The following is a 72,089-nucleotide window of genomic DNA, read 5'->3' on the forward strand; positions in this document are numbered from 1 at the left end:
CCCCGGGGCCCCTCCACGCGGGAGAGAGAGCTCGGCGCTGGGCTCCCGGATCCGCCGAGGACTTTCCGCTTGATGGCAGTATTGCACCGCGAATGCCAGCCGGCCCTTCCCCCAGGGCCTCAGCCTCCGCCCTCTGCCAGAGGAAAAAAAGGCCAGGCCAGAAAACTCGGCAGCCCAGCCGGTGTCCGCCGTCCCTCGCCCCAACATGGCGGCTCTCATGTCAAGGGCCCGGCCACTGGGCCACTCGGGGCGAGGGTGGAGGGGTGGCGGGGGGCGAGCAAGCAAGCAAGCACGCACCCCTCGCTTCTGAGGCGAGGCTCCCGGGAGCGGAGCCCCGTCCCCTGGGCCGGGGGGCCCAGCTCCGTCTGCCCCCGTGGACCAATAGTCAGGCACGCGTCTGCCGGTCCAGGGCCCCGGAGGAGGCTCCCGCTCTGGATCACGCGGACCGACCTCCGTGGAGGCCCCGGCTGTCCCGGTAGCCCACACACGGGTGGAAGAAGGTCCGGGATGGGTCGTGCCTTCCCGTCCGCACGCGTCCACGAGCAGTCCCCGAGCGTCCTCGGGTGTCGCCCCACCACCACCACCCCCGCCCCGGCGCCGTCGCCCCTTCTCCTCACACACGTCAGGTTCCCGGAAGGCCCCTTAGTTGGGGGGGGGGGCGCGGTGGGGGGCACAAGGGCTGTGCACGCTGTCCCCTTCCTTGGTCAAACCTGGCCCCGGGGCACCGAGGAGGCGGCCTGCATCTCCTGTCCCCGGTCTCCCTCCGACCCCCCACCCCCCCGCCTGAGATCCAGGCGGTGTCCACGCGTCCTTTGGGTCCCGGCGCCACAGCGGCACCCGCGGAGCTCGGGCACCTGCCCAGGGGCGAGGAACCGGGTCTCCCTGGCCCCGAGACCGAGACCGAGACCGAGGAGCAGGGAGGACTTGGCTCGCTGGCCTGCTCTTGCTTGACAAGCCGGGTGGGCAAGGTGGGCGGAGACGCGCTGACTCTGCGGGATGAGAGGTCCCGCAGGGCTGAGCGGTCCCCCGGGCAGGGTACCCCCGCAGCAGCCTCTGTCACCGGTCCCGCCCTGGGGTGCCGTGGGGCCCGTGCCCGGACTCTGATGGGCGAGCCGGGCGCGAAGCCCGGCCCCGCGCCCGCCGCCGAGCTAGGGGACGCCCGCGTGGCCCTCCCTTGGCGCGGCCCCGTGCCCCGCCATCGACCGTCGGGGCGGTCGACTTGTGTGGGAGCCGGACCCTTCCTTGCCCGGGCGGCGCGTGCCCCCTTGGTGGTCCTGGGTGGCTCCCGCCTGCTTGTGGAGGGCGTTCGGACCTGGGCTTCATGGTCAGAAGGGAAGCCCCGGGGAGGCCGGTAGGCCTCGTGGAGCGGACACTCGGTGGGGGTGGGGGGTGGCGTGCGGACTGGCAGCCGGCTCGGAGGCCCCGGGCAGTCGAGGGCGTCCGCGATGGCCCTTTGGAGCTGAGGCCGGCCGGGGCCTTCCTTGCAGGGGTCAGGAGAGGCTAGCGGCCGGCGGCGGGCCGGGGGGGCGAAGGCGACCCGAGACGGGCGGTGGAGGCTCGTCACCGTCACCCTCAGGCCGACCGCCCGCCGCTTCTGGCTCCCTTCCCGTGGGCCCGGGAGGCGGGCGGGCCTTCGAGAGTCGCTTGGACCCGTGCTTCGGCCTTGAGTGGGATTTGTGTCCAACAGGGTGTCTGTCGTTCAGCCAGGCTTCCTAGAACTGAAACGTGGGAAGCCCGACCAGGGGGACCCTCTGGAGGTGTTGGGGGGTGGGGGTGGGGGTGGGAGGGGCGTTGTGTGCCACAGATGGGACCGGGGCATCCCTCCCTGCCCTAGGAAGCAGGAGGTCCTGGGCCTCTCCCGTTTGCCAAAGGGCAGAAAGCAAAACCGTTCCCCGAGGGTTGTTGACGTTGGAGGAGCCTCGAGCCGTTCGGGAGCGTGGAGAGGGTTCAGAGTGCATGACGGGAGCACCGTTACACCCTTGGGCACGGGAATCGGGGTCGAAACGGACCCCCGTCACCCACGCATACGGGTGCTTGCTGTGGGGTGTGTGGGCCACCTCCTGAGGTTTTGAGAAGGGCGACCTCCAAGTGTGGTCTCCCAGTGTTTCGGTTTTGGCGGGGGGTGCGGGGAGAGGGAGTGTATCTGCCTGGAATATGTGTGTTCGCGTGAATGAGCGTGAGCGTGAGTGAGTGAGAGACCCTGTGACCGGCGCGGGCGGCGGGGACAGGGCGTATGTGGTCCTTCTGGCTTCTACTGGGGCCCCGGCACAAGAGGCGGGTTGTCAGGGTGCACCTGTGATAGGGCCCGAAGGTGTTCTTCGTAGGATCTGGGCCCATCGATGGGCAAGAAGGGCCAAGAGCAGCAGCGTCCGGCGTGTGCTGGCCTGAGCCCGCTAGGCCGTGTGGGGCACGGGTCCCCGGGAGCCCGGGCACACGTGGGTGTGTTCCCCCCTCGCCGGGCTTCCTTCCGTCCCTTGGGAGCTGTCCAGAGGGGGCGCCTGCACCGGGGGGGGGGGGGGGGGGGGGCACGGGGCCGCTTTGGCGTCGGTGCCGCGGCTCCGGGCTGCCCTCCACACTGACCCGAGTGGGCCCGGATCCACGCCTTAATTCCCGTGGCGGTTGGGGCCGGGGAGGGGCCGTCACGGGCCAAGGGCCGAGGTCCTCGGGACCCCTCCGGCCCCTGGCCGCGGGACGTGGCCCTCGCTGTTGACCCCACGGCCGGCGCCGACCTTTGCGACCCGCCGCCGGAGGCCTGAGGGGTCAGGCTGGCCTGAGGGGAGTCCTGATCCCGGGATCGGGCGCGCGCTCGCTGGGCCGGGGCCGGGTCCACCACCAGACCGGTGTGTCTCCCGAGGGCTCCCGGCGGCCTGCGGGGGTCCTGAGGGCGCCTGGCGCCTCGCCTCGCAGGGGTCCGTGGCCGCCGCCGAGGGAGGCCCACGGCGGGCCCGGCCGGGCCCCGCCCGACCGTTGTGATCCCCGAAGCCGGCCGAGGGGAGGCCGAGGGCACCGAGGCTCCGCCGGGCTCCGCTCCAGCGGGCCTCAGATGAAGCCTCCGAAGCCTCCGAAGCCTCCGAAGCCGGAGCGCTCCCCGAAAGCGAAAGCGGCCCGGGCACGGGAGCCGCCATGTTGGAGCCCCGGCGGCCAGCGCTTGGCCTTTTTTCTTCGGCAAAGGGCGGAGGGAGAGGCCCTGGGGGAAGGGCCGGTGGGCATTGCCGGTGCAACACTGCCATCAAGCGGAACGCGTTGGCGATCCCCGGAGCCGCCGCCCGCTGGCTTCCAGGGCAGGACGGGCCCGGGGGTGAAGTCCCAGCGTCCCGGCGGGACCGGGACCGAAGGGGCCGTTGGCAGTCCCATCCCGAGGCGCCTGGCGCTTCTGGCACGCGCTCCACGCTGGTCCCTTGATGACCAGCTCGGGAGCAGGCGTTGGCTTTGGGATGCAGGGGCGGGAGTCACCCAGCCGTTCCTCGACTGTGCTTGCCCTGAGGGCTGTGGTGGGACGTTGGAGAAGGTGGCCCAGAAAGGGGAACGGGGCGAGCTGAGAGGCCTGGCTGGCCCGGGGCGCGGGGTGGAGGGGGAGTGATGGCGGCGGCTTGGCCTCGACTTGGCTGAGGGAAGAGGGAAATGGGGGCACTGGGACCAGGCCTCCGCCAGAGAGGGGAAAGCCGCGGGACGTGGCAGTGCCGCTGCCCGGTGTGTGTGTCCCCCCCCCCCCCCCCCCGTGTCAGGCAACAGCCTCTTGGTGGGCCCGGGCCGGGTTTTGGGCGGGGGGCGCGGGGCACGGGGCGCGGGGCCCGGCTGAGGAGGAGGAGGAGGAGGAGGAGGAGGAGGCCGCGGCTGGCTGGTGCTGCTGCTGCTCCCACCGGGGGCCTGTCCGACCCGGACTCTCTGCTCCTCCTGGTGAGCTCCGCCACCGCCTCCTCCCCAGCCCCTACCCCTCCGCCTCCCAAGACCCCCTCACGCTCAAGGCCCCCCCTTTGACGCCGGGTGGCCCGGCTCCACACCCGTTCCCCTTCCCGGGATCCGGGATCCGGACACGGGCACAGCAGGGTCCCCGCCCCCGTCCGCACCAGCAGTGGCGGCAGCCCTCCAGGTTCCCGTGCGGGTCCCTCCAGGTTCCCGTGCGGGTCGTTGGCGGGGCTGCAGGGGGCACGCGGCCAAAGGGCCAAAGGCCGCACGGATCCTGCTCTAGCTCCCGGGGGAAGGGGCACGCGGCCAAAGGCCCGGCGCCCCCTGGCCCGGCCCGCGTGGCTGTGTCACCCCGCTCCAGTCCCGCCCAGACGTGGCGGCCACCAGAGCCTCGCGGTGTGCTGTCACTGGTAGTAGGCTTTGGGAGACCAAGGCTGACCGCAGTTGGACCCCCTCAAGTTCCCCTAGGTTTGGAGCTCTTCCAGGAAAGCTGGGAGACTCCAGAAACCGCTACGGGGACCGATTGCGACTCTTCTCGGTTGCCCTGCAGCTTGGGACTGGAAGCCCAGGCCTCGCCCCCTGGCGTGTGTCTTGTCTTGTTGAGAGTAGAGCTCTGGAAGGCCTCGTGCATCTGGCCCTTGGGCATTTGGCCTGGGGCTCCTTCCTGTAGGAGCTAGAGCAGCATGGGAGGCCTGGGCTGGTCCCAATCAGGGCCCTGGAAGCTGGACGAAGACTGGCGCAGGTGGGGACTGCGGCACACGGAGGGACGGCTGCTGCCTTTGTGGGGGGTCTGACGGGGTACCCCGATGATGTCCCTCTGTCCGGTGCGCACCTTGGCCACCCGGTCAAGGGGCCCTTAGGTTGTCTTGGGAGGATGGGAGGGGCGGGGTGGGCCGGTGCGGCTCGTTCCTGGGTGCAGAGCCAAGTACAGAAGGGACAGTGCCCTCCTGGGACGAGCCAAAGTGGAAGCATCAGTAGCAGCAGCCACCTGTGCCTCCTTCTCCTGCTCCTCCTGTTGCTTCCGTGCTCCCCAGGCTGCTCACCCTCACCCCCCACCCTATTACCACCATCACAACCAGGGATCCGCCTAAGAAGCGGTGGCCTGACACAAAACAGGGCAGGCAATGGCATCACGGTGCAATCTCACGGGGGCTTCCCCCTTTCTGGCGGAGACGTGGCCCCAGTTCGCCCCCACACAAGTCTAGTAGGCAGAGTCGTCCCTCCACTGCGGCCTCTGTGTTTGCACACTTGACTTTCTGCGGCACCTTCTCTAACATCCCAACAGTGTGTTCAGGGCAATGACAAGGAATGGCCCTTGGCTCTGGGTCCCAATGCCTCGGCTGCTTTGGAGCTGGTCATCAACAGACTAGTGTGCAGAGTCTGCCAGAAGGGTCAGGCAACCGATGGGTTGTGGTCCCTGGGCAGCGTGGCCAGCGCCCTTGGGCCCCATGTACCCAAGTCATGCGTCCGGGTGCTGATGCCCCGAAGGAGGCTCAGGTTCTGGCTCACTGGGACCCGCTTTAGTGTGGAGGCCCCGGCTGTTCCAGTAGCCCACACCCGGGTGGAAGAAGGTCCGCGTTGGGTCGAGCCTTCCCCTCCCCGCACGTGCATGTGCGTCCAGGCTCCCGCCCCTCATTTCCACCCTCCTCCCCTCCTCTGCCACCCCCACACACACCACTACCTACGGCCCCATCCCAGTGCTGAAGGTAGCCAGTTGCCCCTTGTCCTCACATGAAGTCAGCCTCCAGAAAGCTCTGTGGGAATCCTGTGATCCCATTGGGGAGGAGCCCGGGCGGGGCGTTGTGTCAGGTTGGTGGGTCCGTGGGTCGTGGAGCAAGACGCCTGAGCTCCCTCACTTCCTTCTTGGCCAACCCCATCCCACCCCCTACCCCTGCCTCGCCCTGATCACTGAAGTGTTGACCGCCGGGATCTCTTTGTCCGCTCACCCGTTTCCCGAGAGCCAGGCGGTGTCCTCGCGCCCTTCCGGCCCCCGGTACCGTGGACAGCCCCTCTTGCCGTCTCCAGTGCCTGCCCAGAGGGTTGGAACCGGGTCACCCTGGCCCCGAGGCCGAGGAACAGGAGGGCTTCGCTGGCCTCCTCGCGTCTCTGGGTCGCGTGTATGGGAGGGGTGCAGGGTGCGGGTAGTTTTATTGAACAGTTTTCTGTAGCTTGGTCGCATATACTAATCCGTTTTCAAAAAACTAAGGTTTTTGTATTTTTGGTCTTTAAAGTTCAAAAATTTTGTGTTGTTGTGACATCATTTATAGGATTAGGAAATAGGATATTTCCTGCATTTCTTCCTGAATACCTGATAGTCTTATTGCAATAATGTCATTTTCCAGCAGTGATTTGTCAAGCAATTGAAGTTGTGCCCTGTGAATAGTGTGTGTTTCAGAACAAGGTTCTGGTGTTAAATTACCATCTATAGTTTAAATGGTCTTGTCAGCTCTCACACATAATGGGAGATATTGGTTATTCATGGATCATGGACACCATCTTTTGTGAATTGTCCGCGTTGTCTTTGTCATGTGGTCGTATCACAAAAACAATAGGGTCATTTCTGGGCACCAATTCTCACACATCACTGGGAATGAAAAAGAAGGGTTAATTTTTATTAATTGAAATGGGATGTTATCTCACACTTGATTTTTAATTTCCTTCAAATGTTCTTGAGGCCAGTAGCTGCTTCAACACTCAGTTTGTGTAACAGCTGAACCATGAGGTCACAAAAATAGTAAAAGTTTCTGGGGTTCATGTCTGGGGGTGGTGCACCTCATTCAGGCCAGTCTTCTGTGGTGGCTATGAAGTAACACACACAGCTTGGTTCAGGGTAGTCTGTCAGCATCAGGAGAGTCTGGTGAGCCATGTGCCATCACTCTTCCCCAGGGTCCCATCCATTCTTTTTTTAAATTTTTTAATTTTTTAAATTGGAATTCGATTTGCCAACATATAGCGTATCACCCAGTGCTCAGTCCGTCAAGTGCCCCCCTCAGTGCCCGTCACCCAGTCACCCCATCCCCCACCCACCTTCCCTTCCACTACCCCTTGTTTGTTTCCCAGAATTAGGTGTCTCTCATGTTCTGTCATCCTCTCTGATATTTCCCACTCATCTTCTCTCCTGGTCCCATGCATTCTTAACACATGCTTGTATTTGTTACAGTTTAGTAGCCTACATGTCTTCCCTACTTTGATGGTCTCCAGACTCAGTCTTCATCATTTATTCTTGCTTCCTGCCCCAAGTATGGGCCACTTCGGCACCCTAAAATGATTTCTATTATACTGTAAGTATAGCTGGTTTTGCTTCCTGAGAATTTATAAGACTCATAACTTCATTGGGTGAACATGCCATCAAATCTTCACTACAGAAAATGATAGTTGAATTTTAAATTTTAGGGAAAAAATGAAACTTTTCATCAGTGAATTCAGACAAAAAGGGATTATTCTTGTACCCACACAACCTTAATCTTATCATTAAGTATCATTATTGGGTTTGTTTTTTTTTTTTTCTCTTTGGAGTTTCTTTATCTAAATTCTTTTTTTTTAAGATTTTATTTATTTATTCACGACAGACACACAAAGAGAGAGAGAGAGAGAGAGAGAGGGAGGCAGAGGCAGGCAGAGGGAGGCAGAGGGAGAAGCAGGCTTCATGCAGAGAGCCTGATGTGGGACTCGATCCAGGGTCTCCAGGATCATGCCCTGGGCTGCAGGGGGCGCTAAGCCGCTGCGCCACCGGGGCTGCCCCTCTTTTTCTGAATTCTAATTAGTTTACCTACAACATGTCTCTGTTTTCTCTCCTCTCCCATGTCCATTTGCCATTCTGCTTTTTTTTGTGTGTGTGTGTGAATTTAACCACTTTAATTTGCCATATACATATGGAATCAGCATGATTTTGTTTTTGTTTATTTTTAAGAATAACTATGTTAATGTGTATAAGGTAGTATCTGAGTTTGGTTTTGATTTATTCTCTTTTTTTAAAGATGTTATTTATTTATTCATGAGAGACACAGATAGAGAGAGGCAGAGACACAGGCAGAGGGAGAAGCAGGCCCCATGCAGGGAGCCTGATGTGGGACTCGATCCTGGGACTCCAGGATCACACGGTGACCCAAAGGCAGACGCTCAACCTCTGAGCCACCAGGGCATCCCATTCCTTGATTTATTCTCTAAAGTTTAGTGATGTTAACCATCTTTTTATATTTTGGTTGGCCATTTATTTGTATGTCATCTTGAGAGAAATGTACTTTGAAAATTTTACTCCTTTGTTCATCAGGTTGTTTTTTGTTGTTTTTTTTTAATTTATTTTTTATTGGTGTTCAATTTACTAACATACAGAATAACCCCCAGTGCCCGTCACCCATTCACTCCCACCCCCTGCCCTCCTCCCCTTCTACCACCCCTAGTTCGTTTCCCAGAGTTAGCAGTCTTTACGTTCTGTCTCCCTTTCTGATATTTCCCACACATTTCTTCTCCCTTCCCTTATATTCCCTTTCACTATTATTTATATTCCCCAAATGAATGAGACCATATAATGTTTGTCCTTCTCCGACTGACTTACTTCACTCAGCATAATACCCTCCAGTTCCATCCACGTTGAAGCAAATGGTGGGTATTTGTCATTTCTAATAGCTGAGTAATATTCCATTGTATACATAAACCACATGCTTTTTGTTGTTTTGATGTAGGAGTTCTTTACATATTTTAGGTATTATCACCTTATCAAGTATTTTTTCTGCAAGTATTTTCTGCCATTCTGTACATTGTATCTTCACTCTTGTTTATATCCTTTGACTCAAAACGGTTTTTATTTTATTTTTTTAATTTATTTTATTTTATTTTATTTATGATAGGCACACAGTGAGAGAGAAAGAGAGGCAGAGACACAGGCAGAGGGAGAAGCAGGCTCCATGCACCAGGAGCCCGACGTGGGATTCGATCCCGGGTCTCCAGGATCGCGCCCTGGGCCAAAGGCAGGCGCTAAACCGCTGCGCCACCCAGGGATCCCCAAAACGGTTTTTAGGTTGTAGTCTCACTTGTTTATTTTTGTTTTTTGCCTTTTGTTTTCATGTCATATCCAAGAAATCACTGCGAAATCCAGTGTCAAAAATATTTTAACTATGTTTTCTTCTAGCTATTTTATAGTTTTGCATTTTGCATCTAGGTCTTAAACATCATTTGTGTTAATTTTTGTATATGGTGTAATATAACTGTCCAACTTCTTCCTTTTGTATGTGGATATCCAGTTGGCCAAACACTTTGTTGACGAGAGTATGTTTCACCATTGGGAGGTATTGGCATCCTTGTTGAAAATAACTTGATCATCATATACATGATAATTTGTTTCTGGCTCTCTAGTCTTCTCCACTGGCATATGTATCTGTCTTCATGGTGATACCATGTGTTCTGATGAGTGTGCAGCAATTTTCTAGCAAATTTTGAAATCAGGGTGTGAGTTCTCCACTTTTGTTGTTTTGCAGATTGTTCTGAGTTTTTGGTGGACTTTGAAATTCCTTTGAGTTTTAGGATGATGTTTTCTACTTCTGCAAGAAACATCATTGGTATTTTAATAGGGTTTGCACTGAATCTGAAGATAGCTTTGGGTACTGCTGACATCTTACCACGGTATGTCTTTCCATACATCTGTATATTCTTTGCTGGTTTTCATCAATATTTTCTAGTTTTTGGCTTATGCGTTTTCACTTCCTTGGTTAGGTTTATTCATCAGTATTTTATTCATTTTCATTGTATTGTACATAGACTTCTCTTCATAATTTCCTTCATAGATTCTTTAGCTTAACGTTTAATTTCTTTAGCAAGCTTCACTGTTTCATTAATTTATAAAGGGCATCCTCATTTCAGATCCTCCTATTTCATAGAGCTGTAAAATATGAAAACATAAACCACTATTATTGTCGTTATTTGTGGAAAGACCCAGAGAATTCAAAGGTTTTCATATGTTATTGCTACACATGGGAAGGAAGCTATTATTATTATTATTATTTTATTTTTAAAAGATTTTTATTTATTTATTTGAGAGACAGCACAAGCAGGGGAGGAACAGAGGGAGAAGCAGGGTCTCCACTGAGCAGGGAACCCAACTTGGTGCTTGATTCCAGGACCCCAGGATCATGACCTGAGCCGAAGTCTGATGCTTAATCCACTGAGCCACACAGGTACCTCGCTATAATAATTTTTTTCTGTTTTTTTAAAAAAATATTTTATTTATTTATTCATGAGAGATGCAGAGACAAGGCAGAGGGGGAAGCAGGTTCCCTGCAGGTGGCCTGATGCTGAACTGGATCCCAGGACCCGGGATTACGACCTGAGCCAAAGGAGGACACTCAACCACTGAGCCACCCAGGTGCCCCTATAATTATTTTTAATCAAATATTCATTTCTGTGCTATACGGTATTAGGCAACCATCAATTTTTTGAAACAATACTACATTTGAGGGTGACGGGCACTGGGGGTTATTCTGTATGTTAGTAAATTGAACACCAATAAAAAATAAATTAAAAAAAAACAAAAAAAAAACAATACTACATTTGAAAGTCATGTTTGAAATTCTCCATTTGTCTACCAAAAAAAGTATTCCAGTACAGAGATGATTGCAAGAGCTTCCTCAAAATCCCATTGTCCAGCAGTAGTCATAATGCAGTCTCTTCAGTTAAGCCTTTTTAAATCATGTGTAAATGAACAACAGAACACAGGTATCAGGTATACATGTAGGAAACAAATATATGCATATATAGTAGACTTTGGTCCTTTGTTTATTCATACAAATGTAATGATGTAACCTGTATTTTCTTCAGATTTGTTCAGGGTTTGAAGTGAACATGGAATTTCTCATACAGAACCAAATATACACAGAATGGATTTGTAGTCAAGGGCAGCAGAACATGCAAGCTCCCAGCTTTATCAGGAGAAAAAGGTATTCCCTGGAGAAAACATTAGTCCCCTAACCTGGAAGAGGGTACTAGAGAGATCTACATAACACATTTTACTAGCTAACCCGAATCTACCATTAGTTTCCCATATATTTGCCTCCTCACAATTTATTGCCCTGGAGACTCAAGGTGTTTTTCTTTTGTCATGTAGTTATTCTAAAAGTTTACTGTTCCGCTGCTAAAATACTACATAAACTAAAGTTGAAACCAAACTTTTGTGTTGCTTACTGTGTCATAGCGAAGATACACAGGTTAATTAACTTCTGTTTAGTCCTGTTAATCAGTCTTTTGTGGGCAGTCCCAGTGGCCCAGTGGTTTAGCACCGCCTTCAGCCCAGGGTGTGATCCTGGAGACCCGGGATCATGTCCCGCATCGGGCTCCACCTTGGGAGCCTGCTCTTCCCTCTGCCTGTGTCTCTGCCTCTCTCTCTCTGTGTCTGTCATGAATAAATAAATAAAATCTTTTAAAAAAATCAGTCTTTTGTACAGTGGCCCTTGCAAGAACTTAGAACAGTGAGAAGAAAATTATTTTCCTTCCTTATAGTGGGCAAATAATGTCTGTCATGGAACAATAAAGTGGGAAATTTAATATTGGCAATTTACAAAACTTTTTACAATTGAACGAATTGTTTAAACAAATAGTGTCAAAAATATTAAGTGTGCATCATTCATAAGCGTGAAGTTATGATAGCCTTAGTTGCTCCCTTCCCAGATGAGAGAACAGAGGTTTCCAAGAACAGGTACTTCTTGAACTACATCACCTTGTGCACTTTGCTAAGGACCTGCTCCGGCACCAGTGCTTCTTCCAGGGCTTTCCTGGGGCTGCTGCAAGTGGCATCCATAATGCCTAGGTGAGTGGGGATGTGCTGAGTCACAGTGAATTTATTTAAAATATTTCTTTATTTAGGAAGAAAAAGAACATGTTTTTATAAAGTAAGGTGTGCATAAACAGGCAATGTAGTATAGAGAGGAAAGGAAGACAACCACTTATGCCATCACTCAGAGATGAAGACTGTTAATTTGGGTTATGTGTTCTTCATGCATTTTGTTCCCTAAAAGGGATGCAAATAAGATCCTTTAAAAACAACAGTCTTAGGGTACCTGGGTGGCATAGTGCAGATCAGTAAGCATCCTGACCCTTGGTTTCAGTTTACCTGGTGAACTCCCGGTCCTGAGATAGAGCCCTACATAAGGAGTTTGCTTTGATTCTTTCTCTGCCCCTCCTCCTCACTCTTTGTTTCTTTCTCTCTCAAATAAATAAATCTTTTTAAAAATTAAAAAATGAAAACAATAGCTTAAGGAGCTTCCTAGGTTCATGGGTAACTTCCAGCTATTGTAACTAAACAATTGACTGTGAAGATAGGTTTGTTTTAATTCTATTGATAAGTGTAATCCTTACTTCATTATTTTTAAGAAAAAAAATCCTCACAAATACTGAAATGTTTCAAGGGAAAACTAAAGTAACCCCTGCCATATCCACTCCCAGTGTAATTATCCTTAAAATAAACTTTTTTTTTTTTTTACAGATTTTATTTATTTATTTATTTATGAGAGACACACACAGAGAGAGGCAGAGACACAGGCAGAGGAAGAAGAAGGCTCCATGCAGGGAGCCTGATGTGGGACTCAATCCCGGGTCTCCAGGATCACGCCGTGAGCCGAAGGCAGATGCTTAACTGCTGAGCCACCCTGGTGTCCCTAAAATAAACTCTTTAAAAGGAATCCATAGAGAAATTTTAAAAGATACTCTTTCAGGTGCCTGGGTTAAGCATCTGCCTTTGGCTCGGGTCATGATCCTGGTGTCCCAGGATCAAGCCCCACATTGGGCTCCCCCGCTCAGTGAGGGGTCTGCTTCTCCCTCTGCCCCTCACCCTGCCTGTGCTCTCCCTCCTCTCTCTCTCTCTCTCAAATAAATAAATAAATTTTTTAAAAAATAAAGATATTCTTTCCAAAGTAATCCATAGCTAAGAAGGAAAGAATTATTGGAAACAAAGCTGGAGGTATCACAGTCCCATATTTGAAGCTATGATACAAAGCTCTTATTTTATTTATGGTACTGGCATAAAAATAGATAGATCAGTGGAACAGAATAGAGAGCCCAGAGATAAATCCATGCTTATATAGTCCATTAGCCTATGACCACCGAGGCAAGAATATACAGTGGGGAAAAGACCATCTCTTCAATAGATGACGTTGGGATAGACCAATTTTACACGAAAAACAAATATAAACTGTAAATGAATTAAGGATCTAAATGTGAACTCTGACCCCATAAAACTCCTAGAAGAAAACATAGGCAGTAATTTCTTTGACATTTGTGGTAGAAACATTTTCCTAGATATGTTTCCTTAGGCAAGAGAAATAAGCACAAATAAAATCTTGAGACTGTACTTGGAAAAAAAAAAAAAGCTTCTGGGGCACTGGGCTGGTAGAGCATAAAACTCTTGATCTCAGGGTCATGAATTTGAGCCCAATGTTGGGGTAGAGTTTACTTAAAAATCAAAGAAACCAACAAAATGCCATGGCAACATACTGAATGGGAGAAGATATTTTCAAATGATATATCTGATAAAGCATTAATATCTAAAATGTATAAAGAACTTCCACAACAACACCAAAAACACAAATAATCTGATTAATAATTAAGACCTGACTAGATATTTTTCCAAAGAAGACATATAAATGGCCTATAGACCCATGAAACGATGATGAACATTACTCATCATCAGGGAAATGCAAATCAAAATCACAATGAAATATCACCATAAACCTGTAAGAATGGCTACAGTTAAAAACACAACAAATGACAAGTGCTGTTGAGGATATGGAGAAAAAGGAACCCTGTTGCACCCTTGGTGGGAATGCAAACTGGTGTACCCACTGTGGAGTGTGCTTAAAAAATTAAATCTAGAAATTCTATATGATCCAATAACACCACTACTGTGTATTTATCTAGAGGAAACAAAAACACTAACTTGAAAATATATGTACAATGCTATATTTATTGCAGCATTACTTACAAAAGCCATGATATGGAAGCAACCCACATGTCCATCCACAGACAAATGAATACAGAAAATGTGGGATATATATACAATGTAATATTAGTCATAAAAAATGAGATCTTGCAATTTGGACCAAAATGGATAGGCCTAGAGGATACAATATTAAGTGAAATAAGTTAGAGAAAGAGAAATACCGTATGATTTCATTCATGTAGTATGTAATGTGGTATTTAAGAAACAAATGAAAAAAAAAGTGAGGGACACCTGGATGGCTCAGCGGTTGAGTATCTGCCTTTGGCCCAGGGCATGATCCTAGAGACCTAGGATCAAGTCCCACATCGGGCTCATTGCATGGAGCCTGCTTCTCTCTCAGCCTGTGTCTCTGCCTCTCTGAGTCTCTCTCTCATGAGTAAATAAATAAAAATAAAATCTTTAAAAAAAAAAAAGAAAAAAAAAGTGAAACCAAAAAAACAGACTTTAAACATAAACATCAAACAGGTGGTTGCCAAGGGGTTGAGTGGGGGGATGGGTGAAATAGAAAAAAGGGATTAAAAGAGATAGATGGACACAGAGTAGGAGGACCCTAGGCTTGCCTTATCCCATGAACACATAGATAACTACCAAATCATCCTAAATAACCCAGAAAACGGGGATCCCTGGGTGGCGCAGCGGTTTGGCGCCTGCCTTTGGCCCAGGGCGCGATCCTGGAGACCCGGGATGGAGTCCCACATCGGGCTCCCGGTGCATGGAGCCTGCTTCTCCCTCTGCCTGTGTCTCTGCCTCTCTCTCTCTCTCTCTGTGACTATCATAAATAAATAAAATAAAAATATAAAAAAATATAAAAAAAAAACCAGAAAACAACCTGAAGACTGACAGAACAAACTGCAACTGAAGGGAGAGAAGAGGCCACGTTGAAGAAGGTAGGAAGTACAAAGACATGGTTTTAGGGGAAGAAATAGATCCTGGCTGCTGTGGAGAGGAGGGAGCTGTGGTTGTGGAAAAGGGCAAGAGAGAGGAACACACGGAATGCACAAGGAGAACGATACCCCAAAGCCTTTGGCTTGGAAAATAAAGGAGACTGAACTTTGTGAGTTCTTGAAACCAGTATGACTTAAAGCTTGTTGTTATAAAGGTCAGGGGGGTCGGCTAGGTTAGAGCCCAGACTGCAGTATGCTGCTCTTTGAGAGAAGGCAGGCAAACAACCCAGGGGCACACAGTGTGGAAACAGTGATCTGAGGAGTGTCTGGGGCACACAGTGGGGAGATTATTTCCTCTTCTCTGAGCCTGTCCCTGATAGTGTTCACAAAGACACCTCTCCTGGAACAAAGAAGCTGGCTAGTGCCATTTCCTTCCTCTCTCTCTTAGCATAAACACAGAGCCTCAAGTGGGAAGCAGTGCAACAGGACAGTGGCTGCCTAACAGGCTTACACTAAGCTCTACCTTCCTGCAGTCTGGCAGGACTGTCCCTCTCAGACATGCTTACCCAGCATGGCAGGTTCTTCTCTCAGAAAACCAGAACAGGCCACTGCCCACACAATGTCTCCCAACCAGAGTTCTGCAGGGCCTCAGTTCTGGTGGGGGTAGTGACAGGCCTCATTTCACAAGCAGACCAGAGCACATCTAGCTAAAACTTGACACATTTAGGTCAGGGACCAAAAACTGCCCCCACCAGGTAAGGAAAGCACCAGCAGATGACTGGCATGAAGAATAGAGCAGCCTGAACACAAAAGCAGGGAAGCCTGGGTGGCTCAGTATTTGAGAATCTGCCTTTGCCTCAGGACATGATCCTGGAGTCTCAGGATTGAGTCCCATATTGGGCTCCCTTGCAGGGAGCCTACTTCTCCCTCTGCCTGTGTCTCTGCCTCTCTCTGTGTCTCTCATGAATAAATAAATAAAATCTTAAAAAAAAAAAAACAATCACAAAAGCAGAGCACATGCAAAACATACTGGAAACACTACCTGAAGCACCAGGCCCCAGGCACTACATGACCTCTTCTTTATAAGGCCATTACTTTCAGAAGCAGAAAACATGACTGGCTTTTCTAACACAGAGAAGGAAGCAGAGACTTAGAGAGAGAGAGAGAAGTATTTATCCCAAATGAAAGAACAAGATAAGGCCATGGCCAGAGATCTGAGCAAAACATACAAGTAACATTCCTCATGGAGAATTTAAAATAATGATCATAAGGAACTTGAGAAAAGAATGGAAGACATTACCACAGACAAAGGAGTTAAGAATCAGTCACAGATGAAGAGTGCAGTAAACAAGATTAGAAACAGGCTTGAGGGGATCCCTGGGTGGCTCAGTGGTTTAGCGCCAGCCATTGGCCCAGGGCGCGATCCTGGAGTCCCGGGATCGAGTCCCACATTGGGCTCCCGGCATGGAGCCTGCTTCTGCCTCCTGTGTCTCTGCCTCTCTCTGTGTGTCTCTCTCTATCATAAATAAATAAATAATCTTAAAAAAAAAAAAAAAAGAAACAGGCTTGAAAATGACAAATACCCACCATTTTCTTCGACGGGAATGGAACTGGAGGGTATTATGCTGTGTGAAATAAGTCCTAAGAGAAGGATAAACATTGTATGGTCTCATTCATTTGGGGAATATAAAGGATAGTGAAAGGGAATAAAGGGGAAAGGAGAAAAGATGAGTGGGAAATATCAGAAAGGGAGACAACATGAGAGACTCCTAACTCTGGGAAACGAACTAGGGGTGGTGGAAGGGGAGGTGGGCAGGGGGTGGGGGTGACTGGGTGATGGGCACTGAGGAGGGCACTTGATGGGATGAGCACTGGGTGTTATTCTATATGTTGGCAAATTGAACACCAAAAAAAAATTGATTTATTTAAAAAAAAGAAAGAAACAGGCTTGATGCAATGAACAGGTCAATGACCTAGAAGACAATGTAAGGGAAAGCAATGAAGCTGGAGAAAAGAGGAAAAAAAAGCATTATGCAAAATGAAAATAGACTTAGGGAACTCAGTGACTGCATCAAACATAAAAACATTTGTATTGTAGGAGTCCCAGAAGAAAGAGAAAAGAAGGGAGAAAATTTATTTGAAGAGGGCAGCCCCGGTGGCACAGTGGGTTTAGCCGCCACCTGCAGCCCGGGGTGTGATCCTGGAGACCGGGGATCAAGTCCCACATCGGGCTCCCTGCATGAAGCCTGCTTCTCCCTCTGCCTGTGTTTCTGCCTCTCTCTCTCTGTGTCTCTCATGAATAAATAAATAAAATCTTAAAAAAAATTTATTTGAAGAAATAATAGCTGAAAACTTCCCTAACCTGGAGAAGGAAACAGACATTCAGATCCAGGAGGCACAGAGAATTCCCATCAAAATCCACAAGAGCAGGCCCACAGCAAGACATTGTAATTAAATTCACAAAATATAATGATACAGAAATATTTTTTAATAAAGAAAAAAAAATAAAAAAAAATTAAAGTAGGAAGATGAAATAAGTCCGTAACTTACAAGGGAAAACCCATAAGGCTAGCAGATTTTGTTTTTGGTTTTTTGTACATTTTTTTATTGGAGTTCAATTTGCCAACAGATAGTGTAACACCCAGTGCTCATCCTGTCAAGTGGCCCCCTCAGTGCCCGTCACCCAGTCACCCCATCACCCCGTCCCCCTGCCCACCTCTCCTTCTACTACCCCTTGTTCATTTCCCAGTGGAGTCTCTCATGTTCTGTCAAACTCCGATTTTTCCCACTCCTTTTCTATCCTCTCCCCTTTAATCCCTTTCACTAATTTTTTATATTCCCCGAGTGGATCAAACCATATAATGTTTGGCCTTCTCTGATTGACTTACCTCACTCAGCTTAATACCCTTCCAGTTCCATCCACGTTGAAGCCAGTGGTGGGTATTCATTGTTTCTAAAGGCTGAGTAATATTCCATTGTATACATAGGCCATATCTTCTTTATCCATTCATCTTTCGATGGGCACCAAGGCTCCTTCCACAGTTTGGCTATTGTGGGCATTGCTGCTATAAACATTGGGATGCAGGTATTTTGGTTTTTCACTGCATCTGTATCTTTGGGGTAAATCCCCAGTAGTGCGATTGCTGGGTCGTAGGGTAGTTCTATTTTTAACTCTTTGAGAAACCTCCACACAGTTTTCCAGAGTGGCTGTTCACATTCCCACCAACAGTGCAAGACAGTTCCCAATTAGGAGATTTTTAAAACAAATTTTGCAAGCCACAAAGCAGTGCCATGACATATTCAAAGTGCTGAATGGGAAAAATCTGCAGCTAAGAATACTACGTCAGCAAAGCTATCATTGAGAATAAAAGGACAGTTTCCCAGATAAACAAAAACTAAAGGAGTTTGTGATCCCTAAGCTAGCCCTGCAAGAAATTTTAAAGGGTACTCTTTGAGTGGAAAGGAGACCAAATATGACCGTATAAATGTAAGAAATACAAATTCAGTAAAAAATGAAAATTTCTGTAAAAAGTCAAGGAACTCACAAAAAAGGATATAAAATAAAACTTATACCTAAAACATGGGGAAGAGGAGAAAAGAATGGGTTCAAACTTAAACCATCATCAACTTAATAGATTACCATATGCAGAAAAGATTATATACAAACCTAATGTTAACCATATACCAAAAACTACCAAAAGACATGCAAAGAATAGAGAAAAAAATCCAAATAGATTACTACAGAAGATCAGCAAAAGAGAGAAAACACAAAAAAGGATCAGAGAAAATACTCAGAAACAACTAGTAATAAAATGGCAATAAATACATATATATCAATAATTATATTGAATGCAAATGGATTAAACACTCCAATCAAAGACAATGGGTGAAAAGACAACGAGTGTCAGAATAGATAAACAAGACCCATCTATATGCTGCCTACAAGAGACTCATTTTAGAACTAAAGACACTTGTAGATTGAAAGGGGATGGATGGAGAAACATGAGTCATGCAAATAAATGTCAAAAAAAAAAAAAAAAAACCAGAGTAGCAATGCTTACATGGGACAAGCTAGACTTTAAAACAAAGACTGTAGCAAGAGACAAGGTAGGGCATTATATAATAAGAGGGGGCGGTCCACTTAGAAAATACAGCAATTGTAAACATAAAACAATAATAAACATAAAAGAACTTAGAACTCAGTGATAATACCATAATAGTAGAGGACTTTACTACCCCACTTACATCAATGTACAGATCATCTAAGCAGAAAATCTACAAGGAAACGATGCCTTTGAGTAACACACTGGATCAGATGGACTTAACAGATATATTTAGACCATTATATCCTAAAACATCAGAATACACATTCTTTTTAAGTGTACATGGAACATTCACTAGAATAGATCACATATTAGGTCACAAAACAGGTCTCAACAAATACAAAAAGACTGAAATCATTCCATGCACCTTTTCTGACCACAACACTATGAAACTAGAAATCAACCACAAAAAATCTGGAAAGACCAAAAATACATGCAGGTTAAGCAACATGCTACTAAACCATGAATTGGTCAACCAGGAAATCAAAGAAAAAAAAATTATGAAACACATAGAAATAAGTGAAAATGAAAGCATAATGGACCAAAACCATGGAGATGCAGGAAAAGCCGTCCTAAGAGGAGAGTATATGGTAGTACAAGCCTTCCGTCAAGAAGCAAGAAAAATCTCAAACAACCTGATTGTACACCTAGAAAAAGAACAAATGAAGCCTAAAGCCCGTAGAAGGAAGGATGTACAATAAAGATTAGAGCAGAAATAAATGATACAGAAATTTAAAAAAATAGGAACAGATCAATGAAACCAGGAGCTGGTTCTTTGAAAAAATAAAATTTTGAAAAATAAAATAAAAACAAACACAAAATTCTAAGAGAATATTATGAAAAGCTGTATGACAACAAATTGGACCACCTAAAAGAAATGGATAAATTCCTAGAAATACAAAAATCACCAAAACTGAAACAGGAAGCAGTAGAAAATGTAAACAGACTGAGAACCAGCAAAGAAATTGAATCAGTAATCAAAATCTCCCCACAAATCAAAATCTGAGCCAGATGGCTTCACAGGCAAATTCTACGAAACATTTAAAGAAGAGTTAATACTGGGCAGCCTGGGTGGCTCAGTGGTTTAGCATCGCCTTCAGCCCAGGGCATGATCCTGGAGACCTGGGATCCAATCCTGCATCGGGCTCCCTGCAGGAGCCTGCTTCTCCCTCTGCCTGGGTCTCTGCCTCTCTCTCTCTCTCTCTGTCTCTCATGAATAAATAAAGTCTTTAAAAAAACAAAGAAGAGTTAGTACCTATTTTTCTCAAACTATTCCAAAAAATAAAAAAGGAAGGAAAACTTCCAAATTCATTTTATCTGTTAACCCTGATCCCAAAGATAGACACCACAAAAAAGAGAACTACAGGCCAACAGCTCTGGTGAACATAGATGCAAATGTTCTCAATAAAATACTAGGAAACCAAATGTAACAACACATTTAAAAAAATTCATTATCAAATGGGATTTACTCCTTGATTGCACGAGTGCCTCAATATTTGCAAATCAGGGATGCCTGGGTGTCTCAGTCATTAAGTGTCTGGCTTAGGTCCTGATTCTATGGTCCTGGGATCAAGGGCCATGTTGGGCTCCCTGCTAAGCAGAGTCTGCTACTCTCTGTCCCAGCCCTCCCTATGCACACGCATGCACACACGTGCACATGCTCTCTCTCTCTCAAATAAGTAAAATCTTTTAAAAAATATTTGCAAATCAATCAATGTAACAGATACACAAATAAGAGAAAGGACAAGAACCATATGATCATTTCAATAGATGTAGAAATAGTATTTCCAAAGTACAACATTCATTTGTGATAAAAACCCTCAAGAAAGTAGGTTTGGAGGAAACATACTTCAACGTAATAAAGGCCATATATGAAAAACCCACTGGTAACATCATCCTAAATGGGGAAAAACAGCATTTCTTTTATGGTCAGGAGTAAGGTAATGGGTATCCACCCTCACCACTTTTATTCAACATAGTAAAGGAAGTCCTAGCAATGGCAGTCACACAACAAAAAGAAAAAAGGCATCCAAACGGACAAGGACAAAATAAACCTTTAGCTATTTGCATATGTCATGATATTATATACAGAAAAATCCAACCTCTCACCAAGAAACTGCTAGAACTTATAAACGAATTCAGTAAATTTGCAGGATACAAATCAATGTACAGAATCTGTTGCATTTCTATACACCAACAATGAAGCAGCAGCAAAAGCAATTAAGTAATGAATGTCATTTACAATTGCACCAAAAGCAAGGGGAGTTGATATTTGTAAATGACCTATCTGATTAGGTTAGGTTCCAAAATATATAAAGAACTTAAGGGATCCCTGGGTGGCGCAGCGGTTTAGTGCCTGCCTTTGGCCCAGGGCGCGATCCTGGAGACTCGGGATCGAATCCCACGTCGGGCTCCCGGTGCATGGAGCCTGCTTCTCCCTCTGCCTATGTCTCTGCCTCTCTCTCTCTCTCTGTGACTATCATAAATAAATAAAAATTAAAAAAAAAAGAACTTAAAAACTCAACACACAGAAAATGAATAATCCAATTCAAAAATGGGCAGAAGACATGAATAGACATTTTCCAAAGACCGATGGCCAAAAGACACCTAGAAAGATGGTAAACATCACTCATCTGGGAAATACAAATCAATACAACAATAAGGTATCACCTCACACCTGTCAGAATGGCTAAAATCAACAGCATAAGAAACAACAGGGACAGCCCAGGTGGCTCAGCAGTTTAGTGCCGCCTTGAGCCCAGGGCGTGATCCTGGAGACCCAGGATCGAGTCCCGCATCAGGCTCCCTGCATGGAGCCTGCTTCTCTCTCTGCCTGTGTCTGCCTCTCTATGTCTCTCATGAATAAATAAAATCTTTAAAAAAAAAAAAAAAAAGAAACAACAGGTGTTGGCAAGGATATGGAGAAAGGAGATCCCTCTTGCACTGTTGGTAGGATTGCAAACTGGTGCAGCCACTCTGGAAAACAGTATGGAGGTTCCTCAAAAAGTTAAAAATAGAAATACCCTATGATCCAGCAGTTGCACTACTAGGTATTTACCCAACGAATACAAAAATACTAATTCAAAGGTATACACACATTTTAATATTTATAGCAGCATTACCTACAAGAGCCAAATTACGGAAACAGCCCAAGTGTCCACTGACTGATGAGTGAATAAAGAATATGTGGTATATATACATCATGGAATATTACTCAGCCATAAAAACTAATGAAATCTTTCCATTTGCAATGACATGGATGGAGCTAGAGAGTGTTATGCTAAATGAAATAAATCAACAGAGAAGACAAATACCACATGATTTTACTCATGTAATTTAAGAAAACAAATGAGCTGGGGGTTCCCTTTGTGGCTCAGCGGTTTAGTGCCTGCCTTTGACCCAGGGCATGATCTTGGAGACCTGCCATTGAGTCCCACATCCGGCTCCCTACATGGAGCCTGCTTCTCCCTCTGCCTGTGTCTCTGCCTCTCTCTCTCTCTCTCTCTCTCTCTCTCTCTCTCTGACTGTCATAAAAACAAAAACAACAACAACAACAACAAAAAACAAACTGCTGGGGTCTCAGAGCAAGTGAGTTTGTGCATCTGCCTTTTAAAAGCACTCTCGGGGCAGCCCCGGTGGCGAAGCGGTTTAGCGCCGCCTGCAGACCAGGGCGCGATCTTGGAGACCCAGGATCGAGTCCCACGTCAGGCTCTCTGCATGGTGCCTGCTTCTCCTCTGCCTGTGTCTCTGCCTCTCTCTCTGTGTCTCGATGAATAAATAAATAAATAAATAAATAAATAAATAAAAGCAGACTCTCGGTTTCCTATCGCCCCCTGGCTCTCCCAGAGTGAAGTCCCATGCCTGGACTTAAGCACAGCTGATTTCAAAGACAGACATTATGGGGCTTCATCTTTTTGGTGCAGGTCCCCAGGGTTGGGGGCATGCCTGATGTGGACCTTAATACCCTTGTTCCTCAGGGAAGATCATGTGCATCAGTTATTTCCCACTCAGTGATAAGGAGCGTAGTTCCTGAAAAGACTGCATTTCACCTCTCCCACCCTTCTTGATGTGGCTTCTTCTATATATATTTAGGTCTGAATAGTTCTGCTAGTATTCAGGTTGTTCTCAGAGAGATACCCTATATATACTTGTAGCCTTGGTGGTGTATCCACAGGAAGAAGTAAGTGCAGGGTCTTCCTACTCTACCATCTTGATTGAGATTCCCAACCAAAATTGACCAAAGAAATCATGATTGAGTATTTATCTGAGAAATACGGGAGAAAATACAAAAACCAAGAGTTGATTATAGTTAGATTTATAAAGCTGTAGTTGCTTCTATCTTTAGTTAGAACTGGAAGCAGGTAATTATTTGTATAACATGTTGAAGACATTCAGAATCTTTTTTAAGACTTTATTTGAGAGAGAGAGAGAGAGAGAGAGAGAGAGAATGAACAGGGAGAGGGACAGAGGGAGAAGCAGACTCCCTGCTGAGGATCTCAGAACTGTGGGATATGACCTGAGCCTAAGGCAGATGCTTAACTGATTGAGCCACCCAGGCAACCAAGAAATATTCAAAATCTTAATTAAAGTGAATGTATCTATATTTAATGGACTTTTTGTAGGAGATTGCAAATATAGGGTAGGATATCCTGAAAGGTGTAGACTACACAATTAACAGGGTCAACTCTGGGAATGGCAGGAAGTTTAGGACTCAGGGTCATAAGTGAATCCTCATTTGCTAATCTAATGTGTGCCAGACACTTCTTTTTTTTTTAAAGATTTATTTATTTATTAGAGAGAGAGAGAGAGAGAGAGAGAGACAGGCAGAGGGAGAAGCAGGCTCCATGCAGGGAGCCTGATGTGGGACTCGATCCAGGATCTCCAGGATCACACCCCGGGCTGAAGGCGCTAAACCGCTAAGCCACTGGGGCTGCCCGACACTGTTCTTAATAATGGAAACACAGCCTTTAAAGATACAAAAATTATCTCTGCTCACATGGGGCTCACTTTCTGGTGGGGGAAATTGAAAAAATAAGATTGATGAGACAGGTATATACCATAATGGATAATGATCCGTCCTATGCAGCACATAAAGGCAGGGGACTGGAGTCAGCCACAGGGAGGCTTGGGGACCTGCACTTTCGGTAGGTTGTACAGTGAAGGCCTCACTGAGAAGGTGACATAATACCTGAAGGAAGTAGGGGGAGAGCCCCATGGAGATCTGGGGATGAAAGTTGCATCAAGAGGGAATATCCTGTGCCTCTTCCTGTTGTTACTCTGTCAAATCTTTTAGCCACTGACCGACAGTCATTTTCCCTCCATTTCTGATGCAACAGGTCCTATGTTATACTTTGGTAAGATGCAAGTGGTCAGTTTTAGGGCCAGGATTGACTACATCATTAGGATATGGTTGAAGACCTTTTCCACTTTTTTATTTTATTTTATTTTATTTTTTTAAAGATTTATTTATTTATTTATGATAGACAGAGAGGGAGAGAGAGAGAGGCAGAGACACAGGAGGGAGAAGCAGTCTCCATGCCGGGAGCCCGACGCAGGACTCGATCCCGGGACTCCAGGACCGCACCCTGGGCCAAAGGCAGGCGCTAAACCGCTGAGCCACCCAGGGATCCCCCCTTTTCCACTTTTAATAATTTGAGGCTTTAGTGACAGACACTAAGTGTGTATGCTTCTATAAAATGGATCACTTTGGAATACATGTAAAAATTGTTCCTTTTTTTAACATCTGTGGCTTTTTTTTTTTTTAAAGTAAGTTCTAGGAGCAATGCAGGCCTTGAACTCACGACCCTGATATTGAGTCACATGCTCTACTGACTGAGCCAGCCAGGTGCCCCCCAACCTTGCTTACCATCTTAAGAGGCTCAAAAAAAAAAAAAAAAAGAGGCTCAGTCCACTTTTGTAAGGTGTTACCTGAGTCACAGTGCTTGTACAAAATCCAAAGTGTCCCTTGCCACCTAGTGCTAGGATACTCATCTCTCATCAGAATTATTAAGCTACAAGTGGAAAAACATTTCTACATTCATGGATATAGGGCTAGTAAGTGATTCAATTCAATGCAGGGACAGTAGTTTAAGTAAGCAAAAATGGTTGATCAGTATGTTTGTCCATAAGCCTGAATCCTACCAAATTAGTGTGAAGTCACTAAATGGTCACAGTTGATTACATCACAATGGGTTTGCAGCATATAAAGCCCAGACCATCTGTAGGCCTAGGCTTATTTCTCCTAACGGTGTGTGGTGGCAGGAAGGATTTCTGTTTCGGAGCTAGTAAAACATGTAGTTTTCTCTCTCTCTCTCTTTCTTTTTGAGTACCAAATTACTTTATTTGAAGGAATGATACAAATGAAAGAAGTAGATGTTTTGGTACAACTTATAGAAAAGGTAAAGGTAACCCCAACATGCAGGCACTGCCTCGGTGACCAGGGAAGTCCCCCTTGTGGCTATGGGAAGACAGCCTAAGGCTTAGCTCTCACTATCACTGTTTCCCAAGGTGTGCTTCAAAGAGATCTCTGCCATGCCAGATTCGGGAGCCCCCATCTTGCGCAGGTTGGTTACATGGTCACCCAACGCTTTGATGGATTTCACCTGCTCGTTCAGGTAATGAATGAGTCTCAATGAAGTCACACAAGTGGGGATCCTTTTTATCAGTGGCCAGTTTGTGCAGTTCCAGTAGTGACTGATTCACGCTCTTTTCCAAATATAACGCACACTCCATTGCATTCAGCCCATTCTCCCAATCGTCATGGCCTGGTTTCTTAATATCCTGAAGGAAGATTCCACCACCTCGTCGGTTCTGCAGCTTCATCAGTTTCTCAGCATGTTCCCTCTCCTCATGAGACTGGTGAAGAAAATATTTGGCAAAGTTCTTCAAAGCCACATCATCGCGATCAAAGTAATAAGACATGGACAAGTAGACGTAGGACGCATAGAGCTCCGGGTTGATCTGGCGGTGGATGGCGGCCTCTGAGTCCTGGCGGTAGTTGGGGCGCACCTGCGAGGGGGACGCGGTCGTCAGGGCGGCTGGAGCGGTCCGAGAGCGCTGCGTGGGGATGGCAGCTGGGGGGGGGGGGGGGGGGGGGGCGGCGGGGGGGGGGGCGAGCGCCGGTTGCGTCCAAGCACCATTGAAGCAGGAAACCGCGGCGACTCTCGGCGGAGACTGGCCAGTTTTCTCTTTTTCATGCAGAATCCTTGCTTAGAGAAATTGATTTATATCCGCAGCAAGGGTAATAAAAAATGCTTTCTTTCCTTCTCAGCCCACAGTTTTAGAAGAAAGCCGAAGAGTGTGGTCTACGGAGCATGCTGCGCTTGCCAGGGGTGTGGACGCAGAGTTCAAGCACAGACAAAGGGCAGGCAGTGATTTCATACTTCTGATAGGTAAGTTAGCTCAGTTGTACTCGGATTCTGTGCTACCCTCTTCTGTCCATAGGCTCCTTTTTCAAAGTAGGCCTCTCCCTGAGCTTCCTCTGTATATATCTGGTTAGCACTGTGGCCGTGTATGCTCGGTCTCCCTAATGGTTCATCATGATGATCATGAGAGCTCCGCCTCGGGGATTGGAAATAGTATGATCCCTTCTGGTAATTTCAAACTCAAAGCCCAGAAAAGGCCATGATTTGACTAGAGTTGATTTCATGCGTCTGATAGGTGTGCAATGTAAGTTGCACCTTGTGTTTTATCCCGTGATATTTACATGCATGACTTTCTGCAATGTTTTAATCCAGTTTATACTGGTGCCGTGGAGGTTTTCTAGAAATCACGTGTACATTAGACTTCCAGTAATAGTATAGCTAGATTTTCAGTGCTCAAGACTGAGCAAAGAAAGGCAGTATTATTTCAGTAACTTGAGACCTTTTAAAGCCGTCAGAGTAGCCTGCTCGTTTGATTAACCTGAGAACTAGGAAAGATTTGAGGTGATCCTGTTGGTCTCCCTAGACTGCTGAGGAACAGAACTTGTTACTGTATGTTGGATCTAAAGGATAATGCTGAAACTTCCCTTGTGAAATGTAGTCTGCTAGAGGGCCTTCTACTTAGCCGTTTTGTTTATACATAATCAGAATCTCTGTTGGGGAGGATCAAGCATGAAGTTGCTTGTCATTTCTTTCTAAGACGAAAACTACACTTGTCAAATGCCAGTTCTACGTTATTCTTTTGGTCTGTGGCACAGGGCAGGCTTAGAATAATAGTGAAAGACGAATAGCTTATTTTGATGATGTATTCTTTTGTGATTTAAAAAAAATAAGATTTTATTAATTCGGGGCACCTGGGTGGCTCAGTGATTGAGCCCCTGCCTTTGGCTCAGGTCCCACATCAGGCCTGCCTCTCCCTCTGCCTCTCTCTTTTATTTATTTATTTGAGAGAAAGGGAAAGCATGAGTAGGGGGAGAAGAATAGGGAGAAATAGACTCCCCACCGAGTGAGGAACCTGATCCAGGGGGATCAAGATTATTCATTTTTCTGTGTTGAGTTGTATAAGTTCTTTATATATTTTGGATATAAAGCCTTTATTGGCTATTTTATTTATAAATGTCTTCTCTCACTCAGTAGGTTGCTTTTTTGTTTTGTTGATGGGTTCTTTTACTGCGCAATAGCTTTTTATTTTGATGTAGCAGTGCTAATCATGAGAGAAATGCAAATCAAAACTGCAATGAGATATGGCCTCATGCCTATCAGAATGACTAAAGAGACAACAAATAACAAGTGTTGGCAAGGGTGTAGAGAAAAGGGACCCCTTGTACTGTTGGTTGGATCATAAATTGATAGCAAAAACTATGGAAAACAGTATAGAGGTTCCTCAAAAACTTAAAAAATAGAAATACCATATGATCCAATCACTCCACTACTGAGTATTTACCCCCAAAAATGGAAACCCTAATTCAAAAAAGATATATGGGGATCCCTGGGTGGCTCAGTGGTTTAGTGCCTCCTTCGGCCCAGGGCCTGATCCTGGAGACCCGGGATCGAGTCCCACATCGGGCTCCCTGCATGGAGCCTGCTTCTCCCTCTGCCTGTGTCTCTGCTTCTCTCTCTCTCTCTCTCTCTGTGTGTGTGTGTGTGTCTCTCATGAATAAATAAATAAAATCTTAAAAAAAAAAAAGATACATGCACCCCTATGTTTATTTCAGCCTTATTTACAACAGCCAGGATTTGGAAGCAACCCAATTATCCATCAATAGATGAATGGATAAAGAATATGTGGTGTCTGTGTGTGTACACACACAAACACTGGAATATTACTCTTAAAAAATAATGAGATCTTGTCGTTTGCAACAACTTGGACGGACCTAGAAGGTATTGTTCTAAGTGAAATTAGTGGGGAAAGATAAATACCATATGATTTTACTTATATGTGGAATCCGGGGGAAAAAATGAATAAACAGAAAGATAGACTTACATACAGAGACAAACTGGTGGTTGCCAGAGGGGAGGTGGTTGATGGAATAGGCAAAATAGAAGGAGATGAAAAGCTGCAGACTTCCAGTTACTAAATAAATAAGGCACAGTGATAAAAAGTACAGCATAGAAAGTGTAGTCAATAATATCATATTAAGGGACGCCTGGGTGGCTCGGCGGTTGGGAGCCTGCCTTCGGCTCAGGTCATGATCCCCGGATCCGGGATTGAGTCCCACATTGGGTTCCCTGCGTGGGACCTGCTTCTCCCTCTGCTTGTGTCTCTGCCTCTCTCTCTGTCTGTGTGTCTCATGAATAAATAATCTTTTAAAAAATAATATTGTATTAATGTTGTATAGTGACAGTAACTAATCATCACGAGCACTGAGTAACGTATAGAATTGTCCAATCAATATATTGTACACCAGAAACTAATATATCATATGTCAATTATACTTTAATAAAAAATTAAAATACACATGTACATATACATACACAAATTAGTTGGGGCACCTAGGTGGCCCAGTCCATTAAGCATCTGCCTTCTGCTCAGGTCATGATCTCAGGGTCCTGGGATCCAGCCCCTGTCAGGCTCCCTGCTCAGTGGGAAATCTGCTTCTCACTCTCCCTCTGCCTGCTGCTCCCCCTGCTCATTTTCTCTCTCTGTGTGTCAAATAAATAAAATCTTTAAAAGAAAAAAAGCAAATTAGCAGATATTTCAGGAACTTTAAGGAAACCTTTGACATTTTTTTTTAAAGATTTTATTTATTTATTCACGAGAGACACACACAGAGAGAGGCAGAGACACAGGCAGAGGGAGAAGCAGGCTCCCTGCAGGGAGCCGACGTGGGACTTGATCCCAGAACCCCAGGATCACAATCTGAGTCAAAGACAGACAATCAACCACTTGTCAAATCCCAGTTCTACGTTATTCTTTTGGTCTGTGGCACAGGGCAGGCTTAGAATAATAGTGAAAGACGAATAGCTTATTTTGATGATGTATTCTTTTATGATTTTAACAGTAACACACATAAGTGTTTTACAACTTTTTGTTTTGAAGAATTTATTTGAGATAGAGCACCAGCAAGGGGAGGGACAGAGGGAGAGGGATCAGCAGGCTCCCTGCTGAGTAGAGAGCCTACTCCATCCTGGGACCCTGGGATTGTGACCTCTGGCAAAGGCAAATGCTTAACTAACTGAGTCACCAAGGTACCCCTTGTTATACAGGTTTGATGAAGGAGTCCTAAGAGACTCTTTTCTAATGGTTATACTGGCTTATTGCCTCTTATGGACCATATCCTTGGCACACTCCCTCCTGTTGATATGGTTAGTGGGCCAAGGTTCAGGAGATACTGGCTTTGTGCACTGCGTGCCAGCTCCTAAGTTCTGTGAATCAGTGGTTAGAGCAGGGAAAGAGGAGAGCAGGTAGAGAGGGTAGGCAGTACCAAAACACCCCTGTGATCTCATCAACCTGCTATCTGATTTTGAACAGATCTCTTTTCTTCTTTAGGTTTTGATCTTCAACTAATATGTGGGTCAGTTAAGTGAAAATTTCTTTAAAATGCCTGGTCAAGGACATTTTCAAGAAGGTGATGTATAGTGTGGAAATTAATTTTTATTTGTATTTATTTATTTTTAAAAGATTTTTATTTATTTATTTATTCATTTGAGACACAGAGAGGGAGAGAGAGAGGCAGAGACACAGGCAGAGGGAGAAGCAGGCTCCATGCAGGAGCCCGACGTGGGACTGGATCCCGGGTCTCCAGGATCAGGCCCTGGGCTGAAGGCGACGCTAAACCGCTGAGCCACCTGGGCTGCCTGGAAATTAATTTTTAAAAACGAACAGTGCAGAATTTAGTAGATACCACAGGAAGTATACAGAAAACTCTACATCTTTTTAAGAAATTTTTTATTGTATAATTAAAATACAGTGTTGTATTAACCTCAGGTACACAATATAGTGATTCAACAATTTTATACATTACTCAGTGCTCAGCATAATGAAGTCACCATCTTCACCAATTATTATTTAACTCTTAGTGATTACATCCTCTATGCTGTACTTTCATTGCTGTGACTTAGTTATTTAGAAGTTTATCCCTCTCAATCCCCCTTATCTGTTTCTCCCACCCCCACTCAACTCCCTTATTGCAATCACCAGTTTTTTTTCTCTTAAGAGTCTGTTTTTTCTTTTTTCATTTGTTGTTTCTTAAATTATACATATGATTAAAAGTCATATGGTATTTGTCTTTGTCTTATCTAAGCATAATACCCTCTAGGTCCATCAATGTTGCTACAAATGGATTGATCCCATTTTATAATGGCTGTATAATAATTCATGTATGTATATATACATACACCACATCTTTATCCTTTCATCTATATATGGACACTTGGTTTGTTTCCATATTGTGGCTACTACAAATAATGCTGCAATAAACATAGCAGTGTATATATCTTTTCAAATTACTGTTTTTGTTTTCTCTGGGTAAATACCCAGTAGTGGTATTATTGGATCCTATGGTATTTGTATTTTTAATTTTTTGAGAAAACTCCATACTGTTTTCCACCGTAGGTACACCAATTTGCATTCTCATCGATAGTGCAAAAGGATTCTTTTTCTCTATAGCCTCGACAGTACTTTGTCATTTGTTGTGTTTTTGATCGTAGGCATTCTGACAAGTGTAGGGTGTTATTTCATTGTGATTTTGATTTGCCTTTCCCTGATAAGTGATGGTGAGCATCTTTTTATGTGTCTGTTGGCTATTTGTATGTCTTCTTTGGAAAAATGTCTTTTCAGAGCTTCTGCCCATTTTTTAATTGGATTACTTGTGGGCTTTTTTTTTTAATTTTTATTTATTTATGATAGTCACAGAGAGAGAGAGGCGCAGAGACACAGGCAGAGGGAGAAGCAGGCTCCATGCACCGGGAGCCCGATGTGGGATTCGATCCCGGGTCTCCAGGATCGCGCCCTGGGCCAAAGGCAGGCGCCAAACCGCTGCGCCACCCAGGGATCCCTTGTGGGGGGTTTTTTGGTGCTGTTAGTTCTTTATATATTTTAGATATTAACCCTTTATCAGAAAAGTCATTTGCAAATATCTCCTCCCAGTCTGTAGGTCGTCTTTTCATTTTGTTGATGGTCTCCTTGGTCATGCAAAAGTTTTTTTGTTTGTCTTAAGTCTAGTCCCAAGAGTTTATTTTTGCTTATTTTCCTTGTCTTAGGAGATATACCTGGAAAAATGTTTCTACCTCTGATGTTAAAGAAATTACTGACTATATTTTCTTCTAGGAGTTTTATGGTTTCAGGTTTAAAATTTAGGTCTTTAATCCAGTTTGAGTTTATTTTTATGCTGTTAAGAAAGTGGTAAAGTTTCATTCTTTAGCACATAGCTGTCCAGTTTTCTCAACAGCATTAGTTTGAAGAGACTATCTTTTCACCATTTGTGGGGAACCAGCTGTGGAGCTTATCTGAGAACTGAATCTGATTCCTTGGCACACTGGGGATATGTGAGGTCCTGAGTCGGCAGATGGACTCTTGACCACATTGTTCTCCAGATACAGCTCCTCTGCTTCCCTTCCTTGAGTTAATAGCCTATTCTTTTACCTTTGAAGTAAACATGTTTTTCTCTGCCTCCCAAAGTTAATTATTCCTATAGCCAATCTGCTAGCTCTCTTAATAAAAGCTGAGTGAGACAGCCAATGAGACTGAGACCAAGTCCCAGCCCTGCCCCCCTGTCCCCTATATTAAAATTCAGTGAGATTCCAGTCTTTCTTCATATCGTGGCCTCCAACTATCCTGGCTCTGTGGCAACCATTGTACATTTTGCCTCCTTTATTAGGTTATTTGGCCACATATGCATGGGTTTATTTCTGAGCTCTCTATTATGTTCCATTGGTCTATGTGTCTGTTTTTGTGCCAGTACCATAGTGTTTTGGCTAGCAAAGCTTTGTAATAAATCTTGAAATCTGGGATGTTGATATCCTTAGCTTTATGCCTCATTAAGATTGTGTTGGCTATTCAAGGTCTTTTGTTGTTCCATACAAACTTTCGTATTATTTGTAATAGTTCTGTGGAAAATGCTGTTGGTAATTTGATAGCAATTGCATTAAATCTGTAGATTCCTTTGGGTAGGATGGACATTTCGACAATATTGGTTCTTAAAATCCATAAGCATGGTATACCTTTATGTTTGTTTCAGTCGTCTTCAATTCCTTTCTTTGATATAGTTTTCGAAGTACAGGATTTTCTCCTCTTAAGTTTGCTCCTAGGTATTTCATTCTTTGTAGTACAACTATAAGTGGGATTATTTTCTCAATTTTTCTTTCTGCTGAATTCTGAAGAATTTATTTGAGATAGAGCACCAGCAAGGGGAGGGACAGAGGGAGAGGGATCAGCATATTTTGTTTTTCTTTCTGCTGCTTCATTTTTAGCATATAGAAATCCTACCATTTTCTGGGTATTCATTTTTTTTAATCCAGCAAATTTACTGGATTATTACTTCTAGTAGTTTTTTGGGTGAGTCTTTAGGATTTTCTGTGTATATTATCATGTTGTTTGCAAATAGTGGCACTTTTTTTGGTTTGTTTTACCAGTATGGATGCCTACTTCTTTTTGTCTGATTTCTTCAGCTAGTACTATGTTGAATAAAAGTAGCTAGGTGGACATCCTTGTCTTATTCCTGATATTAGTGGAAAATCTGTTTTTCTCTGTTGAGTATGATGTTAGCTGTGAGTTTTTCATATATAGCCTTTATCATGTTATGTTCCCTCTAGCCCCACTTTGTTGAGTTTTATTATGAATGGATGATGAACTTTGTCAAGTGCTTTTCTGCATCTATTGATGATTTTTAGTCTTCATTTTATTGATGTATCGTGTTGATTGACTTGTGAATATTGAACCATCTGTGCATTCCTGAAATAAATCCTAATTGATTGTGGTGAATGATCCTTTTAATGTAGTATAGGCAATTTGCTAATAGACCATTTTTCCATCTATGTTCATCAGAGATATTGGCCTATAGTTTTCTTTTTTGTAGTGTCTGTCTATGCTTTTAGTATCACAGCAATGCTGGCCTTGTAAAATGAATTTGGAAGCTTTCTTTCCTATTTTCACTTATGAAATTGTTTACAAAGAAGAGGTGTTAACTCTTCTTTAAATGTATGGAAGAGGGATCCCTGGGTGGCGCAGCGGTTTGGCGCCTGCCTTTGGCCCAGGGCGCGATCCTGGAGACCCGGGATTGAATCCCACGTCGGGCTCCCGGTGCATGGAGCCTGCTTCTCCCTCTGCCTGTGTCTCTGCCTCTCTCTCTCTCTGTGACTATCATAAATAAATAAAAATTTAAAAAAATGTATGGAAGAATTCATTTGTGAATCAATGTGATCCTGGGCTTTTATTTTTTGTTAAGGCTTTTTTTTTAAAGATTTTATTGGGGGATCCCTGAGTGGTTCTGAAGATTTTATTTATTTATTCATGAGAGACAGAGAGACAGACAGACAGAGAGGCAGAGACACAGGCAGAGGGAGAGGCAGGCTCCATGCAGGGAGACCAACATGGGACTCGATCCTGGGTCTCCAGGATCACGCCTTGGGCTGAAGGGTGCGCTAAACCGCTGAGCCACCTGGGCTGCCCCTGTGTTTTTTAAAATTTCTTTGATTGCATCACTGGTCTTTTGGTTATTTAGTTTCATGTTATTTAGTCTCCATATGTTTATTTCTTACAATTTTTTCCTTGTAATTTCTTGTTTTAATACTGCTGTGATCAGAAAAAAATGCATGGTATGATTTCAATCTTTTTAACTTTACTGAGGATTGTTTTGTGGCCTCATACTTTATCTATTCTGGATCATGTGCACTTGGAAAGAAAGTGTATTCTGTTGTTTTTGGATGGAATGTTCCGTATGTCTGTTGACCAAGGTGTCCTTAATAGACATTGATTATTGATTTTCTGCCGAATGATTTATCTAGTGATGTAAGTGTAGTGTTACATTGTATTACCATCAATTTCTTTATGTCTATTAGGTGATTAGGTATTTAAGTGTTCTGTTGAGTGTATAGATAACTGTTATATCCTCATGTTGGGTTGATCCTTTTATCATTATGTAATGCCCTTCTTTGTCTCCTGTTATGGAATTTGTTTTAAAGTACATTTTGTCTGATACAAGCATTGCTACCCAGCTTTTTGTTTCCATTTGCATGATGAATATTTTTCCATCTCTTGAATTTCAGTCTGTATGCATCTTTAGGTCTGAGGTGAGCCTCCTGTAGGCTGTATATAGATGGGTCATGTTTTTTCTTCCATTCATACCATCCTTTGTCTTTTGATTGGAGTATTTAGGTAATTTCACTTAAAGTTAGTTATGTACTTATTGCCATTTTGTTACTTGTTTTCTGGCTGTAGTTCTTCTTTGTTCTCTTCGTGATTGATGGGTTCTATAGTGTTGTTTGGCTTTTTTTGTGTGTGTTTCTATTACAGAATTTGGTTTGTGGTTACCATGAGGCTCCTATATAACATCATAAGCACACTGGAGTCCATATTAATTTGAAAGTCATTTAAAAACATTCTTAGTTGGAGCAGCTCGGGTGGCTCAGTGGTTTAGCGCAGCCTTCAGCCCAGGGCCTGATCCTGGAAACCCGGGATCGAGTCCCACGTAGGTCTCCCTGCATGGAGCTTGCTTCTTCCTCTGCCTGTGTCTCTGCTGCACTCTCACTCTCTGTATCTCTCATTAATAAATAAATAAAATCTTTAAAAAAATAAAAAAAATAAAAACATTCTTGGGGCAGCCCGGGTGGCTCAGCGGTTTAGCGCTGCCTTCAACCCAGGGCGTGATCCTGGAAACCCGGGATCGAGTCCCATGTCGGGCTCCCTGCATGGAGCCTGCTTCTCCCTCTGCCTGTGTCTCTGCTTCTCTCTCTCTCTCTCTCTCTCTTTGTGTCTCTCATGAATAAATAGGTCTTTAAAAAAATTCTTAAAACCAAAGAATCTTTTATTTTTCCCCTTCCTCTTGTTTTTACTCCTTCCTTCACATTTTATGTACATGTTATAATATTTTATATTTTTATTCATCATTTTCTTGTGTCTAATTATGGCTATTTATTTTCCACTTAAAGAAGTCCCTTTAGAAAAATAAATTTAGATGAAATCAGAGGGGGAGAGAAACCATAAGATACTCTTAACTACAGGAAACAAATTGAGGGTTGCTGGAGGGGAAGTGGGTTTGGGGAAGGGATAATTGTGTAATGGGCATTAAGGAGGGTATTTGATAGAATGAGCACTGGGTGTTATATGCAACTGATGAATCACTAAATCCTACCTCTGAGACTAATAATACACTGTATGTTGATTTAATTGAATTTAAATTTAAAAATACCAAAAAAGAAGTCCCTTTAACATCCCTAAAGCTGGTTTAGTGGTGTTTATCTTTAGTCTGGGAAACATTCTCTCTCCTTTAAATCTAAATGATTACCTTGCTTGTAGAGTATTCCTGGTTGTAGTTCTTTTCCTTTTAGTACTTTGAATATATCCTGCTACTGCCTTCTGGTCTGCAAAGTTTCTGGTGAAAAATCAGCTGGCAGGATTCTGGGATTTCTTTTGTATGTAATTTGTTTTCTTTTGCTGCTTTTAAAATTCTCTATCATTACTTTTTGTCATTTTATGTGCCATGATGTGGACCTCTTTAGACTCATTTTGTTTGGAACTATCTGTGCTTCTTGGATTTGGATGTCTACTGACTTCCCCTGGGTTACGGAGGTTTTCAGTTATTTCTTGAAATACATTTTTTACACCTTCCTCTCTTCTTGTGGGACACCTATAATGCAGTTTGTTTTATGGTGTCCAAGAGATCTCTTAACCTATCCTCATTTGCTGAGTGAAGTAAGTCAGTCGGAGAAGGACAAACATTATATGTTCTCATTCATTTGGGGAATATAAATAATAGTGAAAGGGAAAATAAGGGAAGGGAGAAGAAATGTGTGGGAAATATCAGAAAGGGAGACAGAACGTAAAGACTGCTAACTCTGGGAAACGAACTAGGGGTGGTAGAAGGGGAGGAGGGCGGGGGGTGGGAGTGAATGGGTGACGGGCACTGGGTGTTATTCTGTATGTTAGTAAATTGAACACCAATAAAAAAAAAAAAACCTATCCTCATTTAAAAATTTGTTTTCCTCTTTGCTGTTGAACTAGTGTGCTTTCCATTGCCTACCTTCCAAATGGCTGATACATTCTTCTGCAGTAGCTAATCTGTTATTGATTCTTTCCAGTGTTTTTTTGTTTTTCTATGCTTAAACCCTGACTGGTGCATTTTTGTATTTTCTACCTATTTTGAGGGTCTCACTTAGTTCCTCCACTCTTTTCTCCAGTCCAGTATCTTTACAATCATTACTTTTTTTAAAGATTTTTTTTATTTATTCATGAGAGACATAGAGACAGAGGCAGAGGGAGAACAGGCTCCATGCATGGAGCCTGATGCAGGACTAGATCTTGGGACTCCGGGATAGTGCCCTGAGCCAAAGGCAGATGCTCAACCACTGAGCCACCCAGGTGTCCCTACTTTAAATTCTTTTTATCAGGTATATTACTTATCTCTGCTTCATTTAGTTCTTTTCTGAGATTTTTCTTTTCTAGAGCATATTCCTCTGTCTCCCCATTTTGCTTGACTTTATGTATTTGTACAGATTACATGGAACAGCTACTTCTCCTAAAATTGAAGGAATGGTCTTTTTTTTTTTAAGATTTTATTTATTTATGAGAGAGAGAGAGAGGAAGACATACACAGAGGGAGAAGCAGGCTCCCCATTGGGAGCTCGATGCGGGACTCGATCCCAGGACACCGGGATCATGACCTGAGCCCAAGGCAGACACTCAACCAACCACTGAGCCACCCAAGTGTCCCTGAAGGAATAGTCTCGAATGGACACTGCCTGGTGAATTTTGCTGGCTGACTGGAATTGTGGCTATATATGCTAGTTGTTCTAAACCACAGCTTCTTACTGAAAGTAATTATAATAAAAATACAATTTGAGAAAAAAATGAAAAAAGAGTAAAGACAAAAAATAAGAAGAGAAATGAAAATGAGAAATTAAAAAAAACTGTGGCTTACTTTCAGTACCCCAGCACTATGGGGGCTAGTGTGGGCTTGTGGACTGTGGACTCACTGAGGTCGCAAGCTCCTTGCCAGCCAGGTCCTGTTCTGGTCTCCGGTTTTAAGGTAGAGGGGAAGAAAGTGTTCCTGCAGCTCTTCAGGCCTTTTATTTATTTTTAAGTTTTTATTTATTTGTCCAAGAGAGATCACAAGCAGAGGGAGGAGCAAGGAGAGAGAGGAGAATAGGCTTAATCCCAGGTCCTGGGATCACGCCCTGAGCTGAAGGTAGACGCTTAACCAAGTGAGCCACCCAGGCACCCCTTTTTCAGGCCTTTTAAAAATTGTAGCTTTTTTGCATGTGTGTCACAGTGTCACTGGGACTGGTGTTTGGCTTATGAACCAAGACTTGCCAAGCTCACAAAATCACTGTACTAGATCTTCCTGTTACGGCATCTGGACCCTGTTCCTGTCTGGGCTTTTAAGGCGGAGGGGTAGAGTATGTTTTATGTCTCTTTGTTTAAGGTCTCACTGAGATCCTCCACGCTCAAGTCCAGTATGTTTATGACCCTTACACTTGGAATTCTTTATTAGGCACACTGCTTATCTCCATTTCAGAATTTAGTTGTGCTGTGATTCTGTCTCCCTCTTTCATTTGGGACATATTCTTCTGTCTCCTTATTTTGTATGTTTTTGTTTCTATATATTAGGAATATCTGCTGTCTCCTGATCTTGAAAGTAGCAACCTTATGAAGAAGTGGTCCTGTGGTGCCCTGTAGCACATTGCCCATGGTCACCAGAGCCAGGTGCTCCATTGGGGTCTCTTATATGGGTTGAGTGTGCCCTATTGTTGTGGCTGAGCCATGTTTGCGGTTTGTGGAGCTGGCTGCAATGGCCTGCTTTGCACACTATGGGTGCACCTGGCAGGGTTGTCCAGTGCTGTTGAGGGGCCTGAGGCCACCACAGGCTTGTGATTTGGCAGTGTCAGCATTCATGTTAGCTCTCTGCACTTAAATCCTTGTGCTACAGTTGAATGCACACTGAAATGCAGTGTACTCCCCCTAAGCAGCTTCCGTTGGTGGGCGTGGCCAACAGACCAGGTAACTTACCCCAGTCCTTTTGCTAGGGCTGTAGTTGCACCTAAAAGCAGGACACTCTCCTTGTGCTGTCAGCTAAGACTTGGCTGTTGGAACTCAAGGCCTGCTGGTTTGTGTGGTTATCTTTCCCCCTTACCCAGGACAGGAGTCACTTTTGGAGTGGCATTAGTTCCTGCAGAAGCTGCATGCAGGGTGTCCCCGAGCAGAAGCCTATTTGGAAAGATGCTTGAGAATTTGGGTGGATTTTAATGGGGCTGGTCCGCAAGGGAACATGGGGACAGGGTGTGTAGTCCTAAGATAGGTAGAGTGTTTGTGCTGGTTTGAAAGAATCCAGCTATCTAGGATGGGGTAAGGGAAGAGAAATAGTGCCTGCCAGAAGTTTTGTTCTTGGAGAAGTCTCCTGAAGATTCCTGTCCCTCTAGCACATTTTATTTTCTTTTTCTAGCACATTTTAGTAAATAAATATTCAACAGGTATACTCCAAGTGTATTTTAAAAGATTTTATGTATTTATTTGAAAGCAAGTGAGCAAGCATGAGTAGGGGGAAAGGCAGAGGGAGAGGGAGAAACGGACTCCCTGCTGAGCAGGAAGCCTGACACGGTGCTCGATTCCAGGACTCTGAGATCATGATCTGAGCTGAAGGCAGATGCTTAACCAACTGAGCCACCTCTCCAAGTGCTTTTCGAACTCCTGCTTCAATGTATGTCTTGGTCGTGTTGTTAAAGGTGGCTCTTTGAAGGAAGGGACTGTTTCCTTTTGCCCTCTGGCTCTCTAGGAGCTAAGCCCGATAATTAAAACACATGGATTAAAATAGGTTAAGGCCCCCTGATTTTCAAAGCCCAATGTTATAAGGACTTGTTTTCCCAGCATGGGTCTGTCATGCCTGGGGCACTTGTGTGGGGTCCCATCCTCACTCTTCTGTGCTCATGGTGTCCCTCTCATTTGTGGTCAGTCTTACCAGTGCTCTGGTTTCTATGTCTCTGCCCTCCTACCCTGTTTTGATGTGGGCTCCTATGATTGACTGTGGAAGATCTGTTGTGCCAGTCTTCAGGTTGTTCTCACATATCTTCTGTTATCCCAATTTGTCATGGGATGAAGTGAGCTCATCCTTTGCATCTTGGACATTTCTAGAGCACTTGTACTTAGTGTGCTTGATTGCTCTTCCAATTTTACATACATGTGACTCTCATGTCTTCCATCACTCAAATCATATAGGTCCCTGCCTGAAACTCTGCAACAATTTCCCACTGAAATTAGAGTAACAGTAACACCTAAGCATAGACAGCAATGAACAGGATCTGGCTGATGGGGAACTTGTGACCTCAGTGAGCCCACAGTCCACAAATCCACACCAGCCCTTGTAGTGCTGGGGCACAGAAAGTAAGCCATAATTGTTTTTTTTTTAATTTGTCTTTGCCCTGATCACTTGCTAGTTGGTTGCTCTGCCCCAGACACATAGGTTTTGGGATTTTATTTTAAATATTATCAAAAGGCATATCATTTACAAAACATAAACTGCTCCATTTATTTAATTTTTAAAAAATATTTTATTTATTTATTCATGAGAAACAGAGAGAGGCAGAGACACAGGCAGAGGGAGAAGCAGGCTCCATGTGGGGAGCCCGATGTGGGACTCAATCCCGGGTCTCCAGGATCACGCCCTGGGCTGAAGGTGGTGCTAAACTGCTGAGCTACCCAGGCTGCCTGAAACTGCTCCATTTACATGTACAATTGAGAAATACTGACATTACACTCAAGAAATGATCACTACAATCAAAATAAGGAGTACATCCAGGACACAGGAGCCTTCTGTAAGGAAATAAAGACGTGAATAAATGGTTAGAGCTGTGTATATATTTTTTAGAGCTGTGTATTTTTATGCTGGGTTTATCAAAAATATGATATTACAGGTCAAAGAGCATGAGTTATTTGTAATAAACAGGGGTAATTTTAGCAAGGCCTGTTTGTTCAGATTCTTTTCGGCATCCCTTCTTATTTAGAGTTAAGGATGCTTTTCTCTTCCAGCTAGAGGGAGGGCACCTATCAATCACATGGCAGTTTTACAACATGTTTCAGGGAAGTAAGGCAAGGGATGTAGGGGAGGTCAGAGACCAACCTGTTTCTGCCATTTTCTCAAACTCTTTCAGCCTCAAATATTCAACATGCCAGGATTCCATATTTTGGGGTAACATGTTTTGTTTTAAATTCCATCAGTATACTGTATTACAATAAAGTAATATCCTGCATAGCAGAATCACAGGGATGGAGGCTACCTAATGCATGGAATCTGATGTGATTGTAATCACTTTTGTTTAATTTAGATCAATTCTTGTGTGGACTAGGCAAAAGGTAAAGTAAGCAAGCAATAGTAGCAGTTGGAATTTCAAGAGTGACAAGGCTTATTAAATGTCAGATAAAATAGCTTTAATCACATATCCTCTTTCTCTTTTGCAAAATTTTTTAAATATTGTTTCTATTATAATAAGCTTACTATAATAATCTACCATTCCTTCCTCATCACCTCTAATACATATGGAAGAAAAACACTGGCCCACTAATGAAATTAGGTTGCAGGAGGGATCTGGCTAGAAGCAATGAGCTTCAGTAAATCCCCACTGCCTTCCTTCAGCCTTCACTTCCTGGTAACAGGGCATGGGATGGCTGGTTTTGTTCTATGCTTTATGGTCTCTAAAGTCAGTCTTCTTGATAGCAACAAAAACCAAGTAGCAATCACACACGTTCTCTGCTTAGAGTGAGCTTTAATTAGTTTCTTTGAATTTTCTACCTCACTTTTAAAAAATGATACTCCTCCTTCATAGAGGCTTGGTGAAACATGAGATTGACTTTGCATACTGTGTTAATGTCTTAGGTAAACGGCTTTGAGGAAATGTCAGCTTTATGAGTATCTTAATGTTACTTACATTTATATTGTCGCTTGCTTGTTTCACATAAGCTGCAATTAGGTAAGTTTCATTCTTTTGCATTGTATATTCTATAACACTTTGGTATAGTTATTTCTTTTCTGTTGGTGGGAGGGATGAAGGATTGAAGCACAAATCAAAACTCTAGTTTTTTTTAGTCTTATGACAGGAAGGAAGATAAAGTACTTACATACTTACATACAGGAAGTTCAAGTACTATCTCTTCAAAATGGATTTTTCTTCTTCTTTTTTTTTTTTAAACCAAACTCCACTTGAGTTTGTTCTTTTTTTTTTTTTTAATTTTTATTTATTCATGATAGACACACAGTGAGAGAGAGAGAGGCAGAGACACAGGCAGAGGGAGAAGCAGGCTCCATGCACCGGGAGCCTGACGTGGGATTCGATCCCGGATCTCCAGGATCGCGCCCTGGGCCAAAGGCAGGCGCCAAACCGCTGCACCACCCAGGGATCCCCAAAATGGATTTTTCATGGAGAGGAGATAATCACCTTTCCTATGTCACTTCTTACATTACAGAGCATCACAGAAATTACTTCAGGGCTTCTATAGAAATGTCTTAGCTCTTCCTGTTACTGGAATAGATTTTAAGACCTTGAACATAAAATGTTTGTGGGAAGCTGTCACTTTCATTGGTGGAAAAAATGTGTATCTAATGTTCTTGTTGTAAGCAGTAGCACATTCAAAATTTCCTTTGAGAATTCAGAATCCACTTAATTTTTTTTTTTTATTTATGATAGTCACACACACAGAGAGAGAGAGAGGCAGAGACACAGGCAGAGGGAGAAGCAGGCTCCATGCACCGGGAGCCCGACATGGGATTCGATCCCGGGTCTCCAGGATCGCGCCCTGGGCCAAAGGTAGGCGCCAAACCACTGCGCCACCCAGGGATCCCAGAATCCACTTAATTTTGGGCTGGCATTTTCACCAGATAATCACAATTTGATCCACTTGTATGTATCTATCCACCAAAGCTTTCTATAAACATATTTTGGCAAAAGCAACACTTTTAAAAATAATAAAGACATTTCAGTACCCTCCTCACCAACATTTAGAATGTGTTGATCAGTGAAGGGCAAAACCACAGTCTACAAAAGAAGATGTGTCTGTTCTATTTGGGGGTCTTGGGGATTCCAATTTGGGAGAGACAGAGTCAACTGAAATCAAGAGTGTGCTCTGGAGAGACCCAGGAGGTCAAGGTTCTTAAAGCAAGAAAGTTTTAAAGTTGTTTTAAACAAACAAAATGTGACTGGTGCTGGTATAGCTACAGTTAGAATGTATTCTGATTGGTTGTTAGAACTAGTGCTAGGCAGAAAGTCCCCTTATGACCATTCTACCATGTTGTGGATACCTTGGCTTTTAGCTGAGGACAGCAACAATTCTGAGAATTTGAGACCGGAGACGTAAATCCTACTTCCTCAATGTCTTCCTGGTTCCATTATTAAATAACCCTCTTATCAATGCTTGCTCCTAATTTATTCTCTTCATTATCATTCCCCCTTTCTAATCAAGATCTTTCTCTATAATCAACCTTAGCTTTGTAGTCCCAATGTGATGCCTGAGTGGCCAACAGCCTCCTCCAGGTGCATCAAGTCCCGGGGTGGGGGGGGGGGGAGGGCAGTGAGAGTGGAGAGAGTCTCCTGGTTGGTAGATCTTTGTGTGAGAGTCTTAAGGCTACATCTGAGCAACAAGGAGGTTTAAGGAAGTGGATCTTAGGCTATGTCAACTGAAGTTTCACTTGTCACTGTCAGTGAGTAGGCCTGATGAATATTTTCAAATCTTTTAGCAACTATTATGTTGACATTTTGAGTAGAACAACACTGGGAAATGTATGACATAATTTGAAAATAATAAGTAGGGTACAAATTAAAATAACAATAATACAATTTATAGACTTATTCTAGTTAAATTCTACAATGTGATCTTATGCTGGAAAATACCAAGCCCCAGCCAGAAAAAGAAACTTCAAAGGAGAGACAGTAGTCACTGATAATTGACAGAAAACCCTGCAGGGCAGCTATTATCTTCATAATCAGAAGGATCTTCATCAGATAATCTATTATGGATAAGTCCCTTTTCTTCATGTGATGGGAGATCAGATGGGATCTGAGAATTTTAAGGGGGGAAATAAGGTGGCCCAAAAGGCCTTGGCTACTAATTCTCCAGCTATCTAAACAAGTGTCCAAAGAGTACTGGTATATGCACAAAGATATATACTGTGGGGGTGCATGGAATGCCAAGCTCTCAGTTTTATAAAGGAGAAGGGGGATAGCATCTAAGCAGGGATCAGAGAGCTTTGAATGTCCAGTTGTTTGGTTAAAAGAGCACCACTGAGTTTTTGAAAGATAGTATCAGGTTTGATGGATGATGCGTTGTTACATTCAAGTAGTGATATCCAAAAGACTTGGCATAATGGAGATGGACAGGTGAAAAGATTTCTATGTTAGAACAGGTGGGAGATACACAACTTGTATAGAGGAAATCATAGGAAGGGAAGGAGTGGATTTCCATTTTTTGCTAATCAAAGTTCCGTTGACCCAGGAGGTGGTCTTTAATTTAGGGGGAGTGAGCATAAAACATCGAAGGTTTTCTTAAGGCAAGAATATCTTGACATGAATAGTGATGGAGGAAGGTGTTTTGCTATAACTAATGGAAATATTTGGGACCATGGAGAAATTGTATATAGGTAACATTATGGGGTCATTATTATCAATAACCCAGTAGGAGTATGATGACAAATCCAATAGAAAGGTTTCCAAAAGTAGCAAGGGACTCTGATAATTAAATTACAGCATTGTTTTCCCAATCAAAAGTGAAAATGAAAGGGAAGAGAAATAAGCCTCATAAGAATTGATGTGAAGTATCTTATGAACATAATAGTGATCTGACCCTGAATCTTGTTTTTTTTTTTTTTTTTTTTTTTTTTTTTTTTTTTAAAGATTTTATTTATTTATTCATGATAGTCACAGAGAGAGAGAGAGGGGCAGAGACACAGGCAGAGAGAGAAGCAGGCTCCATGCATCGGAAGCCCGATGTGGGATTCGATCCCGGGTCTCCAGGATCGCGCCCTGGGCCAAAGGCAGGCGCCAAACCGCTGCGCCACCCAGGGATCCCCAGACTTTTTACTATACAGAACAAACTGATGGTTAGCAGGGAGGATAGGGGTAGGGTGAGGGGTAAATAGGTGATGGGGATTAAGAAATGCACTTGTGATGAGCACTGGGTGATTATGGAAATGTTGAATCACTGTATTGTACACTGAAACTAATATAACATTTTGTTAACTACCTGGAATTTAAATAAAAACTTTAAAAGATAGAAGAAGTAAATTAAGTTAAAAAATTTTAACAACACCCCCAAATAAAATAAAATCAACATACAAATATTAGTTGCATTTCTATGTGCTAACAATGAACTATCTGAAAAGGAAGTAAGAAAAACAATCCCATTTACAGCAGCATGAGGATGAATAAAATATTTAGGAAAAAACTTAATAAGGAGGTGAAAGATTTGTACACTAAACACTATAAGACATTGATGAAAGAAATTTAAGAAGATACAAATGGAGAATCCATAGATCATTTTGGGTAGTACAGACATGTTAATAATATTAAGCCTTTCAATTCATGACCCTGAATCTTGTGAGGTAGTGTACACAGATGTCATCTGCTTCCTTTTCCAAGAAAGGGTTAGTTTGAGGACTCTGGTCGGTTTGGTGGTCCAGTTAGATGCTGAAGCCTTTTTAAACTGAGAAATATGAATCAATGAGTACATGCCTTCTAATTTAGCAGCACCATGACTGGTCAATAATATCTGGCATGCTCCCCTCTAGCAAGGCTGGAAGGAATCTTTCTGGAGGTCTTTTCCAATCAACCATGTCTCCAGGTTGAAGGCCATGATGTTTGAGGTCTTTATCTCCTAGGAGCACAGTGTGAAAAGACTGTTCTACCAATTTCTCATTTCTCTGAAGGATCTATATCAATCCCTTACAACAAGTCATCACCTTACCTTTAAAAGCTGGGTTCGTATGCACCTTGATCTAATCTCATTGGTCTTCCAGTTATTATATCAAAGGGCGAGAGTATCTCCCATTGGGAGTGAATCTAAGATCTAGTAGTACAGCCACTCTGGAAAACTGTGTGGAGGTTCCTCAGAGTTAAAAATATAACTACCCTACAACCCAGCAATTGCACTACTGGGGATTTACCCCAAAGATACAGTTGCAGTGAAAACTTAAATACCGGGCAGCCCCGGTGGCGCAGCGGTTTAGCGCCGCCTGCAGCCCAGGGCGTGATCCTGGAGACCCAGGATCGAGTCCCACGTCAGGCTCTCTGTGTGGTGCCTGCTTCTCCCTCTGCCTGTGTCTCTGCCTCTCTCTCTCTCTCTCTCTCTCTCTCTGTCTCTATGAATAAATAAAATAAAAATCTTAAAAAAAAAAGAAAACTTAAATACCTGCACCCCAATGTTTATAGCAGTCATGTCCACAATAGCCAAACTGTGGAAGGAGCCTCAGTGTCAATCGAAAGATGCATGGATAAAGAAGATGTGGTCTATATATATAATGGAATATTACTCAGCCATTAGAAATGACAAATATAATATCAGAAAGGGAGACAGAACATGAGACTCCTAACTCTGGGAAACGAACTAGGGGTGGTGGAAGGGGACGAGGGCGGGGGGTGGGGGTGACTGGGTGATGGGCACTGAGGGGAGGCACTTGATGGGATGAGCACTGGGTGTTATTCTATATGTTGGCAAATTGAACACCAATAAAAAATAAATTTATATGAAAAAGAAAAGTAAAAAGAAAAGTAAAAAAAAAAGTAAAAAAAAAAAAAAAAAAGAAACGACAAATATGGGCAGCCTGGGTGGCTCAGCAGTTTGGGGCCGCCTTCGGCCCAGAGCGTGAACCTGGAGACCCGGGATGGAGTCTCACGTCAGGCTCCCTGCATGGAGCCTGCTTCTCCCTCTGCCTGTGTCTCTGCCCCCCCCCCCCCGTGTCTCTCATGAATAAATAAATTAAAAATCTGTATATATATAAAAAGGAACGACAAATACCCACCATTTGCTTCGACGTGGATGGAACTAGAGGGTATTATGCTGAGTGAAATAAATCAGTCTGAGAAGGACAAACATATGGTCTCATTCATTTGGGGAATATAAAAAATAGTGAAAGGGAATAAAGGGGAAAGGAGAGAAAATGAGTGGGAAATATCAGTGAGGGTGACAGAACAGGAGAGACTCCTAACTCTGGGAAACGAACAAGGGGTGGTGGAAACGGAGGTGAGCAGGGGGTTGGGGTGACTGGGTGATAGTCACTGAGGGGGGTACTTAACGGATGAGCACTGGGTGTTATGCTATATGTTGGCAAATTGAACTCCAATAAAAAATATATACAAAAAAATACAAGAGTAATAGGGTGATTGTTATTATACATTTCAAGTATTTTGAGGAAAAGGGGATAGAAGACACTGGTTGGGTCTAAAATTGATAAGCAAAGCCTGAACAGAGACACATGAGATTTTTTCTTTCCTCCGAACCAATACTTTGGGGGAAACTGATCAAATCATAGAGGGTGGAAATGAAGTTGCCTCTATAAGCCCTCAGAGCAGCTCTACTGTTGAGATGGGTGAAAGAATCCTTTCACTGGGGTACTTGAAATGGAGACTGGGAAGGTTGACTTAACCCTTGTCTTGGGTCAATATTCTCAGTTTTAGGCAATCTTTTTTAAATGTCCCAGTTTTTTATAGTAATGACAGGTACCTCTTGGAATAGTGCCATAAACCTGAAATGGGGATTGGTTAGCTCTTAACTTTTGAAGGTTCATAATCTAGGTGGCTTTCTTTTTATTAGACTTTGATTAAGTTCAAGCTAGTAGACTAGCAGATTAAAGAGATCAGCATAGCCTGCCAATTTTAAATGAGTTCTCTTTATGAGTAATGATAGTTCTTCAACTAAGCCATCGATAAAGATGGAATTAAAAATGGCAATAGCAGAAAGGGCAGAGTTTTTGGCAAAGATTGTCTCTAGTTGTACTAGTTACAATAATTGAGAACAGATTCTTGAGGTTTTTTTGGGAAAAAAATTCAACAATGTAGTCCATCTATGGATTTTGGGAAAGTCTTAGGAATAGTTTGAGTCTCTTTCTCAGTTTAAGGACATTAGTTCTGCAGTAGCTCTCCATTTGGAGAATTCATCTAGTATTATCCCAATGGGCTAGATGCATGTAGTTCCTAGCCTGTCCTCTATCAACTACCATTATAATTGGTTGATATAAACCAGAAAAAAAAAAAAACAGGCTCATATGTTTGGATCACAATGGCAAATTCCTCAGCATATAATTTATGAAGGTCTTCAGTGGCTTTAGGGAATTCTTTAGCTATGGGGTGTAATTCAGCCTTTGACCAGGGAGTGAAGGAAGTCTAGGCAACTCTTGCTTCCCCAGGCTTAACCCTCCCCACCTTCTTGTCCCACTGAAGGTTAAGGGAGCTTTAGGTCCTGTAGGATCTGAAGAGGGTTGAGGGTCTGCAGCATAGGAGGAGAGCTGAGCTAAGGATGGATATAGAGGAAAAGGAGATGGAGTAGTGGGGTGAGTGTGAAGGAAGGGGTTATGAAGATTTGGCCTAGTTTTTTTTCTTTGATAGTCTATCATAAGTTTTATTTTATTTTATATAAATTTATTTTTTATTGGTGTTCAATTTGCCAACATATAGAAGAACACTCAGTGCTTATCCCATCAAGTGCCTCCCTTCAGTGCCCATCACCCACTCACCCCCACCCCCCGCCCACCTTCCCTTCCACCACCCCTAGTTTGTTTCCCAGAGTTAGGAGTCTCTCGTGTTCTGTCTCCCTTTCTGATATTTCCCACTCATTTTTTCTCCTTTCCCCTTTATTCCCTTTCACTATTTTTTATATTCCCCAAATGAATGAGACCATATAATGTTTGTCCTTCTCCGATTGACTTATTTCACTCAGCATAATACCCTCCAGTTCCATTCCGGTCGAAGCAAATGGGGGTATTTGTCATTTCTAATGGCTGAGTAATATTCCATTGTATTCATAGACCACATCTTCTTTATCCATTCATCTTTTGATGGACACTGAGGCTCCTTCCACAGTTTGGCTATTGTGGACATTGCTGCTATAAACACCGGGGTGCAGGTGTCCCGGTGTTTCATTGCATCTGTATCTTTGGGGTAAATCCCCAGTGCAATTGCTGGGTCATAGGGCAGATCTATTTTTAACTCTTTGAGGAACCTCCACACAGTTTTCCAGAGTGGCTGCACCAGTTCACATTCCCACCAACAGTGTAAGAGGGTTCCCCTTTCTCCACATCCTCTCCAACATTTGTGGTTTCCTGCCTTGTTAATTTTCCCCATTCTTACTGGTGTGAGGTGGTATCTCATCGTGGTTTTGATTTGTATTTCCCTGATGGCAAGTGATGCGGAGCATTTTCTCATGGGCATGTTGGCCGTGTCTATGTCTTCCACTGTGAGATTTCTCTTCATGTCTTTTGCCCATTTCATGATTGGATTGTTTGTTTCTTTGCTGTTGAGTTTAATAGGTTCTTTATAGATCTTGGAAACTAGCCCTTTATCTGATACGTCATTTGCAAATATCCTCTCCCATTCTGTAGGCTGTCTTTTAGTTTTGTTGACTGTATCTTTTGCTGTGCAGAAGCTTCATATCTTGATGAAGTCCCAATAGTTCATTTTTGCTTTTGTTTCTCTTGCCTTCATGGATGTATCTTGCAAGAAGTTACTGTGGCCGAGTTCAAAAAGGGTGTTGCCTGTGTTCTCCTCTAGGATTTTGATGGAATCTTGTCTCACATTTTGAGTTTATCTTTGTGTATGGTGCAAGAGAGTGGTCTAGTTTCATTCTTCTGCATGTGGATGTCCAATTTTCCCAGCACCATTTATTGAAGAGACTGTCTTTTTTCCAGTGGATAGTCTTTCCTCCTTTGTCAAATATTAGTTGACCATAAAGTTGAGGGTCCACTTCTGGATTCTCTATTTTGTTCCATTGATCTATGTGTCTGCTTTTGTTTGGCCTAGTTTTCTAATTCTGAAAGCCTCTTGGAAAGATCTGAATTAACTCTAAACTTTTGTTTTTTTCTTTTTTAAAGATTTTTTTATTCATGAGAGAGAGAGAGCAGAGACACAGGCAGAGGGAGAAGCAGGCTCCCCACAGGGAGCCCGATGTGGGACTCAATCCTGGACCCTAGGATCCTGCCCTGAGCCAAAGGCAGGCACTCAACCACTGAGCCACCCAGGCGTCCCTAACTCAAAACTTTAGGAAGCTAACTGGCTAAAGGTAAGCAAACTTCTCAGTTTTTTTTTTTTTTTTTTTGAGGCCTCTAAGATACCGATTAAAAGAAGCTTTCCACTGGCTTTGTTTGGTTTTACAGCCTTTTTTCCAATTGTGCACAGAAGTGAACTGATTTTTGCCCCATCATAGCCAGTGGAGTTTTCATTCATCCCAGGTAATAGGAGTCCAACAGGGCAAAAATTTACAGCAGGAAGGACCATATTCTTTAAACAGAAAACTGTAGGAGTCCCAGAAGATGTTGGCACATAAGAACCCTTCTTAGAAGCAGAGTTTCCCAAGAATTAGTACTCAGAAGGCTACTAAAACTAGAATCTTCCACTAGGAAACATGAAGACAGAATCCTCTCCTTGAATGTGAGGACAGAAGCCAGCAAGACAGAACACCCAACTATAGGCCGAGAGGACTTAACTGCCATGACCCAAAGCCAGTCTTGCAATACCTTACTCAAATCCATGGCAGTGCTGGAGATGGCAGCAAGTGCTGGAGATGACTGCTGGTCACTTTGAATCCCACTCCTGATACCATGTAATATTGAAAGGCAGAACTGCAATCTGTAAAATAAAATTTGTACATTTATTGGGGGTCTTAGGGTTTGCAATCTGGGAGACATAGAGTCACTAATATCAGGTGTGCTCTGGAGAGACAAAGGGCATTTACATAAGTTGTTTTGAATGAAATGTGATTGGTTGCTAGTAGTGCCAGGTGGAAAGTCCATTTATGTTAAATTCTTCTTAAAAAGATTTTATTTATTCATTTATTTTATAGAGTGTGTGTACACCTGTGTGTAGGGATGGGGGTGGAGTTAGAGGAAGAGAGATTTTTTTTTAAAGATTTTATTTATTTATTCAGAGAGAGAGAGAGAGAAAAAGAGAGAGAGAATGGCATAATAGTACCTATCTGAAAGGGCAAGGCTGAGGATGAAGAGCATCTAGTCCCGTTCCTGGCATCTAGTAAACTCTATATAAATGGCAACTTCCATGGTTACTCACACTGGGGTATCCATGAACAGAATATCTTTTTTTTCCCAAAGATTTTATTTATTTATTCATGAGAGAGACAGAGAGAGAGGCAGAGACACAGGCAGAGGGAGAAGCAGGCTCCATGCAGCCTGACGTGGGACTCGATCCTGGGTCTCCAGGATCATGCCCTGGGCTTGAAGGCAGAGCTAAACCACTGAGCCACCAGGGCTGCCCAAGGAAGAGAGATTCTTAAGTAGACTCCCTGTTGAGGGCAGGGCTCAATCTTAGAACCCTGAGATCATGACCTGAGCTGAAATCAAGAGACACTTAACGATTGAGGCATCCAGACACCCCCATTTATGTTCAATTCTAACATGCAGCAGATGCCTTGGCTTTTAGCTGAGGTCAGCAATAATTCTGGGAATTTGAGACAGGAAACATTAAGTCCCACTTTTTCATTGTCCTCCTGGCTCCATTTTAAATAATCTTCTTAGCAATGTTTACTGTATTTTATTTTCTCTTATCAAATGGAAGAACTTCTGGTTCTTCTAGTGACCATCTGTATTCCTTCTTTTATTCTGAGTCCTTTTAAGAGGCAATCTAAACTAGTAAAAAAGAAGTCATAAAATGATGGGAATTCATTGTAAGATCTGAGCCACCAATTTGGTTGTGGTTTTAAAAGTCACTTATATTTCTTGGATCTTAGCTTCATTAAGAAGAGGGGATAAGACTGGTGGACTTTTAAAAGAAGACCTCTTCTCACATACCTCGAATCTGACTGTGTGATTAATTTTAAATTACAAGTAGATTATACACCTCCCTGCAAATAAACCATTTACAGAAGGAAATTGTGGACAGTATTCTTGTGTGGGCACTACGCTCAAAAAGCACAGGAGAAGCTAATTTTAGGAGGGGAGATGGGAATATGATATGGATTTAGAGAAATCTTAATACAGATAACTGAAGCTGCTGAACAAGCTCACATCTTCTTCACTGACCATGAAGACCTCAGAGTGCTTGAAATTTAAATATACTAGAGAAGATTTGGATAAACCAAAGTGGGATATTTTCCAGGGACTCAAATATGAATGGATGAAACAATTATATTTTAGGTTTGACTCCCAACCATTATTATTATCCATATTGCTCACCCAATCTTTCTTTAGAGTTGGATCTCAATGACTTTTTATAATTACAGACTCTACAGACAATTCAACCTACAAAGATGTATCACTTTTAGAAACAGAAATCACATCACTGGCATGTGTGTATAGCCTTCCAAAATGACCCAGGGTGACGTCTAACACAAAGGGGAAAAAGATGGAAGAATTCTATTTATATAGCCAGGCTTAGGGTGTGTTCACTCTAAGTTTTCAGGCTTCTTTGAACCGATTCAGAAGCCTGATGAGGAAGGGTCGGGATAGGATGCAACAGATCAATGTCCCTCGTGGAGGAAAATCTTAAGACAAAAACAAATAGAACTTTGTTAACATGTTCATTGCATGTGTAACATGTAATAACATAAGTGCACATTGGGAATACCCAGCAATGAGTAACCCAAAGGGGTGGTTCAAATTTGGGCTTATAAACCATCCTAGGCTAAACAAGGAAAAGGAATTTTGAGTTTCTGGTGAGGGGCAAAGGAGTGGAGGCAAGGTATGGGTAGGTAACCAGGAAAAGTATGGTAAACAAGGGTTGTTTAGTAAAGTTTGTTAATATAGATTGAAGTCATGCTGTCTGCATTGATAAAAGCTGATAAAAGAGGTCTATTAAGTGTTGGCAAGGATGTAGAGAAAAGAGACCCCTTACATGTTGTTGGTGGGAACGTAAATTGGTACAGCACTAGGGAAAACAGTACGGAAGTTCCTCAAAAAATTAAATAATAAAGCTACCATCTGATTCAGTGCTCCTACTGGGTATTTATCTGAAGAAAATAAAATCACTATCTTGAAGAGATTATTCGCAATAGCCAAAGCATGGGAACAACTTAGGTGTCCAATGTAGAGGAATCGATAAAGAAAATGTGATCTGGATATCACAACTGGATGGTACTGATAGAATACTCAAATGAATGGACATTAATGAAAATTAGAATCTTCTATAGCCTTCATTTTCTAATATCCAAAGAGGTGCTTCTTAGCGTAAAATGTGATATATATGTATACTATACCCACAATAGAATATTATTCAATCCTAGAAAAGAACAAAATGTGACCACTTAAAACACGGATGAAGTTTGAAGGCATTTTGCTAAGTGAAATAAGTCCGAGAAAGACAAATACCATATGACCTTTCTTATATGTGGATTCTAAAAAACTAATTCAGGGCAGCCCCCGTGGCACAGCGGTTTGGCACCGCCTGCAGCCTGGGGTGTGATTCTGGAGACCTGGGATCGAGTCCCACGTCGGGTTCCCTGCGTGCAGCCTGCTTCTCCCTCTGCCTGTGTGTCTCTCATGAATAAATAAATAAAATCTTTAAAAAATAAAAATAAAAAACTAATTCAAAGAAACAGAGTAGACTGGTGATTACCAGGGGCAGGGGTGGGGGAAATAAGTAAAGGTGGTCCAAGGGTACAAACTTACAATTATATAATGAGTAAGTCCTAGAGATCTAATGTACAGCATGGTGACTATAGTTGATGGTAGTTGTCAAAAGATCTTAAAAGTTCTCACCACAGGGCAGCCCCGGTGGCACAGCGGTTTAGCGCCGCCTGCAGCCCAGGGCGTGATCCTGGAGACCCTGGATCGAGTTCGTCAGGCTCTCTGTGTGGAGCCTGCTTCTCCCTCTGCCTGTGTCTCTGCCTCTCTCTCTCTGTGTGTCTCTATGAATAAATAGATAAAATCTTAAAAAAAAAAAAAGTTCTCACCACACACAAAAAAGCTAACTACATGGTGGTGACTGATGTGTTAACTAACCTGTGGTAATCATTTCATGAGATGTTACATTTATCTTTGATATATGTATATTAAATCATGTGGTACACCTTAAAGTTACACCATGTTAAATGTCAATTGTATCTCAATAAAGCTGGGGAAAAATATAGTAATAGCCCTCCTCTTCCTGGAAAGGGAAAGAGAGATTGATTGACTGATTATTTATTTATTTATTTATTTATTTATTTATTTATTTATGACAGAGAGAGAGAGAGAGGAGAGAGAGAGAGGCAGAGACACAGGCAGAAGGAGAAGCAGGCTCCATGCAGGGAGCTTGATGTGGGACTCGATCCCCGGTCTCCAGGATCAGGCCCTGGGCTGAAGGCAGTGCTAAACCTCTCGGCCACCTGGGCTGCCCCCTTGAGAGACACTTTTTAACCAATGGAAATTTCCTTTAAGAAGGAAAGCTCAAGCTCGTGCTGTTTTGAAAACTTTCTTATGTTGGCTGGTTCACAATGGCCTTTAGCTTAAAATAGTCCCTCTTCCAAAGAGGCATACTTTGGGGTGGTATATTCTGGAATCAGTCACTCCCATCACATGGTCTCTCTGGCTTAGTATTATAGTATTATACTTTAACCTTCTACCTTTATTCTTAAAACATTTTATTCAAGTGGTTTGCCTTAGCCATCTGAGAAGACATTATTTTACACTAAGAAGCACCTGTTTTTGGATTAATGCCCATTCATTTAAGCATTTTATCAGTACAATCTCTTTTCAAAGCTATACAGTTAAGAAATTGAACTGCTTGATAGCTTTTTAAAAAAATAATGGACTATTTTCTGAGTAGTTTTAGGTTTACAAAGAAATGACTAGAAAGTACCAAGTTCATATATAATCTCTTGCCTACTCCCTCCTTTTTTCTATTACTAACACTTTGCATTACTGTGGTACACTTGTTACAATTGGTAATGAGGTCTATAGCTTACATTTAAGTTCAACATTGTATCGTATTTCTGTGGGTTTCACATCACAAATACATAAAGATATGTATCCACCATTACATTACCATACAGTACTACTGCCCTAAAAAAAAAAAAAAAAAAAAATCACCTGTGTTCCACCTATTCATCTCATCCCTTCTGTGGAATCCCTGGAAACTACTGATTTTTTTGTTTTTTTTTTTTTGTTTTTTTTTTTTTTTACTATCCACACAGTTTTTGCCTACTTGCCAATGGCATATAGTTGGAATCCTACAATATGCATTTTTTTTTAACACCGGCTTCTTTCACTTAACAACATGCATGTAAGGGTTTTCCATGTCTTTTTGTAGCTTGACGATTCATTTCTTTTATTCCAAACATTCCATTGTCTGGAGGTACCACCATTCATTTATCCATTCATCTACTGAGACATTTTTTTTGGTTGCTTCCATGTTTTGGCAATCACAAATGAAGCTGCTGTAAACATTCATGTGTACGAACATGTTTTCAACTCACTTTGGTAAATACCAACAAGGGCAACTGCTGAATCTTATGTTAACAGTATGTTTACTTTTGTATGAAAGTGCTAAACTATCTCCTAAAGTGACATTTTGCATTGCCCCTGAGAATGAATGAGAGTTCCTGCTGTGATTTGGCGTTAATGGGTTATTAGGAGGATTCAGTTTCTAATTGATTGTACTTCTAAGACTTAACTTTCAATAGCAAAACAAAAAATGTGTTTGTGATATATTAAGAAAAACTACTGTCCTTTCATTTTTTTGTTTTTATTTTCCAGAAGTGAGAAATATTTTTTTTTTTACCTTAGGTCAGGGGCATATTTCGTCATATTACCACTGTCTCCACAGAGAACTTAACTGTTACAAAAATAATCAAGAATTCTGAACTTCTGAGTGTTGAGAATTCAGCAAGCAAAAAAAATCCTACACTTATTTAATATATAATATTATCTGACGCTTTCCTGAAACTATGTGTACATTCATAGTAGTGATTTTTGCAGAGAAATGAAGAATTCAGAACCTGGTCACAAGTTCAAGATGAGCTTCAAGGAATAAAAATTCAAAGACGTTAGAACAGAATTCCAGCATCACCAGACCAAGGTGATGAAGCTACATAGATTTTTTTTGTCCTGTCACATTGAGTTCAAGGGTAGAAAATAATCTATGGGCACCTGGGTGGCTCAGTAGGTTAAGCATCTGACTTGGTTTTGGCTTTGGTCATGATCTCAGGGTCATTGAGATGGAATCCCTAGTAGGGGCTATGCACTCAGCATGGAGTCTGAGATTCTTGTGCACCCATGTGCTCTCTCTCACTCTAAAAATAAATCTTTAGGGATCCCTGGGTGGCGCAGCGGTTTGGCGCCTGCCTTTGGCCCAGGGCGCGATCCTGGAGACCCGGATTGAGTCCCACGTCGGGCTCCCGGTGCATGGAGCCTGCTTCTCCCTCTGCCTGTGTCTCTGCCTCTCTCTCTCTCTGTGACTATCATAAATAAATTTAAAAAAATTAAAAATAAATCTTTAAAGAAAAAGATCTTGTCAGATGGAAGGAAAATGTGACCACAAACAGACTTAGTAGCAATTACACATTTTACGGACAATAAATCTACAAATAAGATTTTTCAAAACAACATATCTTTTTCAGGTGGGGAAAAAGCTCATTAAATTGCTCTAGATGTTGTAACAGAATATGTTACAGAAGCAAAACTGCTGAGAGGAAATTTTGATGATTTGAAAAATTGGGTCCATGGTATTTCCTTACAAAAAGGAATTCTTCAATAATTTTAATAATTCCAGAAGCTTTTTACACCTCTTTAAATCTTGACTACCATCATTTCAAAAAAGAAAAGATAGGTGGATCTGTGAAGTTATCTATGCCAAAAGATCCCATTACACTTAAAATCTTTATTAGAAGCTCTAAGCTTTAGAACTGATTAAGTCCAAGACATTTTATCAGTCACTTAAATTTCTGGAGTCTGGTAACTCTTGTGTAAGTAGTGAGACGAAAGTACCTTACCCTGACCATATTGTGGGTTTCTAATGAGAATCAAAAGTGAGGAAAAATTTTCGATAAGCACTGTTCTTATGTAAATGGATATCACTTATTATTAGTTATTGGTATTGGAAAACAGTTCAGACTCTGCTGCTTGGTGGACCCAGAATCTTGGTGCTCGTCTCCCTTAGGGATCAACCCATGACCTTGTATTATCCATATGGAACCAACTAGTCTAAGGGTCCAATCTAGATAGAGGAATCTCCTTTGCATAGGTTTATCATGAAATCTAGGTTTTCATTATTTTGGACTACTATTTCACAAGGTCTCTAATAAGGATGCCCAGTCTCCTAGTATCTGAGTGTTAGCAGAAATAGTCATTGTATACTGTTTAAAGTGCTCATCAAATATCTAATCAAGTCCTTTGCACATACTGTTCCATCACTGAACACTGATAAATAAGCAGTATATAATCTATAAAAAGTCACAAGTGTCTATTGCTATGCATTCTGAGCTGCATATTCTGTATTTATATTATGGGAACATGGACTTGGACTTGCAGGTTGCTCATAAATTCCAGGACTGCTCCACCACATCCATAGGCAGATAGAGGGCCATCCCCAGCACCAGCTCTACCCATAGGAATTGCTCCTCTTCCTCCAACTACTTGACCTCTACTAAATGGTATCCTATATCCACCACCATTAACTTTGTTTGAGGATCTCCTGCTCCATAATCATATTATCTGCTCTAAATTATGAAATGAAGCAGAAATAAATGTATAAACCTGAGCCTACATATTGGTTCCTGAATAGCAGTACTACATTCTCCACAGAAAGTCAAATAATCCAAGGCAGAAACCCTAACTATGGGTTTCTGGCATCTTCTAGCCACTGGTAGTCATTAATGTGCAAATAACTGCATAACTCTGTACAAGTACGGTATTATATTAGAGAATACGATTGCTGACTCTTTCCCTTTCCTTTGTGAACTCACCATTTTATGTTTCTATTTCAGTACAGTATCTAAATAATTGGAAACTCCACAAAGATTATGAAATTGACAGAGAAGGTAAAAGGGAATTAAAGTGGTGTAAGGATAATTGTATTAGTTCTTTAAGGCTGCCATAACAAATTACCACAAACTGAGTGGTTTGTAATAATAAAAATTTCTCACAGTTCCAGAGGGCAGAAGTCCACAATCAAGGAGTTGTTAGGGCCACACTCCCTAGAGGCTATAGGAGACAATTTCTTCTGCACCTTCCAGAACTTTTGGCATCCCTTGGTTCATTGCCACATATCTCTGTTCTGTCTTTGCATTGCCTTCTTTTCCTAGTGTCTGCGTGTAAACTTCCCTCTGCCACAAGTAGATATAAGTGGTTGCATTTATGGCTGGCACAACTGATGTTTGCATATTGATCTTACGCTTTGCACCTTTGCCAAATTCATTTTTTATTTATTTATTTATTTTTTCAAATTCATTTTTTAGCTCTAGTTTATGTGTGTGTATTCTTGGGATACTCTATGTTCTTAGAATCATGTCATCTGCAAAAAGACTTTCCAATTTGGATGGCTTTTTTTTTTTTCTCACCTAATTTTGCTATGGCTAAAATTTCCAGTAAAATTTTGAAGTGCTAATAATGGGCATCTTTCTGTTCCTCATGGGAAAGATTTCAGTCTTTCACCATTAAGTATGACATTGGCTGTGGGGTTTTCATATATGTCCTTTTTTTTTAAAAAAAAAGATCTTATTTATTTATTAGAGACAGAGAGAGAGAGAGGCAGAGACACAGACAGGGAGAAGCAGGCTCCATGGAGGGAGCCTGACGTGGGACTCCATCTTGGGTCTCCAGGATCACGCCCTGGGCTGAAGGCGGTGCTAAACTGCTGAGCCACCGGGGCTGCCCTACATATGTCCTTTATCATGCTGAGGAAATTCATATCTTATTGTTATCATAAAAGGGTTTGTCAAGTGGTTTTTCTGCACCAATTGAGATGATCATGTAGTTTTTCACCTTCATTCTATTTATGTGAATATTACATTGGTCAGTTTCCTTAGGTTTATCCCCCGTTGCATCCCTGGAGTAAAATTCATTTGTTCCTGGTGTATAATTTTAAAATATATGCTTGGATTATGTTTGCTAGTATCTTGCTGGGGGTTTTAATGTGTATAGTCGTATAAGATATTGGTCTGTAATTTTGTGTTACTTTTGCCTGGCCAATTTGGTATCAGAATAATGCTGGTCTCAAGGAATGACATAGGATGTTATGACAGTTAATCTTATGTGTGTCAACATGGCTAAGCCATGGCACCTAGACGTTTGGTCAAACACCAGTCTAAATGTTTAAGTGAAGGCATTTTTAGATGAAATTAACATTTCAACAATTAAATCAGATTACTATCTACAAGACAGGTAGGCTTAATCCAATCTGTTCAAGGCCATATGAGAAAAATGATAGAAGTCCCACAAGGAAGAGGGACTTCTATCTCCACACTGCTGTAACACTCCATCTCATGGATCTCAAGCATGCCAGCCTACCATGTAGAGTTTGTACTTCTCAGCCTCAACTATCACATGAGCTAATTTCATAAAACAAGTATTTCCTCCTCTGTATATGGTTCCTTTCTCTGGGGAACCCTAATACAGATGTGTTCCCAATTTATTAGTAAAGATTTGAGGATGAGTGCCAATTCCTCTTTAAGTGGTAAAATTTACCAATGATGATATCTCGTCCTGGAATTGTATGTGCTAGATTTTAATTACTTAATCAAAACTTGTAATTACTACAGGTCTGTTAAGGTCATCTCTATCTGGGGACGCCTGGGTGGCTCAGTGGTTGGGCACCTGCCTTCGGCCCAAGGTGTAATCCTGGAGTCCCAGGATCGAGTCCCATATTGGGCTTCCTGCATGGAGCCTGCTTCTTTCTCTGTGTGTCTCTCATGAATAAATAAATAAAATCTTAAAAAAAAGATCATCTATATCTTCTTGAGTCATCTTTGGTAACTTGTGTGTTTCTAATAATTTTACTTTATTGTTTAATTGTTGGGTATAGTTGTTCATAACAATTCAATCACCCATCTCATTTCTCAAATAGTTCATAATGTCTTCCTGCCTTATATTTTTTTTGCCTTGCCTTATATTTTTAACTTCAGTTATTTCTATTTTCTCTATTCAGTCTAATTGATCTTTTTAAAGAACTCTTATTAGTTTTCTTCTATTTTGTATTTCCTTTATCCCTGCCTTAATTATTTCCTTTCTGCTTTTGTTTTGTGTTAGTTTGCTATCTTCTGATTTCTAAGGTTAGAAATCAACAATTAGGTTGATTTAAGGTCTCCTCTTTTTAAAAATACATGTTAATGCAATTACAATTCCCTCTGAGTGCTGTTTTCACTAAGTATATACCATATAATTCACTTCTTTAAAGTGAAAAATTCAATGGTTTCTAGCATATTCAGAGTTGTGTAGACATCAGCAAAATCAATTTTAGAACATTTTCATCATGACAGAAAGAAATGCCTCGCCCCTCTCCAAAACTCATTACCAAGTTTTTCCGGTTTCCTACCAACCCAATTTTATCACAAACGACATGGACATTTCAAGCACCAAACACTGGCTCGTAATGATGAGGGCCATTTCCTTTGGAACCAGCTTGCAAGCTCCATCTCAGCTGAAGGCTTATCTTTTTTTAGGTACCAGTCTACAAGCTTAAGTAAGCTAGGCAGAGAAACAAAACAAGACCTACCCCCCTACCCCCCTATCAATGGTGTATCCTTAGGGATCCTCCTCTACAAATGGAGTGACATATCCTCAACCCACCAGCAGCTCATGTGACACGTGGGTAAGTGGGCACCAACTTTGGCTCCAAACAGAACCACCACACTGACTTTCTGGTGATAAAGGCATTTACTCTGATGTGGCTGAGTTACAGTTTGACCAACTGATTTCCTCTACATGGACACTGACACTGGAAAATGTATTCCCGTTATACACCCTCGAACTCTGGTAAATAGAAATGTATACACCGCCTCAGAGCCACTCCTGTCACAGAAGCGGAAAAGAGAAATCTAATGTCCAAAGAGAAGAGACACATGAAATAATCTATCTCTGTCAGGCAGAGACACAGGCACCCTACCCAGGGTAGTAGGAAGAAAAGAAACAGACAATTTTAAGCAGGACAGGACATTTACTCTGGCTGGTACAGATGTGCCAAGGCCACCTATTAGGCTGGGAAAGCAGCCAAAGACAAAAGAATGTTTATTATTCTGTGAGCACTGTGGGGACAAAGGTAGGTAAAATGTAGATGGCCCTCTGGGTCGCACTGCTTTCAATCGTTGTTTGCATTCAACACTAACCAATGCACAATGAAAAACCAAAACAGGTTCCCAATGCAATAAAGGGATTAGAAGATAGATGGACAAACTGGAGCAATCACTGAGCAATGGTGAGAGCTTTTGCTTTCATTGGGAGAAATTTCTACCCACAGTAGCATCTCCAAGGCAGTTACAGAGAAGTATAGGAATTCGGAAATAGGTATTTCCATATACACATGACACAAGTATTAGTACTTGAACGTACATATGTACAAATGAATGAATGACTGGGGGTCTATCTGAGGGTAGAATACAGACGTTCTCTGAAGAACAGCTTCTTAGAAAAGGCTGCTGAACAAATGCTCCTCATCAAGGTCAACTGTGTAGATGGAGCCATGGGGCCACTGTCTCATGGACTTCAGCACTCCCCACCCACCCACAACCATCCTGGGGCACACAATAGCAGAGACTGCCTGAAACTCCCAGAGGTGAGCCTGGGCAATCCACTTCCCTTCTAACCAGACCTGGATTCTATCAGTTCCTCTTGCTGTCATAATTGCCTACTCCCTCTAGGGCCGGCTTCTGAGCCCTCAATTAAGGTAGACGTCGTACCTGGCCGAGCACATAACAAAGGCAATACCTCAAGAAGAACAGGGTACCATCCAGTTCATTGTGACACCCAATGCTATAAATCAATCTTTGGAAAACTAGGATTCTGCCCTAGAAGACCCATATGTAATTCCACAAGAATGCAGAGACAACAGGGTCCCTGTTGCCAGGAAATGCAGACTTAAAACTGAGATGTGGTGATGGATGTATTCCTTGGGTGTCTATATGTACATTCCTACTGCCAGCAAGAAACCCAAAAGAAAAAACCATGCCCCAACAGCCCAATAGAATCAACCCCACTCGAAGAGCATGGATGACTCAAACCTCTGAGACCTCCCAAGACTGAGACCACACTTGGAAGCCTGTGTTGGCATTTCTGGAGCAACAATGCCATCAAGTGGATAGTTTTTTTTTTTTTTTTAATTTTTTATTTATTTATGATAGTCACACAGAGAGAGAGAGAGAGAGAGAGAGAGAGAGAGAGAGGCAGAGAGAGAAGCAGGCTCCATGCACCGGGAGCCCGACGTGGGATTCGATCCCGGGTCTCCAGGATCGCGCCCTGGGCCAAAGGCAGGCGCCAAACCGCTGCGCCACCCAGGGATCCCTCAAGTGGATAGTTTTTAAAGCAAAGTCTGCAGAAGCTGTCTGTGGATCCCCTGATGAGAAGGAGGAGGGACTAGGGCAACCAGAATATTCTGGACCAGATCCAGCAGCCTGGCAACCTCCAGTATCAGTGAAGAAACAACACAGGATGGATGGAGCCCAGCTGTGACTGCAAGAATGCTAACTTCCCCAGGCTGTGGGGCATGGTCCCAGTAGCATCTGTGTTGGGAGCCAAGGGTCCTACCTTCAGTCCAAGTAGGTTCAGCCAGTGGAGTTCCTAGGGTCTCTGGGCAACAAGGAACCCAGGACTGGAGTGTCCAGGCCAAGCCACCACAGGAGTAGGAGAAAAGGGAGGCGACGGCCACCTTGTCAGAGCAGCATTTTGCAGACGGGGTAAAGAATTTCCTGATTATTTGGTACTAGATCCAAATGAGGAAAAGTACTGCTGGTGCACCACAAGTTAGAGTAGGGGTTGTTTTGTTTACTTTGGTTCATGCTAAAAAGAATCTAAGTCCCAGGGCCCACAATATCCCAGACATCTCTACCTGTCTCATGACAAGGGGTATGAATACATACTGAGGATGGGAGGGAACGGGAGCAGACATGATCAGGATTAGTACCTTAAGGTGGACACTGTCCCCCAGAGTGAAAGAATCCAAGCTATTTTCCTCACATACCTCAGAAACTTTGCAGCCCAGGAACATGGTATTCCATGGCAACCTCCCAATATATGGGTGTATGAACTGGATTCTTTTCTTTGTGAAGACTCCTGGGATTTTCCATATGAAGTATATGTTCTGTGGTGTAGCCATTGGCCTGCCACAGGAGCAGAGAATCTTTAAAAAATTTATTTCTTAGAGGGACACCTGGGTGGCTCAGCGGTTGAGTGTCTGCCTTTGGGCATGATCCCAGGGTCCAGGATCGAGTCCCATATAAGGCTCCCTGTGAGGAGCCTGCTTCTCCCTCTGCCTGTGTCTCTGCCTCTCTCTGTGTGTCTTTCATGAATAAATAAATCTAAAAACAAATTTTTTTTTAGAGAGAGCATGAGAGAAAGAACAGGAATGGGGTGGGAGAGGGGGCAGAGGGAGAGAATCTTAAGCTGGCTCCACACCCAGCACAGAGCCCAATGCGGGGCTTGATGAACAACCCCAAGATTGTGACCTGAGCCGAAATCAAGAGTTGGATGCTTAACTGACTGAGCCACCCAGGTGCCCCAGATGGAGACCACTTTAAGCTAGGGAGAAATCAGACTAACTAACTAATAGATTAGTTAGGCTCTGGCCCCAAGGTGAGGAGAAAAGATTGAGTACAAAAAGTTCAATCCCCCAGGCCTACCTAGGCCAAATGTGCCCTCTCATCTAATAGAAGGGACATGTGGCCAAGTGACCAAATACCCCCAGCCCCCTGGCCTGGGCTTTTTTAGAGCCAATTTTTCTAGCCCTGTCCAGACATGGCAGCCACCAGGGTCCTAAAAACCTTCACTCTCAGTGTCAGACCTCCAGGCTTGGAGACCAAGATCCTGTATTTGTGCCTGTCTCCGATGCTTCCGTGGCCCGACTCAGCTTTGTGTCATGCTTACCCCTGTGCCTAGTGGGCGTCTTAACCTCCCTGGGACACTGTTCTCCCACACTTCACTCCTTTGTCACTCCTCTCCAGGAAGTGATGGTACAAGGTTTGCAAGATTTACAAAAGCATTTCTTCTTGATGGCGGTATTGCACCAGAAATGTGGACCTACCCCTCCAATCCCAGTCCCCTCCCTCTGCCCTTTGCTAACAGAAAAACTGGCAACGTGTTCAGCCTAACACAAGGTGGCTCACCATCTTGCCCATTTTGGGGTAAAGGGGCACAAGCTTCAAAGTCCAGCACTCCATCCTGCAAGGCTTGCTCCCTCAAGCATCCTCCCAGATTGTCTTCATGACATAAAAGTAGTGACTCCCCACCTAGGCACCCTAGCAGTAGATCTGAAAGGTATCCATGGCTATTTCCTTAGCACTCCATGTTTGTCTCCGACATCTGGAAACACAATGAGGGTAGGAAGAGAGGCACAGCCACTGCCTAACAGAGCATATACTTTCAGGACATTCTCTCCAGTCACTGAGAAGGCAGTCTAAATGGGGGACACCTAGCAGCCAGACACAAAACCCACTATCAGTGGAGTCAAGAGAGACGATGGGCAAGGCCTAAGGACCTAGCTCTTCTCCAGTGATGCCCTCCAGGTTCTGGAGTGGACGGTGACAAATGCAGATCAGATGGGAGGGCAGCTTGACCCTGTACCACAGAGGCCAAAGCTCCAGGCTGAAGAGAGAAGAAAGAAAAGAGAATCTAGCATCCAAAGAGAAAGGACAACCGAAATAGCCTCTGCCTCTGCCCCTAGGAAGAATCCAAGGCACCTGAGACTGGGTATTATTATATAAGAAATATAAAGGATCAAGCATAACAGGACATTTACTGTGTATGGATATGCCAAGGCCAGGGGACTTATGGGCTGTGAGAGCAGTCAGATGTAAAAGAGTGTTATTACTACAGGAGCCTTATGGTGTCAGAGCAGAGGAAATGGAGAATGCCCTCTGAGTCCGCTGGGTTTTATTGTCATTGAACCCAAAAAAATTCATGAAAAGAATTACATGTGGTCCCCACTGTGGGAAGGAGGATGAAAGAGAGACAACTTGGGGGTGGTCCTCACACATAGATAAGGATTTTTGCTTTGATTGGAGAAATTTCTTTCCACACTAGCATCTCCAAGACAGAAGGAAAAGTACAGAAGGGAAATTTTAAATGCAGTTGATCGCTGAATAACACGGGGGTTGGAAGCCAACAAGCCCCCTGCTTAGTTGAAAATCCATGTACAACTTTTCATAACAATGGTTGACCAGAAGTCTTTCCAATTACATAAACAATTAAGCCTTATTTTGTAGCAATCTGTGTCACTTATGGATTGTTAGAATAAAGTAAGCTGGAAAGAAACATTTTAAGAAAAGCCCACGGAAAGCACATTTACAGTGCTGTATTGCATTTGTTGAAACATATCTGCATACTTAAGTGTCTTATACAATTCAGATCAATGTAGTTCAAAGCCATGTTCTTCAATGATCAACTATATACAGTTGTAACACACACACACTTCTGTGTGGATGTATGTATTTATGAATGAACAAATGAAGGGTAAATGAATGTGGGTTTTGTGAGTGGAATACAGACACACTCCAAAGGATGGCTTCTCAGCAGGGCCTCCTGGCCTTCACCCAGGTCATCTGTGTGGATGGAGTCACTGGGCTCTTCCACCTGTCCTGTGGACCCCAACACCCTGCACTGGCCCACAACCATCCTGGGGCACACAACAGGAGAGTGACTGCCTAAGGTGAGCCTGGGCAACCCACCTCCCTTCTAACCAGACCTGGACCCTGTCATTTCTTCCTGCTGCCACAATGGCCTGTAACCTCTAGAGCCTACTTTGAGCCCTTAAGCTGGATGAAGCAGCATGAGCTACTGCCAACAAGTAGCTCAAAAGGAAGAAATACCACCTCCCCCAATACCCCAGAAGAGCCAACTGCACTTGGGGGCTTAGATGGCTCTTGGGCCTTCATAAGCCTTTTTTGATCCACAGGAGCTGAGGGAAGGCCCCCAAAGCAAGCATGGCTGGCATTTCTGGAGCCCAAAACAGTGCCATCAAAAGAAACTTCTATTAGGAAAGCCTGCAGTGCCTATCTGAGGCACCCACAAGATTCTGGGCTGAACATAGGGAATAGGCAAACCTCCAGAATTGGCAGTAAAGTGACACAGGGTGGATGGAAATGGTTTCCACCAACCAGTAACAGTAGGCTGCCAGGATGCAGGCCTTTCTAGGCTGCAGAGGTTGCTGAGGCCCCAACTTCAGGGGCCTTCATAACTGTGGATCCTTGCCCTTGGTGCAGAGGCAAGTTTGGTCAGTGGGGTTGCTGGGGTCTTAGGGCCACTAGGAACCCAGAACCACAGGCTCCAAGGAGCTGAGCCACCAAAGAAATGGGAAAGGGGAGGTGGTGGCCACCCTCTCAGAGCCATTTTTCAGGCAAGATGGAGAGTTTCCTGATTATGTGGTACTAGACCCAGACATGGAAGAGCAATTCAGGTGCAATGCAGGTTAGAGCGAGTTATGTTTTTTTGCACTTTGGCTCCCACTTAAAAGAGCCTGGATGCCAGGTCCCAGAGTGCCCTAAACAAAACAAAACAAAACAAAACAAAACAAAAACTCTACAAGTCCTATATGACAGAGGGTATGGTTACCCACTCAGGATAGGACAGAAGATGGAACAAGGATCAGTATGTTGAAATGGATATCATCTTCCAGATGGAGGAGATACAGGTCAGCTTTCCTCACTACTTGTCAGGTATGTTGCAGCAGCCCAGAAATGCTATTCCTTGGCCACCCTCCCAGTATAGAGGTGTAGGACTTGGATCCTTTTCGATTTCCCCCACAGGATCCATGGTCTATGGGTGCAGCCTTTGGCTCTGGCCACAAGCACAAACCTTGACCACCTTAAAAATGGAGACTAACGAGATTATGAAAGTTGGGACCTGGGACCTGAACACTGGGCCTGGAAAGGACAGCTGACCACAACGGGTGAGCCTACTTGATAAACTTTCGGGCAACTCACAAGTCTGTAATTAAGGGGCAGGGAACAGGTTTCAGCAAGCTTCCAAGAGGGGTGAAAGCAAAGGGTGTATGTGGAGAGAGAAGCTGAGCCTAGAGACTTGTTACCCCGTTGATGGCCAACAGGTAAGAACTAGGCAACGGGCACAAGCCACCCCAGAGGATCTTCCAGAAGTGGGCTAAAAGGGACATTCAGAGTCTAGAAGAAAAGGAAGAATGTGTGCCTGGAAGAATGCACCCCAATCTGTCCTTGGCAGACATGCTTGATTTTTGACCATTTTGGGGGAGAGAAGGGTTAGGTTCCTTCAAACCAACAGCTCTGTGTTTTAGGCAGTGTCTTTAGACCTCTTGTTGATTTTCTGGCTGTGGAGGCAGGCATGGGGTTGCAATCTGTAGCACTAGGCTTGAATGGAAGCCAGGGCCATTCCTTCCCATTACAGAAGTCCGTTTCAGGGACTCTTGGGGAAAGTGGCCAAGAAAGTTGAAGTATGCAAATGAATGGCCAGGGTGTCTGCATTGTTCTGCTCAGCAATGTTCCTCTCTGCTGCTGGTGAGGTAGGTTCAGAAGCCCTGGAGACAGGCCTGTGCCTGAGTCCTTTGGGACCCCAGGAGATAGCCCCATAGCTGGTTTCATCTTAGGCTCTGGAGAAGGCCTCTTTCAACCCTCACACCATTGTCCCAGTGAGGGCAGTTCCCTTCTGGAATCTGTGTGCTGTCACTGGGCAGCCAGATTCCACATCCTATTTCTAAGCTGGTCAGAAGACTGTCATTCAACCAGTCTCTATGGCTGCCAATGGCAGCAGGACTCCAGTGGTGGGCTGTGGTTGTGTGTCACCATGCCCAATAAGGCTTCCAGGACCCTGGGCCCAAGCAGATCAAACCTGATTTTTCTAGGAGTCATTGGGACACGTGGCCAAATGCCCATAGCCTCCTGGCCTAGGATTTTTTTTTTTTTTTTGGCCTAGGATCTTTTATAGTAAATTCCTCTAGCCCTGCTCAAACATGGTGGCCACCAGAGTTCCAAACCCTGGCTTCCTGTGCTAGACCCACTAGGCTCTTAGACCATGATCCTTGAATTAGTGCCTGTCTCTGGAACTTCCACAAGGCCCTACTCAGCCTTATGGCATGCTTACCTCTGTGACTAGTCAATCTCCTGACCTCCCTGGAATACTCTCCCTGTCTACTCACTCTTCCCCAGGAAGTGATGATACACAGTTCGTGGAATCTGTAAAGTATTCCATCTTGATGGCAGTATTGCACCAGAAATGTCAACCTACTCCTCCATCCCTCCACACTCTCCTAAAGAAAAACCACCAATCTTTGTCTAACCTGGCTCACAGAGGTAGTTTAGCATCTTGACCACATGGGATTGGAGTCACACTTCAAAGTCAGGTGCTCCATCCAGCAGAGCCTGGTGTCTACCATCTTCTTAGCCTGTCTTTGTGACCAAAAAGCAGTGACTGCGCATCTAAGCACCCTAGCAGAGGACCTGAAAGTATCCATAGCTACATCCTTAGCACTCCATGATTGCCTTAGACTTTGGGAAACACTGAGCATGTGTGCAGAGGCAGATCCATTTCCCACCTGCGCCCAGCAGGGTCTATGTTTCCTGGACACTCTTCCCCGTCACTGGAGAGGTAACTCTGAATGCGGAAACGTCAAGCAGGCAGACACAAAGGTCTGTGGCAGACCAGTGGCATTGGCAATGGAGTCAAGAGGAGGTGAGTCACCTACCCTGAGACAGATGATATATAGAACCTGAGGATCTAGCTCTTCTCAAGTGGTAGACCCCAGTTCAGGTGTAGACAGTGGTATACATGGGAGATGGGAGGGTACCCAAGCCTTCTATCACAGATGTCAAAATTCCAAGTTGAGTAGAAGAGAACCTAGTCTCCAAAGAGAAGGGACAAGTGAAATAATGGAGGCCTGTGCCCCCAGGAGGAAACCAGGGTGCCCACACTGGGTACTTGTCAAGAGAAAAAAGGAGAAGATGAAACAGAATATTTACTCTGTACAAATGTGTTAAAGCCAGGGAATTTACAGGGCTGTGAGAGCAACCAAATGCAGAAGAGTGTTACTACAACAGGAGCCTTATGGGATCAGAGCAGGGGAAATGGAGAATGCCATGTACATTTGTTAGATTTCATTTGTATTCAACCCCAAAACCACACGACAAATATTACATGTGGTTCCCACTGTGCAGAGGAATTTGGAAGGCAGAGAGACAAGTTGAGAGTGGTCATCATTCAATGGTAAGGGCTTCTGGTTTGACTGGGAGAAATTTCCTTCCACAGTGGTATTTCCAAAGCGATTAGAGTGTATAAGACAGAACGAAAATTTTATATATACTTGACGTTGAATAACTTCAGGGTTAGGGGCACAGACCCATCTCCGCATCGCTGGAGTTGAAACTCCAGATATGACTTTTTACTTCCTTAAAAACCTTACTAACAACAATTGTTGACTAGAAATCTCTCCAATTACATAAACAATAAGTTAACACATATTCTGTACATGTGTTACTTACAATAGACTAGAAAAATTATTTTTTTGGAAAAAATGTTTTAAGAAAATCATAAGGTATTGAAACAAATGGAAAGATATTCCATCTCACAGAATGGGAAATATTATTAAAATGTCCATACTACCCAAAACATTCTACAAATTTAATATAATCCCTATCAAAATATCAACAGCATTAAAAAATTATTTTAAAGATTTTATTTATTTATTCATGAGAGACACGAGAGAGAGAGAGAGAGAGAGAGAGAGAGGCAGAGACCCAGGCAGAGGGAGAAGCAGGCTCCATGCAGGGAGCCTGACGTGGGACTTGATCCCGGGACTCCAAGACCACGCCCTGGGCAAAAGGCAGGTGCTATACCACTGAGCCACCCAGGTATCCCCCAACAGCATTTTACACAGAGCTAACAAATAATCCTAAAATTTGTGAACCACAAAAGACCTCAAATAGCCAAAGTAATCTTGAAAAAAATTGAACAAAACTGGAGATATCAAAATCCCAGGTTTTAAGATATACTACAAAAAGCTGCAGTAATCCAGTGTGGTACTGAGGTGCCTGGGTGGCTCAGTTGGTTAAATGGCTGAGGTCATAAAAAGGATTGGGAGATTGAGCCCTGCGTCAGGCTCCACACTGGGGCCAGGAGCCTGCTTAAGATTCTCTCTTCCCCTTCCTCCTCTCTAAACCAAACAAAAACAACAACAATAAAAGTATGGTACTAGCACAAAAATATACACATAGATCCCTAGAACAGAATAGAGAGCACAGAAATAAATGATTATATGGTCAATTTATCTTTGACAATAGAAGCAAGAATATGCAGTGGGAAAAAGACAGTAAGTCTCTTCAACAAATGGTGTTGGGAAAATTGGACCACCATCTTACACCATACACAAAAATAAACTCAAAGTAGATTAACAACTTAAATGTGAGACCTGAAACCATAAAAATCTTAGAAGATAGCACAGGCAGTAATCTCTCCAATATCCACTGTAGCAACATTAATGAGACCACATCAAAATAAAAAGCTTCTGCACAGCAAAGCAGTCAATAAAACTAAAAGACAACCTACTGAATGTGAGAAGATACTTGCAAATGACACACCTGATAAAGCGTTAGTGTTTTAAAAATATAAAAAACTGGGAACCCTGGGTGGCGCAGCGGTTTAGCGCCTGCCTTTGGCCCGGGGCGCGATCCTGGAGACCTGGGATCGAATCCCACGTCGGGTTCCCAGTGCATGGAGCCTGCTTCTCCCTCTGCCTGTGTCTCTGCCTCTCTCTCTCTCTCTCTGTGTGTGACTATCATAAATAAATAAAAATTTAAAAAAATTTAAAAAAAAAATAAATAAAAATAAAAATATAAAAAACTTATACAACATAAAACCCCTAAATAATCCAACTTAAAAATGGCCAGAAGACATGATCAGACATTTCTCAAAAAAAGACATACAGATGTCCAACAGGTAGATGAAAAGATGCTCAACATCACTCATCATCAGGGAAATGCAAATCAAAACCACAATGAGGTATCACCTTGCACACGTAAGAATGGCTAAAAACAAAAATACAGGGGGGAGAAAAGTGAGGATGTGGAGGAAAAGGAACCCTCAAGTGCGGCTGGTGGGAATGCAAAGAGGTGCAGCCACTGTGGAAGACAATGTGGAGGCTCCTAATAATTTACAAATAGAATTTACCATATGATCTGGTAATTCTACTGCTAGGTATTTGCCCAAAATAGAGAAAACCACGAATTCGAACAGATATGTGCACCCCTATGTTTACTGCAGCATTATTTACAATAGACAAATTACAGAAGCAGCCCAAGTGTCCACTGATAAAATGAATAGATAAAGAAGAGGTGGTGCCTGTGCGCGCACGCGCGCACACACACACACACCCTGAAATATTACTCAGCCATAAAAAAGAATGAAATCTTGCCATATGCAACATCATGGATGGATCTAGAAGGTACAGTGCTAAGTAAAATATATTAGTGAAAGATAATATGATCTTACTCATCTGTGAAATTTAGGAAACAAAACAAAGAAAAAAACCCTAGACACTTAACTATAGACAACTGATGGTTACCAGAAGGGAAGTAGATGGAGGGATGGGTAAAATAAGTGGAGGGGATTAAAAGCACACTTATCATTTATATTACTGAGTAATATATAGAATTGTCCAATCACCCTGCTGCACACCTAAGACTAATATACGCTCTATGTTAATTAAACTGGAATTAATGTTTTTTTTTTCTTTTTTTTTTTAAAGTTTTTTTTATTTATGATAGTCACAGAGAGAGAGAGAGAGAGAGAGAGAAAAGGAGGCAGAGAGAGAAGCAGGCTCTATGCACCGGGAGCCCGATGTGGGATTCGATCCCAGGTCTCCAGGATCGCGCTCTGGGCCAAAGGCAGGCGCTAAACTGCTGCGCCACCCAGGGATCCCTGGAATTAATGTTTAAAAAAATCATAGGGAAAACACATATACAGTACTGGACTGTATTTATTTAAAACAATCTGTATATTTAAGTGGGGCCCTACAATTCAGTTTCTTTTTTTTTTTTTTTTTAATTTTTATTTATTTATGATAGTCACAGAGAGAGAGAGAGAGAGGCAGAAACATAGGCAGAGGGAGAAGCAGGCTCCATGCACCGGGAGCCTGACGTGGGATTCTATCCTGGGTCTCCAGGATCGCGCCCTGGGCCAAAGGCAGGCGCCAAACCGCTGCGCCACCCAGGGATCCCTACAATTCAGTTTCAATGCAGTTCAAACTCAGGTTCTTCAAGGGTCAAATGTATACATATATATGTATATATTAATGAATGAATGGTGAGTATGAATACTGAGAGTGAAACACCCACTACCAAGGATGGTTTCCCAGCAGGGTCTAC

The 72,089-nt window shown here is 43.4% G+C and overlaps 1 long non-coding RNA gene and 1 pseudogene across 1 annotated transcript; one reads left to right on the forward strand and one right to left on the reverse strand.

The window, feature by feature from the left end:
- Nucleotides 1-25,236: 25,236 nt before the first annotated feature.
- On the reverse strand, nucleotides 25,237-25,949 carry LOC119863878 (annotated as a pseudogene).
- Nucleotides 25,950-26,009: 60 nt separating this feature from the next.
- On the forward strand, nucleotides 26,010-50,826 carry LOC111094721. The gene is made up of 3 exons (XR_005386407.1): nucleotides 26,010-26,266; nucleotides 49,510-49,697; nucleotides 50,035-50,826. It is a non-coding gene; the product is annotated as an uncharacterized LOC111094721 (long non-coding RNA).
- The last annotated feature ends 21,263 nt before the right edge of the window (nucleotides 50,827-72,089 follow it).

Source organism: Canis lupus, chromosome X, assembly GCF_011100685.1.
Source record: "Canis lupus familiaris isolate Mischka breed German Shepherd chromosome X, alternate assembly UU_Cfam_GSD_1.0, whole genome shotgun sequence".
Taxonomy (NCBI): domain Eukaryota; kingdom Metazoa; phylum Chordata; class Mammalia; order Carnivora; family Canidae; genus Canis; species Canis lupus.